The sequence below is a fragment of the Dipodomys merriami genome, unplaced genomic scaffold (assembly GCF_024711535.1).
Source record: "Dipodomys merriami isolate MVZ:Mamm:240054 unplaced genomic scaffold, mDipMer1.0.p SCAF_5, whole genome shotgun sequence".
NCBI lineage: Eukaryota > Metazoa > Chordata > Mammalia > Rodentia > Heteromyidae > Dipodomys > Dipodomys merriami.
In genome coordinates, this window is record NW_027206068.1 from 2,708,599 (window position 1) to 2,780,687 (window position 72,089).

The 72,089-nt window shown below is 36.4% G+C and overlaps 2 pseudogenes; both read right to left on the reverse strand.

Moving 5' to 3' along the window:
* Nucleotides 1-36,256: 36,256 nt before the first annotated feature.
* Nucleotides 36,257-37,516, reverse strand: LOC138810003 (influenza virus NS1A-binding protein homolog pseudogene; annotated as a pseudogene).
* Nucleotides 37,517-37,545: 29 nt separating this feature from the next.
* LOC138810004 (influenza virus NS1A-binding protein homolog pseudogene) lies at nt 37,546-38,065 on the reverse strand (annotated as a pseudogene).
* Nucleotides 38,066-72,089: the final 34,024 nt, after the last annotated feature.

Sequence of the window (72,089 nt, forward strand, 5' to 3'; positions counted from 1 at the left end):
TTGAGTGTAATGGCATCCACCTGTTATCCCCAGTAATATGGAAAAACCCAAGGAGGAGGACTGTAACCTAGATGTCCAGCATAAATTGAGATACCATCTGGAAAATTACCATGGGACTAGGAGACAGGGTCATTGCTCAAGTGGTAAAACACCCAAGCAATATGTCCTGAGTTCATTTCCAGTATTATTCCTCCTTGTCTCTACAATAAAATTGTTAAGATGGTAAAAGTATATCTAAGAATATTCTGTGAAATAACACATATAATTTAACAATATATATATAATTATATATCAATATTTTATATATAAAATATATATCAATATATAAAGCCAAATTTAGATATAACATATATAAATATATAGATACATATATTGATATAGACACACAGATGTAGATATATCTGTATGCACATATTTTATATTATATACATTATAAATTGTATATCTTTATGCATAGGCTTCCAGTTTTCTAATTTTATATTCAAAAGCAGGGTATAATGATTGTTTTTCTTGATTGTTTAAGCTATATACAGTATGCAAATTTAAAAACATTAATGTTATATCTATTTTCCTAGCTTTTGAGTTTATCTGAAATATTTTCTGTACATACACCTATATGATATTTTAGCTTACCCTTATTAAATCAGGAGAAATTGAGCCTGTCTAAGGTGAAGTAACTTGAAGATACAGAACTCAGCATTAAAGTTTGTCTACCTCAAGAGTCTGCCCTCTTTCCATTTATCTTTGCTCCCTTTTATGTATGTGTTATATGTTCAATAAATTCTCTTTTGTTAAATTGAATTTAGGCTGTGAAGAAGTGTTTTGCTGAACAATAAATATGATATAAGGTACTCTTCCTAACGTTCAGTCATGACCTAGTTCATGGAAAAAATAAATTCTTTCATTGTGTTCTAAGTGTAAAAGAATGAAAATGGCATTTTCTCTTTGTTAACCAGACACTGCAGGGAATCAAACTGGATTGTATGAGATATAGAGAGTAAGAAGATTATCAAATATAATTTTCCTTTATGTCTTGTTATTACTTAGATTTTTAGTGAATATTACTTATTACACAGTTTCTCCATTTAATTTATGTCTACAAAGTAGATTTGTGTTTTCTGCAATTCTGGGGATCAAATCCAGGGCTACAGCATGGTAAGCCAATGTTCTTCTATTGAGTTTTATCCTAGCTTAAAACACATACCTGTATCCCACATTGTCACAAAGGGCCACTAAAATATTTGTCTATGACAGTACAGTTTGAACTCAGGGCCTGGGCACTGTCCTTAAGCCTTTTTGCTAAAGATTGGTGTTCTCCTATTTCAACTCTACCACCAATTCCAGCATTTTGCTTGTTAGAAATGAGCATGACTGATTTTTCATCACAGGCTGGTTTTGAACTGGGAACCCCAGTCTCAGATCTCAGCTTTGTATGTAGTTAAGATTACAGGCATGAGCCATCAATATCTGGCTTAATCATTTCTTTAGAATAGTTCTTCCAAGCACTTGAGCTTAGTAGAAAATAATTTCCTCCATAATTATTAATGAATAGTTATCTGTTACATGTATTTTTTTCCTGAACTTGAAGGAAAGCTGTCCAAAGGCAGATACAGAATGATGGAATAGGTGACTACAAAAGATACAGATAAATGCTGTCATTAGCATTCCTGGATGCCCTTTCTTCTATTTTTCACTTCTTGATTTGTGAAGGCAAAATACATTCAACTTTTTTATCCTTGATGCAATACATTAATAGTTGAGATGTGGCAAACTCATGTAAAATAATTACGAAACATAATAAAAAGCAAACTTTTAAAATATAATTCCAGGCTACCTGGTGTTTCTATTATCTGTGTCCTTCATGATTTTCTTACATTGAATTGACAGTAATAGACCTCTGAATGAATAGATGTTTGCCTATGCTCCTCATGGCCCAAGTATAGATTTTTACATAATATTTTTTAAATTATTTGTGCAAGGCACACAACATTCTCTGGCCAAAAAACTGGATGTTTGAATAAGGTATTTTTTTATTGTAAATATACTGTACAGAGGGGTTACAGTTACATGAGTAAGGTAATGAGTACATTTCCTATCGAGCATTGTTACCTCTTCCTTTGTTTTTCCCCACCATCCCTTCCCTCTCTACCTCCCCAAGTCTTCCCTCCTCCCACCTCCAAAATTGTAAAGTTAGTTTTCAACATAGTGTCTTCTACATCTTACTGTTATAATGGGTCAACCTTTGTCCTTGTTTCAACATTTTGTTATTTCCCTTCCTCTCCCCAGATTAGAAAAATGTATATACAAGATGCAGGACATCTGACTCAAATACAGTGAAAACAGGGGTTATGTCATGGGGGAAGAACATACAAAAGGAAAAAAAATACATACAGTACAATAAAAACGATAGCAACAAAGAAAAAAACCTCTTGAGTCCCTATCAGGGTTCATTTCACTTAGCATCATCTTATATGGTCATAAGTACATAGTTTTTTACTTTTTCTGCTGTCTGTTAAGATTATCTTAGACATATATTACTTATTGCAAATAAAGGAAAACATGGGACCTATGTTTCTTTGTGTATGGCTTACTTTAAAATCATGGACCATTCTATATTCTTAACTATCAAAAATATTGGTAGATGCAGTCAGAGATAGTAATTGTATATTCTATTGGGTACTGGCATCATAATGTATATCATATTATAACTCATCTCAGTTAGCTAATCTAAGCTTAACTATCAATTAGCATTCTTATAGTCTGAAAATTGCAAGTAACTTTTGTAATTTAAGTGAAAATGTATATTCTGTCACTAATCAATCAAACCCCATTGGATTTGACTGAGGGTTATAATTTATTAAAACATTGATAACATAATGATTTGTCCCCCCATTTTATTTGAGTTAGAGTCAACATTATCCTCTGGTTTATAGGCCCCTTTATAATCAGATCTTCAAATTCCCAAATTTCTGCTTAATTTTTAAAAATTATTGTATAAAGTTGGGAAAGTGACTCAGTGGTAGAGTGCTTGCCTTGCATTCATGAGCACTGGATTTGATTTCTCTGAACCACATGAGCAGAAAAAGGTGTCAGTGGCCCTGGGGCTCAAGTAGTAGAGCGCTAGCCTTGAGCTAAAGAGCTGAGGGACAGTGCCCAGGCCCAGAGTTCAAGCACCATGACCAACAAAAAACAACAACAAACAAACACACAAATAAATAAATAAATAATTGTATATACTCCAGAATTGAGAAAAATAAGGAAAGAGGACAAAGGGGTATGAAGAAGTTGAAAGTATGACACAAACTAGGATGCACTGTATACACAAACTGCTTTGTTAAATACCTAAACAAGTTCAATATGTAAACTTAAAAATTTCGATTACCAGAAGTGGCGCTGTAGCTCAAGTGGTAGAGCACTAACCTTGAGCTGAAGAGCTGAGAGACAGCGCTCAGGCCCAGAGTTCAAGCCCCATGACTGACCAAAAAAAAAAAAAAAAGAAATTAAAATTACCTAATAATTAAACATGTCAAGGAAGGGGGAAGGAGTTGAATTGGGAAGAATAGGCAAGAATATTGAAAGGGGAGACACTGTCTTCGTGAACAACCTTTGTTGATTAGTAAATTGTATAATTACTTAAAGGTAATTTAAAAATATTGTTATTATCTTTAAGTTATTGTACAAAGGAGCTGCTAAGCAATGTGTCAACTTATGAGTGAAATGTATCTTGATGAAGGACACACCTTCTAGCTTTCTGGTCCATCTCTTCTAACCCCATTAATCTCTTAAGTTAGCCATTTTCACATATGTACACTGAATACTATGACAGCATTTACCCGCAATTTCTCTCTCTGTTCACCGCCCTACTCTGACCTCCACACCTTCTGACAATACATGTTTCAGCTTCCTGGTGTTCATCTAGTCAAACTATGAGTTAATTGTTCAAAGGAGTTACACCACTGGAATTCTCCACTGTATACATCATAATTTATACACTATGTTTATGTATCTATGGAAAGGATCCTATATATGTTCTCACATATGTTTAAATTTTAGATATAACTTCCACATATGAAAAAACAAACCCAAACCTGTTAGTGGTCCTATCGAGTATCATCAGTTCTATCATCAGGTGTCAGGCTGCAGTCATTTCTTGGATTGGATGAGATTCTTCCACATAGCCACTGCCTTACTTTCATCAAAACTCATATTCTTGATATAAATACAATGTGTGCTCTTCAGTCCAAAATGAAAACGACTACAATTGCAAAGCTTAAAGACCCAATGGCTTGTCTTCCTTTCCTGTTTTTAAGCCTCATTTAGTTACCATTTATATATAATGAAAGTCAGACATTAGCCTGCACAGGTAAGTAGATTTTAGTATAATCATAGGTTAGCATAATCACCACAACTTAAGAATAATCTCTTTGCCCTGTGGTTGTCAATTGCATATGTTACCCATCATCACCCAGAGCTACGCAAACAAAAATTGGCCTTCTGTCTAAATAGATTTCCTATTTCTGGATAGTTTTATATGAACATAATCGTGACTTGTTCTTTTTATGCTTTGCTTTTTATTTCTTTTATTTAATGTAACATCCTTGAGATTTGTGTAGATTGTAGTTTAAATCAACACTTCATTATTTATAGCTGACTAATATTGCATTGTATGGATATAAATCCACTCATTTCCTAATGACCTATGGGCCTTGACCACCAGCTATTATGAATAAAGTTGCCATCGAATTTTTTGTGCAATATTTTGTTTAGACAAATCATATTTAAGTGCACATGTGTCTGCGTAAGCATGTACACATGGGCATTTATGCTTCTGTGAATTGTAAATTTCTGAATTTGTAATAAGGAGGTCAGGTCTGGCGGGCGCCATATTGGCCACATAGTGGATTGTAGGGTCTGGCATCTTGTCTTCATGTTGGGGGAGGATTCCTCCCCCCCCTCCCCCCCCACCAAATCACCTGCCTCTCAGGTAATTGATATGCTCAGCCTCCTGGAGGCAGGGGCAGGCACTTGGCTGTTAAGTTACTGAATCTGTCAGCCTAGTACTTGGGATTGCGAATTTCCTAAGGATGGGCCCCCTGTGCCCAGCTATTTAGGCCCAAACCAGCCTAGCCGCTGGACTTCATGCCATGTGTCTGTGATCGCGTCCTGTGTCCTGTCTCCTGGCTGTCTCCAGTCATCACGGTGTCCAAATTCAGCTCTCCATTGGAGCTGAATTGGCTTGTTGGTATTTTTTTTTGTTATCTCTTTCCTGTTTACCGATGTTTCCTGACTGTGCTATGTGTATTGTGTGCTGCAGGCCTTTGTAACAACTGGCAACCTGCAGCCTGTTAACTGTATAATAAATACTCCAATATTCTATATTTTAAAATTTGGCTTCTGGGATGCTTCACCTTATGGGATGATTCACCTTACAGCAAATCCACCTGGAGTCATCAGCTGTCAGATTCCATGAGGCTCCATGTGGACCCAAATCTCCACAGGTGTTCCATTCCCTTATACAAAACCGTATAGAAGTTTTATATAATATATTAATATCCATATGTAGATAAAATAAACATTTATTTATTGACAGTACTGGCTTTCTTCTTGCTACACAGGTGTTCCAATGTTTCAGTCATGATTCTAGCTCCTAAAAGTATACTTTTAGCCTCCTCTAAATTATTTCAGTGCCTAATTCCATGTAAGTTCTAAAAGGGAATAATGACCCAAAAACTCTATTTTGGATTACTATAATTGGAATTTTGGAAATAGTTTAGATCTGAAGTTGGTTGTGCCTGTTGCTGACTTCAAAGCACATATATGAAATTTCTACTATATTGTTGCTTGCAAAATTTACATGGCTTCTTTGATATCCTTAATTCATCACCATAGAAAACATTTTCCTCACAAAACTATTAAACTACTTTTGCACCTATAGTTTCACTTTCTTTAAAAGTAGACATTTCTTGCAAAATCTGCAGTGGTGACCATATACAAAATATGATTCTAGATGAAAAATAAACCAGATTTTGCTCAGACATACATCTTTAATAGATTCAAAATAATGTTTTCCTTCAGAGTTATAAATTCTTTTACATGCTGTAAGCATTTTACTGACTAGAACACCTTCTGAAATATTGACATTTATTAATGTCACCCAACAATTATTGATTTTAAAGAAATTAAATACTGCATCCATAATGAATCACAGGAGCTTTAAGTTCTAATTTAATCAAACTCCTTATATTACCAACTGAACATTAATCACGGATAAAGCATATTTCTTAATGTGATACAGACCAAGCATATCACTGGATATTTTTTGTGATGTAGTCTTACTACAAATGAGGAAATATCTGCAGTGAAGGACAAGAAGAGCAATGAAAGCAAGAGGCAGGAATTGGCAAGGCTTTCACTAACCTAAGGGCTCATGTGCATAGCTAATGAGGGACCTAGTGTGGGATCTTGGCCCAGTTTAGAGCCACATTATAAAACACAATAATCTAAATGGCACAAATATCTGAATATATAGACAGAATATAGGATACCATGGTAATATAATGTAACATGAATCAACATAAAAATTAAAATACCATGTATTACAACTTGGATGGACCCAAGATAAATGAACAGATTTTTAGACTATTAATTCAGGATTAAAATTTGCACTGCACATTTATTCTTGAGAGCAATGTTCTCACTGTTACTTCTGAGAATTCCTTCAGTTACTTCTGAGAATTCCTTCCATTTCTCTGGAGCTTCAAACATATTAGAAAAATTATAAATCTATTCATTTCAGTTTTAGGACGTACCCAGTGTAATATTGATTCTTCATGCACTCAGTGAGCATATGCTCTGTGTTAAGCATTTCATCATCAAGTATGCAACATAATGATGGGCTTCATTATTGCTTCTTTTCCCATTTAGCTGAAAAAAAACTCAAAGAGTGTAAAGTATAACTAATAACCTGACTTCACATGGAATCCTTGACTTGCTGTTGTGTTATTATAGGGAACACATTTTCCCTCATGAACATATCTTATCCCTGCACTCCGTAATGCTGTACTAGTTCTCAGCAGTGATCACAGATGAGTCTCATTCTTACTTTCTCTGCTTATATTAGGACTGTACCTGCTAAATTGCTTTTGATCTGGAATGTGCCAAGTTCTATCCAACTGAGCATAAGCAGAGGTCATGTAGCCATTCAAGGCCAGGTTACACAATTGTCCATCTAGGAAACTTTGTCCTCTTTCTGCCTTAACCATGAGCAGCTCTGCAGATGTGATTGTCTTTGCAGCCTGAATTCTAAAAGAGCTAATTGTGCAACAGATTCCAGTTGAGCCAAGTAGAACCTATAAAATTGAGAAATGAACCAGGCATGAATGTCTCATGCCTGTACACTTACTTCGTAGGCTGAGATCTCAGGATCTTGGTTCAAAGCCAGCATGGGCAGACCAATTCAAAAGGCACTTATTTCCAATTAACCAGCAACAAGCTAAAACTGGAGGCATGATACAAGTCATAAGACATCAGCTGTGATGGAAAAAGCTAAGTTTTAAGGCCTACATTTCAAGATCTATTACTGTCACACACACACACACACACACACACACACACGCACACACACATACACATTGAGAAATAGGCCATTGTCCCTTGCACATACATTATACTAATATGCTATTTATTGTTATTATTGTCACACACTTACACTGAGAAACAGACCATTGTCCTTTGTACATACATTAATATTATGCTATTTATTGTTACTATTGCCATATCTTAATCTAGGCAACTTTGATTTATACAGGAACTGCTACCCATGAGTGAATGCTGCTTCAACGGTAGCAGCAATAAATCCAGACGACATGGTATTGGCTTAGAATCCCCAGAGAAGGTAACAAAGATATCATCATTGAAGGCTAACAGACAATGAGTCATGCTTTTTCCCCAAACTATAATTTATAGTCTGCTACTTTTAGTGGTCCAATTAATAGAATATTAGAGCAACAAATCAATTAAAAGTCTTATGAGAGACTTCACAATGGAGGAGCCGGCAAATGTTTCCTTACTAGTTTACAGATAAGAGACAGCTATGAAGAGGCAGATATAAAATAAAATTGATAAATCTGGCTATGTTTAGATTTAAAGCATCAAATATAAAGAAGAAAACATCTAGAATACATAGTAATGTAAAGGTAATGGAAGATATTTTTAGCACATAAATCTTAACAAAGAATTGGATTTAGGGGCTGGGAAGGTGGCTCAGTGGTAGAGCGCTTGCCTTGCATGCCTGAGGCCCTGGGTTTGATTCCTCAGCACCACAAAAGCAAAAAGAAAAAAGCCAGAAGTGGCATTTTGGCTCAAGTGGTAGAGCGCTAGCCTTGAGCTGAAATGCTGAGGGACAGTGCCCAGGCCCAGAGTTCAGGCCCTACAACCAGACCCCCCCCAAAAAAAGAATTGAATCTAGAATATATTACAACTTTCATAATGCAGTAAATTTTATGAAAAACCATTATACTCTGGTTAGAATGGACAAAATCCATACCGATAGCAATAACATTTAGAGATAATAGGGAACAATAGAAAATCTTGTACTGTAGATGGAAATTAAAGAATTGTACAGCCACTTCGGGAATTGTTTGTATGCATCTGTTTTATATGAAGCTCAACATAGTTTTATGATACAATCCAGTAATTACCCTCCTTGGTATTTAATCAACATTCCTAAAAACATGACGACTCCAAAAAAAAAAAAAAAAAGTCAGACAGCCGGGCACCATGGCTCACGCCTGTAATCCTAGCTACTCAGGAGGTTGAGATCTGAGGATCGTGGTTCAAAGCCACTCCCAGCAGGAAAGACCGTGAGACTCCTATCTCCAATAAACCACTAGAAAACATGAAGTGGCACTGTAGCTCAAGAGGTAGAGCAGTCGCCTTGAGCTGAGGAACTGAGGAACAGGGCCCAGGCCCAGATTTCAAGACCCATGACCAACAAAAACAAAAAACAAAAACTTCAGGCAAATAATTTTAGAAGACTCATTGATAATTGCCTATGTGTGGAAGCACCCAGGATATTCTTCAGGATAAATGGACAACTAATCTATAGTACTCTTTATAATGGAATATTTCCATATTAATAAGGAATTTGTAATCAAGCCATAAAAAGACATTGAATATATATATAAAACATCAATTAAATATACTACTAAATAAAAATAGCAATGTCAAAAGTCAATTTACTATATGACAATTAAATGATATCCTGGGTAGAAAAAAATACTATGGAGAGTTAAGAAAGATCACAGGATTTCAGAGATGAAAGCAGAGAAGTGATAAATAGGCAAAGTACAGAGAAAGTTTTAGAGTAGTGAGAATAACCTGTATCATAATATAATATCTATAACATGTCATTGTAATCTAGCAATCTCAATGAATTCCCAAGACCAAGAGTAAGTCTAATATCAAGTAAGGGCTGTGTGTGATGATGCTGTGTTAATGCAGGATCATCAGCTCTAACCCAGGTACCATTCTAGTGAGGGATTTTGATAGCAGGCAGGGGATGCTATGCCTGTGTAGAGCAGAAAAATCTTAGCACCTCCCTCTCAATTTGACTGTGAGCCTAACACTATTGCAATAGTCTTTATAATAAGAGTTGGAAGGAAATGTGTTATGTAGAAATAATCTATAATGTGTAGTAATCATTTTACCTAATATTTACAAATCTACACTATGAGATGTATTTTGCAGTTATGGTTCACAGGAGATGTCTCCTTCTCCACTACAACATGATGAGCTTTTACAATTGAAGAAGCAACGTAATAAGTAATCATAAATTTGAATACCTGAAAATAGTTATCCATGTTTATACAACATTTACCCATGATTTCCATTGTTAAAAAGAACTGACTCATTACTTTGTTTCACAAACTAACTGAAAGCATGATAAAAATTTGTCATCCTAGCCTCCATTTTGTATTTGTCTCCTTTTCTCTGAAGTTCCCTTTTGTGAAATCACTTTGTGTTCTTAGAAGGACAGAAGTAGTGAACATCTTTATAATGAGGGACAGAAACTACCCCAAAGGAAAGGATCAGCCAGAAAAAACATCCTTAGGCAACAACAACTCTTTCTATGACCAGGATTGCTCCTCTAAGGGATAACAATAACAAACAATAGATCTCTCAACCATCAATAGTAATCAACCACAATAGAGATCAACCCTCCATAGTGATTACCCAAATTAGACAAATGTATATACAAGATGCACAGTATTAAAATCAAGTACAGTGACAACAGGGGATATAGCATAGGGGGAAGAACATAAAAGAAAACAAAAAAATTCATATAGTACATTAAAAACAACAACAAAGAAAAGCCTCTTGTGTCCATATCTAGGGGTTCATTTCACTTAGCATCATCTTATAGGTCATATGTACATAGCTTTTGATATTTTCTGCTCATCTGATAAAATTATCCTAGATGTATAGTAATTATTGCAAATGAGGGAAACCTTGGTACCTATATTTCTCTGGCTTACTTCATTTAATTTTTCTAATTTGGGGAGAGGAAGCGGAATAACAAAATGCTGAAACATGGACACAAGATGACCCATTACAACAATGTCACTCACAAGACAGTACATTGGAAATGAACTTTACAACTTGGAGGAGGGGAAGAATGAGGGCGGTGGGGGAGGGGATAGTGGGAGAACAAGGGAGCGGGTAACAATGCTCAACAAGAAATGTACTCACTCCTTACTCATGCAACTGTAACCCCTCTGTACAGCATCTTTACAATATAATAAAATTTAAAAAATAGACTATTTAAAAAATAGTGATCATCCAGGTCATATTGACTATGAATGTTTAACTATGCATATCTCTCACCCTCTGTTCCTTTCTTCTTTTTAAACCTAAAGCACATTCCTGTGCCCCAAAGTTGGACTGAAATACATATTCTGATATTTCCTATGTTGTACCTGTAATAAATATTCTTTCTTTTCTTGTATTGCGCTATAACGCATAATAAATCTCCTTTCTCTATCCTTTACCACTCTTGTCTATGTTTGATGTACCAGGGTAACTGGCTCAATCTGACACATGGAGAGTTGGACTTGAGCTTATCGAGGGTCTTAGAACTCTTGCTTTTACTCACAAGATTGATATGCCCCATGTTCTAAAATGTGGATTGGTGAGCACCAGTAATATGTATTCAGAAACTATTACTTGTTTTAGAGATATATCTACTTTCATAAAGAAAACATGCAATGAAAACATGGCTTGCTACATTTAACTACTTATTTTTTTAATAAAGATTTTTTCACTATCCTTTTTGTTCTTAACTTTGTATATCCTTTGTAAAAGAATAAAAATAAAACTAAGGATGTTAGAAATGTACAAATATTAACTTTATTCAGAAGACTACTCTCAATGCCTAATTTTCCTGGTAGAGTGAAGGTTGAGATGAATCATACAAATAGTGTTTTTAAAAATTACACAAAAAATAGAGAACAAGTGTTTTGTTCTCACTGTGAGGCAAATAGACTCAAAATATGTGAAATGTCCAAAATACAACAGGAGACTATGTCTTGAACAAATTAACGCATGGAGATATCTGGGTTAAAAAAAAAAACAACAACCAAAAGCTAAGAAGCTAGCTATATTTATGAAACAATTGTACTGGCCAAAAGACCGGAGCCTGGATTATAAAATTGTAGATTTGTGGAAGATTTAAAACTCTGAGGCCATACATGACATTCTATAGATAAGAAGCAGAGAAAAAGTCCTGCTCAGTTCCCAAGAAGGATATGTCTAATACAAATCATCAATGTCTTATGCATAAATATATAATGTTCAGTTCAGATTGCTCCGAAGAAGAAGATGAGAAAAGAAGGACTTAACATGATGAGTTAACTTGGTCCTTGGAAAACTGTGTGCTAGAGATCTCCAACCAGGAGCAGGATGAGACCAGGAAGATTTTTTCAGAGGAATTTGTATGTCTGCTTCAAGTCAGTATATTAATGAGATTATCTTCTCTGCTCCTACCAGTGCACTATGGGTTCCTGATGGACAGAGAAGTTTTTCTAAAACTTAGGAATGTCAATGGAGATGAGCCACATTTTAAAGTGATTCTACTGATTACTAACCCATGGATCTGCTTTGGGATTTTTAGGTTCAGTGTGATTTAGACTGTGTTGCTATTGTCTATTTTACCCAAACAAAAACAAAAACAAAAACATAAAAACAGGTCAAATATCTTGACATTGGAAAACCAGTTTCTTTGGACATTGATACTTTTCACTGAACATTTCAACAGCTATTAAAGTAATTCTTGGACTGTCAGGGACCAAGTAATGTAGCCCTGCATAATAAAATTGACAACTGAATGAAACCAATGAAGAGCTTATATTTAATTGCCCACCCAAAGTTTTGAGATGCTAGTTTCCAACTCAATGCCTTTATTTCCATTCACTGAGGATTACAGTTTGGCATGTCCGCCCATGACATTTCAGGGACCTGTATCTTCCCCTTCTTTTCCTCTCCTTCTTCCTAGTGTTTTTCTTATTTTACCTCTTTAATTCTGCATGTTTTCTTTAATCCTTAGCTTTAAATTCAACCTACAACATTCACCAACTATGTCAGAGTACAGTTAGCCCACAAGAAAACACAAATATTTAAGGTATATAAGTTTATTTAATGAAGTCATTTATTGTTATATCAGTCTTGGCCTTGACCTCAGGGTCTGGGCACTGTCCCTGAGCTTTTGTACTAGAGGCTAATAACATTCTACTACTTGAGCCATAACTCTACTTCCAGCTTATTTTAGTGGTTAATTAGAGATAAGAGTCTCAAGACTTTGCTGTTCAGGCTGGCTTCAAACCTCAGATCTTCAGATATTAGCCTCCTTAGTAGCTAGGATTATATTTAGAAGCAACTAGCATCAGGCATATTATATATATATATATATATATATATATATATATATATATATATATATATATATATATATATATATATATATAGTTTCGCCAGTCCTGGAGCTTCAGCTGAGGGCCTGGGAACTGTCCTTGAGTTTCTTTGAGCCTCTCTGTACTCAAGGCTAGCGCTCTACCACTTGAGCCACAGCACCATTTCCAGCTTTTCTGTTTATGTGGTACTAAAAAATTGAACCAAGGGATTCATGCATGCTAGGCAGGCACTCTACCACTAAGCCACATTCCAGCCCTTATTTTATATTTTTACACAAGTACACCCACAGTAAAACGATCACCATCAACATAATAAACACATTTATTACCTTACAAAGTTTCCACTTCTTTATAATCCTTTCTTACCACTCTTCCCCAATATTCCTTTTTATTAGATATTTGATTTTTCTTATTGAGCAAAAGATACAACAAAACAACAACAATAAGAACAATGAAATAACAGGACATTCATTGAAGAAATACGGATCAATAAATCATCACAGAGAATGCATATGAGGTAATCACCATTCAAGCCAAGAAACAGAAGAGCAGCAATGTTCCAAACAGCTGCTTCCTCTCACTTTCCCTTTCTTCTTCCTATCATGACTGCCACTTTTTAAACTGTGATTAGTACTGGCAGAACTTCACTGAAAAACCTTTTGATGTTTTCCAGTCACATCTAGGAGTCAAATTGCTGGATCATTGGGTGTGCCTGCATGAATAAAAACCTATGATCTGCCCATTTCAGCTTCTACATCTGTAGGAAATAATTGCCTGTCCATTTAAACTCACAGGGAACCTCTTAAATAATCCCTTCAATATACATTTGTATTACATTTCCTTTATTTGGCCTTCTCCTGAGTCACTGATTAGAGTGCAAGGGTTTTATTTTCTTCCTATTACCTTTTCATGTAAGAAATGGACATACTGTGTCTTCTTCCTCTTGACGGCCTCAAAGCCCAGCGTGGTGCCAGGGAGATAGGAAATGCTTCAGGAACACTTGTTGACTGAAGGCATGTGTCCACTTTGCAACACTTTGGCTTTCAGAAGTTCTATTTAACTTGCAATCACAAACAAAGCAGGCATTTTATTAGAAAATTATTAATTGGGTCATTCAAAGACAAAGATTAAAAGCTATTTGCCTCCTCTGGTACCAAAAAACCCTTCATGTTCCTATTAAAGAGGATTAAAATCTGTTAGTTAATTCCACTTCCCTGCTTTGTTTGCTATGAAAGTCTTTCATACTAAAGACACACTGAATTTGTGCACAATCTTCACTTTGAAATTTTCTCCTCTGAGTTGAGTCAGTCTTAGCTAAGATAAATAAAAAACAAATAAACAAATAAATAATGCAGGTGAAAAGAAACAGAAGTTAAAAAGAACAGATGTGTGAATAGGTGCCTAGCATGAAAAAATATGGGACTATGTAAAGCCTAAGTGAGAATAGAGGGCACTTACCAGTGTGACCTCTCACCAGGAGATGGCACTTAACAAGAAAACCTCATTTGTTTGTTGTATTGTAATTCTATTTATTCTTTTACCTCCTGCCTGCGGTGGCAAGAGAAGACACATCCATAAAGTATATGATTTAATACAAAGACACTTTTACTCTCTCTAAAATGCAAACATAAGGGAAGTGCAATAAACCTTTCCTAATTTATGTGTGAATATACAAAAAAATAGCATGCAAGTACCTCATCTTCCATAGGAGCAGTACACATATTTTCTATCCTACCATCTCTGAAAACCCACAGCTACCCTCTTTTTACTAATCTATGGCTTATATCAAGAAATCCATAGGATGTTGGAACAAAAGTTTCAAAATAAAGTTTGTATCTATTCAATTTCTGAAGAAAATCATTATTTTATTGTTATTTTTATAAACACATTGTTAGAAACAATAGCATTAAAGAAAAAACATTTGAATACATATCTTAGGGTTCATTTCCCTAACATTAACTTATCTGACCTTTCCTGCTTGTCTCAGACATATAATAGTTATTGCAAATAAGGGAAACCATGGACCTATGTTTCTTTGGATCTGGCTTACTTCACTTAATATAATTTTTTCCAAACCTTTCCATTTCCTAACAAATGGGGCAATGTCATTCTTTCTGATGGAGGCATAGAATTCCATTGTGTATATATACCACATTTTCTTGATCCATTCATCTACTGAGGGGCATCTGGGTTGGTTCCATATCTTAGCTATGGTAAATAATGCTGCAATAAACATAGTTGTGCTGGTAGCTTTAGTGTGGTCTTGTTTGTAGACATTTGGGTAAATGCCAAAAGTGGGATTGCTGGATCATAGGGGAGATCCATGTGAAGTCTTTTGAGGAACCTCCATACTGCTTTCCAAAGTGGTTGAACAAGTTTACATTCCCACCAACAATGAAGTAAGGTTCCTTTCTGTCCACATCCCCTCCAGCATCTGTTGTTGTTAGAGTTCTTGATTTTTGCTGTTCTAACTGGAGTGAGGTGATATCTCAATGTTGTTTTGATTTGCATTTCTTTTATGGCTAGGGATGTTGAACATTTCTTCATGTGTTTATTGGCTATCCTTCTTTCTTCTTCAGAGAAGCTTCTCATTAAGTCTTTCGCCCACTTATATATTGGGCAGTTGTTTCTTTGAGGATTTGTTGTTGGGTGGTTTAATTTTTTGAGTTCCAAGTATATTTTAGATATGAGACCCTTGTCCGTTGTATGGCTAGTAAAGATCTTCTCCCAATCGGTGGGCTTTCTATTGATCTTGCTAGCTATGTCATTTGACCTGGAAAAGCTCTGCAACCTTATGCAATCCCATTTGTCCAACCTTTCTTTGATTTGTTGTGTTTCCGGGTCTCTATTCAAAAAATTTCTGCCTGAGCCAAGGAGACCTAGGGTTTCTCCTATTCCATCCTGTAATGTTTTCAGAGTGTCTGCTTTGAGTTCAAGGTCTTTGATCCATTTGGAGTTGATTCTGGTGCAGGGTGATATATAAGGATCTAGCTTTAGTTTTCTACATGTAGTTAACCAATTTTGCCAGCACCATTTACTGAAGAGGCTGTCTTTCTTCCATTCTATTGTTTTAGCTTCCTTATCGAAGATTAGATGGCTATAGGTCTGTAGGTTCATTTCTGGGTTTTCAATTCTATTCCATTGGTCCTGAGGTCTGTTCTTATGCCAATACCAAGCTGTTTTGATTACTATGGCTTTATAGTAGAGTTTGAAATTTGGTATTGATATTCCTCCAGCAGTCTTCTTTCCATTGAGGAGCATTTTTGCTATTCAGGGTCTTTTATTGTTCCATATGAATTTTTGGATTGCCTCCTCTATTTCCTTGAAGAATGAGGGTGGAATTTTGATAGGTATTGCGTTGAATTTGTAGATAGCCTTAGGAAGTATTGCCATTTTCACGATGTTAATCTTGCCAATCCAGGAGCATGGGAGGTTTTGCCATTTTTTAAGTTCTGTGTTGATTTCCTTTTTCAAGATTTTAAAGTTTTCATCATAGAGGTCTTTCACTTCTTTAGTTAAGTTAATTCCTAGGTATTTTATTTTTTGTGGGGCTATTATAAATGGAGTTGCTTTCCTAATTTCAGCCACACTTTTCTCATGTTGGCATACAGAAAAGCCATTGATTTTTGGGGGTTAATTTTATAACCTGCTACTTTGCCAAAGTTTTGAATCAGCTTGAGTAATTTGGGAGTGGAGTCTATGGGATTCTTTAAATACAAGATCATGTCATCTGCAAAGAGGGAGAGTTTTATTTCTTCTTTCCCTATTTGGATCCCCTTTATGTCTGCATCTTGTCTTATTGCTGTAGCTAGGCATTCTAATACTAGATTGAAGAGAAGTGGAGAGAGTGGGCATCCTTGTATTGTTCCTGAGTTAAGAGGAAATGGCTTTGGTTTTTCACCATTGAGTATAATGCTGGCTGTAGGTTTGTCAATATACAGCCTTTATTGTATTGAGGAATGTTCCATGGATTCCTAATTTTTCCAAAACCTTCATCATAAAGGGGTGTTGGATCTTGTCAAATGCTTTTTATGCATCTATTGATTATCAAGATTGGGAATTGAGATACCCGAATTTGCCATTTTTCTTGTGTTTTTCTGGCTTACTCTGCCCATTTGAGATGAAGATAGCACCAGTTTTGTGCTGGAACACTATCTTAAGGCAACCATCAACCAAAGTTTGCATTTGTACAGTCAATAGTCTACGGATACAATCTAGTTCAACAGATACATCTATTCAACATCAAACAACTATATGTTAAAGGACTTCGAACCGCAGAAAAGAATTTGGAAAACCAGAAATTATTAGGATTAAGGAGATATGTGGGTAAAAAATAGGAATAGATTGGTGTGGGGAGGCACAGGGAGAGTTAATTATATCCTAATCACAATGCAGGAAATGGGTTGGGTAGGATGCAAGTAGAGAGAGAGAGAAAAGGAAGAGACGGAAAGGGGAATGAAAAGAGACCAGAAAAAAAATAGAAACAAAAAAATTAATGTTATTATAGGGATTAAAAGACCATCTATTGGAGTTCCGGGAAGATGGCGGAGGAGAAGCTGGAATCTGAACAAGCTCTCCCATAGAAAGCAGTTTTAGAGTTCCAGTGAACAGTCCTAAGCCAGAGAATCACACCAAGTGTGCCATCACAGGACAGAGAGTTAGACAAGAGAGGGGAAGCCAAGGAAACACATCAGCTGCTGCTGCGGCGGCAGGGTCGTGGCAGCGACCACCGCCGCGGGGTCATACCTGAGACACAGAGAGTCCAGGACGAAGGAGCCAGACGCAGCGAACGAGCGGATTCTACTCAACACCAACAAGAACCGACAAGGAGCAGACATCTTCATCCTGCTGTTTGCAGACCAGAGACGACCCAGGCCAAATAAAAACCTTCCATAGCAAAGAAAAATTGAAACAATACATCTCCACCAAACCAGCCCTGCAAAAGATTCTTAAAGATGTCCTACACATAGAAAACCAACAAGAACGCAACAAAGGTCAAGAAACTGCACCCAAACTGAGAATCCAAGAACCTTAGGAAGAACCCAGTTTTCACAGCCCCCAAGAAGGTGGATAACATGGCAGGAACTCCCAAATACCTCTCAGTCCTATCTCTTAACGTTAACGGACTGAACTCTCCAATTAAGCGACATAGACTGTCTAGTTGGATTAAAAAACAAGACCCTACTATCTGCTGCCTGCAGGAGTCACATCTTGCCCGTAAAAACAAACATATTTTCAAGGTTAAAGGCTGGAACAAAATCTACCAAGCAAACGGCCCTCATAAACAGGCGGGAGTTGCAATCCTAATATCAGATAAAATAGACTTCAAATTAAAATTCGTGAGAAGAGATAAAGAAGGTCGCTACATACTAATTAAAGGATCTCTCCTTCAGGATGATATTACAATTCTAAATATCTATTCGCCAAACAATGGAGCACCCAAATTTATCAAAGAAACACTACTTTCCCTCAAATCCCATATAGATCCAAAGACTTTAATTGTTGGGGATTTTAACACACCACTCTCCCCACTAGATAGATCAACTCGGCAAAAACTCAACAGAGAAACCGCAGATCTAAACAGCTGCATAGATCAACTAGACTTAACAGACATTTACCGAACATTTCACCCAGCAGCATTAGAATACACGTTCTCAGCAGCACATGGAACATTTTCTAAAATAGACCACATTTTAGGCCACAAAGCAAACTTGTCTAAATTCAGAAACATTGAAGTTATACCTTGCATTCTCTCTGACCACAAGGGAATAAAATTAGAACTCAACACCAAAAGCCACCAAAGAAAGTCCGGTATCACATGGAGGCTGAACAACACACTGCTGAATCATGAGTGGGTCATGGAAGAGATTAGAAAGGAAATTCAAATGTTCATGCTATTCAACAAAAATGAACAAACAAATTACCAGCTCCTCTGGGACACAGCAAAGGCAGTACTCAGAGGCAAGTTTATAGCTCTGAGCTCCTACATCAACAAATTGGAGAGATCGGAAACTAACAATTTAATGACACATCTAAACCTCCTTGAAAAAGAGCAGCAAGATAAACCCCAATCCAGTAGATGGAAAGAAATAATCAAAATTAAATCAGAATTAAATGAATTAGAATCCAAAAAAACTATAGAAAGAATCAACAAAACAAAGAGATGGTTCTTCGAAAAACTTAACAAAATTGACAGACCCTTAGCAAACCTTATCAGAAAAAAGAAGAGAACACACCCAAATTAATAAACTCAGAGATGAGAATGGAAACATCACCATGGAAACAACCAAGATTCAGAACATTATAAGGGAATACTTCTCAAAACTTTATGCTAATAAGTTTGAGAACTTGACAGAAATGGACCTTTTCCTAGCAAATATTGACATGCCAAAACTAAACCAAGATGAGTTAAACCAGCTTAACAGGCCCATATCAAGCATTGAAATAGAAACAGCAATAAGAGTCCTCCCAGCTAAGAAAAGTCCAGGACCAGATGATTTTACAGCGGAATTTTACAAGGCCTTCAAAGCAGAGCTCACACCAATACTCCCCCAACTATTCAATGAAATTGAAATAGAAAGCTCACTACCGAACACATTCTATGAAGCCATCATAACCCTCATCCCAAAACCAGGCAGGGACTCATCAAAGAAAGAGAACTATAGACCCATTTCCTTGATGAACATTGATGCAAAATTTCTCAACAAAATTTTGGCCAATCGACTTCAACAATTCATCCAAAAAATCATACACCATGATCAAACAGGATTCATTTCAGGGATACAAAGCTGGTTCAATGTACGCAAATCAATTAATATTATTCATCACATCAACAGGAGCAAGAATAAGAACCACATGGTTATCTCAATAGATGCAGAAAAAGCATTTGACAAGATCCAACACCCCTTTATGATGAAGGTTTTGGAAAAATTAGGAATCCATGGAACATTCCTCAATACAATAAAGGCTGTATATTGACAAACCTACAGCCAGCATTATACTCAATGGTGAAAAACCAAAGCCATTTCCTCTTAACTCAGGAACAATACAAGGATGCCCACTCTCTCCACTTCTCTTCAATCTAGTATTAGAATGCCTAGCTACAGCAATAAGACAAGATGCAGACATAAAGGGGATCCAAATAGGGAAAGAAGAAATAAAACTCTCCCTCTTTGCAGATGACATGATCTTGTATTTAAAGAATCCCATAGACTCCACTCCCAAATTACTCAAGCTGATTCAAAACTTTGGCAAAGTAGCAGGTTATAAAATTAACCCCCAAAAATCAATGGCTTTTCTGTATGCCAACATGAGAAAAGTGTGGCTGAAATTAGGAAAGCAACTCCATTTGTAATAGCCCCACAAAAAATAAAATACCTAGGAATTAACTTAACTAAAGAAGTGAAAGACCTCTATGATGAAAACTTTAAAATCTTGAAAAAGGAAATCAACACAGAACTTAAAAAATGGCAAAACCTCCCATGCTCCTGGATTGGCAAGATTAACATCGTGAAAATGGCAATACTTCCTAAGGCTATCTACAAATTCAACGCGATACCTATCAAAATTCCACCCTCATTCTTCAAGGAAATAGAGGAGGCAATCCAAAAATTCATATGGAACAATAAAAGACCCCGAATAGCAAAAACGCTCCTCAACGGAAAGAACACTGCTGGAGGAATATCAATACCAAATTTCAAACTCTACTATAAAGCCATAGTAATCAAAACAGCTTGGTATTGGCATAAGAACAGACCTCAGGACCAATGGAATAGAATTGAAAACCCAGAAATGAACCTACAGACCTATAGCCATCTAATCTTCGATAAGGAAGCTAAAGCAATAGAATGGAAGAAAGACAGCCTCTTCAGTAAATGGTGCTGGCAAAATTGGTTAACTACATGTAGAAAACTAAAGCTAGATCCTTATATATCACCCTGCACCAGAATCAACTCCAAATGGATCAAAGACCTTGAACTCAAAGCAGACACTCTGAAAACATTACAGGATGGAATAGGAGAAACCCTAGGTCTCCTTGGCTCAGGTCGAAATTTTCTGAATAGAGACCCGGAAGCACAACAAATCAAAGAAAGGTTGGACAAATGGGATTGCATAAGGTTGCAGAGCTTCTGCAGGGCAAATGACATAGCTGGCAAGATCAATAGAAAGCCCACCGATTGGGAGAAGATCTTTACTAGCCATACAACGGACAAGGGTCTCATATCTAAAATATACTTGGAACTCAAAAAATTAAACCACCCAACAACAAATCCTCAAAGAAACAACTGCCCAATAAATAAGTGGGCGAAAGACTTAAAGAGAAGCTTCTCTGAAGAAGAAAGAAGGATGGCCAATAGACACATGAAGAAATGTTCAACATCCCTAGCCATAAAAGAAATGCAAATCAAAACAACATTGAGATATCACCTCACTCCAGTTAGAACAGCAAAAATCAAGAACTCTAACAACAACAGATGCTGGAGGGGATGTGGACAGAAAGGAACCTTACTTCATTGTTGGTGGGAATGTAAACTTGTTCAACCACTTTGGAAAGCAGTATGGAGGTTCCTCAAAAGACTTCACATAGATCTCCCCTATGATCCAGCAATCTCACTTTTGGGCATTTACCCAAATGTTTACAAACAAGACCGCACTAAAGCTACCAGCACTACTATGTTTATTGCAGCATTATTTACCATAGCTAAGATATGGAACCAACCCAGATGCCCCTCAGTAGATGAATGGATCAAGAAAATGTGGTATATATACACAATGGAATTCTATGCCTCCATCAGAAAGAATGACATTTCCCCATTTGTTAGGAAATGGAAAGGTTTGGAAAAAATTATATTAAGTGAAGTAAGCCAGGCCCAAAGAAGCATAGGTCCCATGGCTTCCCTTATTTGCAATATCTAGTATACGTATGAGTCAAGCGGACAAGGTCAGATAATGTGATGTTAGGAAAATGAACCCTTAAATATGTATTTTAATGTTTTCGTTTCTTTCATGCATATGTTTCTAACGCATTTATAAGATTATTTCTTTGTTGCTTTGTATGTCCCTCCCCCACAGTGTACCCCCGCTTTCACTATATTTGATGTCAGTATAACATGTGGAGGAGATGGGGACAAACAAGTCGTTTAAGGATTCAGGTGGACCTGTTGCAACAATGAGAAGTACAAAATGTCATGTCAAAACCAACTTAACAATGTCGGTGTGGGGGGGGAGGGGGGTATAATTGGGTGGGGGGAGGTGGGAGGCTGGGAAGGGAGGTGAAGGGTAAACAAAGGAGGAGGCTGCAATGCTTGGTAAGAAATGTATGCATTATCCTGCCCATGTAATTGTAGCCCCTCTGTACAGTATGTTCTCAAATAAAATAAAATAAAATAAAATAAAAAAAAGACCATCTATTTAGAGAGAAATGTGAATATGTTGATAGAAAGGGAGGGACATAGAGGAGATGTGAAAAACTTTAAGGATGGGAAAGGGAGAAGAAAAGATCAGAAGTTCAGTAGAGCTAGACAAAAAACAAAAAGATGATTAAGAAAGGTCAGATAATGTGATGTTAGGAAAATGAACCCTTAAATATGTATTTTAATGTTTTCGTTTCTTTCATGCATGTGTTTCTAACGCATTTATAAGATTATTTCTTTGTTGCTTTGTATGTCCCTCCCCCACAGTGTAACCCCCGCTTTCACTATATTTGATGTCAGTATAACATGTGGAGGAGATGGGGACAAACAAGTCGTTTAAGGATTCAGGTGGACCTGTTGCAACAATGAGAAGTACAAAATGTCATGTCAAAACCAGCTTTACACTGTCGGTGTGTGGGGGGGGAGGGGGGTATAATTGGGTGGGGGGAGGGGGGAGGCGGGGAAGGGAAGTGAAGTGTAAACAAAGGAGGAGGCTGCAATGCTTGGTAAGAAATGTATGCATTATCCTGCCCATGTAATTGTAGCCCCCCTGTACAGTATGTTCTCAAATAAAATAAAATACAATTTAAAAAAAAATAGTTGGACTAGAAAAAAAAAAAAAAGAAAGAAGGAAAAAGAGAAAAGAAAGGAAAACGCTCATTCACATATTCCTAAAATAAAAATTATAAGAGGAGAAAAGAAAAAAAAAACTTACTGGAAAACAATTATTTTTTCAGAAGAGGCAAAAATTAAATATTAATAAAAGTTTTAGAAGAGAAAAAAAATTTTTATATATATAAGGTAACAAAAAACAAAAAACAAACAAAAAAAAGAAAAGAAGAAGAAGAAAAAAAGAAGAAGAAAAAAGAAAAAAAGAAAAAAAAAGTCCTTTGATTTTTTTTGGGGGGGGGAGGGGTGGGGAGAATCCTGTATCTCCCTTTTGTCTGTAGCCAGCTTCTTGTTGGAGTCTCTGATCAGCTTGAGGTCCTGTGGCTTGATTGGTTTCTTAAGTTGGTTTGTTGGAAGAGGCAGAAAAATGCTCTGCTTTACCCAAGATTTTGAGATCCCCCTCCCTGGTTAGTTTTCTGGGAGGGTGATCAGCTTTGAGAATCACAAAATAGGGGGATGCAGCGATGAGGCTAGGTTCTGGGTAGAGTTGAGGCCTTTCAACAAACAGTAGCTTTTCCCTGGGGCTATTGTGTGATAAAGCTCACAGAGCCCAGCCTGGAGCCATTCTCAGGGTTTCTGTTTTTCAATTGATTGTGGTGGCTGCTAGAGGGAGGGGCAGCCTCTGGCTCTGGTTACCCAGTGAGGAAAGCCGCTCCAATGGCTGGCGCCTGAGCTGGGTGACTTTTCCCTGGATGGAGCTGAGTCTGGCAGGTCACTTCGCCGTTAAGTTCTTGTGACCTCCTAAATGACTCGTTTTATTCCAAGGCCTGAGCTGGAGCTAGCAGCTCCTCCGAGCTTTGTCGGTATCCAAGATGGAGATCACCGGTGCTGGGGGGGGGAGGGGTAGCCTTCCCTCCTCTGCTCCCTGAGAAGGAGTGAGGATGTCGGGCTTGTACTCACGCCGAGTCTTGGATCCTGGGTCGTCTCTGGTCTGCAAACAGCAGGATGAAGATGTTCGCTCCTTGTCGCTTCTTGTTGGTGTTGAGTAGAATCCGCTCGTTCGCTGCGTCTGCCTCCTTTGTCCCGGACTCTCTGTGTCTCAGGTATGACCCTGTGGTGCCATGACCCTGCCGCCACAGCGGCAGCTGCTTGCAGGCGCTCAGATCTGTCTCCTTGGCTTCCTGTCTCTTGTCTAACTCTCTGTTCTGTGATGGCACACTTGGTGTGATTCTCTGGCTTAGGACTGTTCACTGGAACTCTAAAACTGCTTTCTATGCGAGAGCTTGTTCAGATTCCAGCTTCTCCTCCGCCATCTTCCTGGAACTCCGGTATGTGAGATTCTTATCTCCAGTTAACCACTCAAAAGCCAAATATGTGACTCAAGTGGTAGAAAACAAACCTAGAGAAAAATATTAAGGGACAGCACCTAGGCCCTTGTAGAGAGCTGCAAGAGGCCGCACCTGGAAGATGGCGCCTGCTTCCGCCCTCCGACTTCCTGATGGAGAGTGCTCTCGTGGTAAACAACTCCTTATATGGCTAAGGCAAAGAATCTGGCTTGCTTCCGCGCACCTGAACCTATTGGTGGTTCCCACGTGGGGTATCAGGCTTGGATACCCAGTGGGTACTTTAGGCTGTGGGGAATTCTCCCCGGGGTTGGGGTCAGAAGATTACTCAAAGGTCCTGAATAAACTGCAGAGAGAAGAGTCCGGTGTCACGTCTTCCTTGCTGGTCGAGGCGGTAGCGACAGGCCCTCACTTCAAGCTCCAGAAAGCAAAAGAAAGGAAGAGAGAATAAAAGGAAAGAGAGAAAAAGTCGGAGAAAGAGAAAGGAAGGAGGGAGGGGTGGAGGAAGGAAAGAAGGAATGCAGGAAGACAGGCAGAAGGAAGGAAGGAAGGAAGGAAGGAAGGAAGGAAGGAAGGAAGGAAGGAAAGAAGAAAAAAATTTGGAAACTAAGTCAGATCAAAATTAAATGTAAACAAATTTATTTCTCAAGCAGAACATTTTGAGCTCTTATGCCACTTGAGTCTAGATTTTTTTTCTTTGATTTATTTTACCCTCATAATTATTGTTTTCTTCACAGAAGATTTTTGAATACATTATCAATTAATACCCTGGAAGGAATCTTTTCCTTGTATACCTTAACAGCTTTCATCCATAAAGAAGAATTAATAATTCACGAAGAATTACAAATTAAAACACCAGCCTTCTGTATTCAATAGAGTAATTGGTTTAGTCAGGCAAAACTTACTGACATCTCTTTAGTTTTCTTTAGAAGGTTATAGATACTGATGGTCTCAGAAGAAAATACAACATTTAAAGAATATCAGCTTCCTTTCTTGAAGTTTAACTTTCTTACATGCAAATTGCTTACTTAATTTCCTTTTATCATGAGAGAGTCTACATGTTTTTCTACCTTTTACTTTTCGGGTTTATCCAAAATACAACAAATCTCTGTCTATTTTTTGACATGCAAACAACTTTTCCAGGCATAACATCCTCAAATATTATTTTTGTAACCGAAGTTGTATCTGAACCCTAGTGCAAGTTGAGAACTGATAACTTCTTGTTTTGTAAATACAAAGATTTTATCTTTGTATATTTGTATATAATTTTAATTTTCCATCTTTTCTCAATAAAAATGGCCATTAATAAATTTGATTTTCCAGTATTAAGATAATTATATATACAGAGACATAAATAGATATTTCAGATTCCTTATTTTCAAAAACATTTCAGTTTGCTTCTATGATTATTCTAGAGTCTATGATTTTTCCACAACCCTCTTTATTTTGAGTGTTAATCTTACATATGATTCTCAGTCAGATTCAGGATAATTTTCTTTCCCTCAATCTTCTTTATTTCTTTGAATTCCTTGATTATGGTGGCAAGAATTTTGAGATATAATTTTGTCTAATTATATTTTTTAAATGCTGCTGTTTAATTCTTCAAAACTTTTTATAATATAAGTAGATAAAAATTGTTTTTTTTACAAAAATTTTTGAAAGAAAATTTCCAATCTGTATCAAACCTGCTCACAGCATCTTGTATATCTCATTGTTGCAATGGGTCCACCTGTATCCCTATTTAAACAGTTTGTTTTTGCCGTTCCCCTCCAAAAATTATACCAACATCAAATACAATGAAAGCAGGGGTTATACCATGGGGGAGGGAGATACAAAGCAACAAAGATATCATCTTCTAAATATGTTAGAAACAATGGCAAGAAAGAAAAACCATTTGAATACTTATCTTGGGGTTCATTTCACCTAACATCGACTTATCTGACCTTTTATACACTGGTTTCTCTTCAGATCGTATAAATCTCAGTGCTTCTGAAAGCAGAAAGATTTGAAAGTCCCTGATGAACCAAAAGTAGATAATGATAACTTAAAAAAATCAATGAAAAGATATTAATTTGGGAATGTTCTGCTTGAGATGGGATTTAAATCCCAGAGGCTGAATGAGCTCATATTATGGTGTTTAAGTAGAAGAGAAAAGAGACAAGAGGCCAGAGTCCTGGAGCACAGCAATCTAGTAGCAAGCAGAGAAGGTAGCAAGGGCCTGGGAGGGTACCGTCCAAGACGAAGAAGAAAATGGGGCAATGTGGGCTCACACAACTCAGCAAAGAAGGGACTCATCTCCAATAAAAGTCTGACAGGATGCTGTGTCAAGTGCTCGTGTAAACTCATATTGGATGAGAAATGAAAAATGGCCATGGTTTTCAGGGTCACAGGTAAATTAGAATACATGGACAGAGATTGTTACTGGCAGTAGATGCAATGGTAAGATCTGGTGATTTAGATTTAACTTTCCTGTGAAATTTGGAAGGAAATAAGGAGAAGTCTAGAAGAGTAAGACAGGAAATGGATTGGGAGAATGGAGGTTGCTAGGCAACATTAAGATTCCATTTGCGGTTAGTCAGCTTGAATTTCAAGGAGGACACACAACCTGATTGCTGTTCTCTAAGCTGTCTTGGTTAACTGTCTGGGATGTATCTAAGCCCTACATGACCCAGGTTTGGATGTTCAACCCTGTGCTTCTACCTACATTGGGGGCAGAAAGCTCAGTTCCACTCTAGCTCAGGCATAAAAAGTCATTAGAGTCCACCTAAACCATGGCGTGGCTCAGTGGCACATGCCTGGCAATCCCACTAACTCATGGAGGTATAAGTAGGAAGATTGCAGCTTTGGCTGTGTTGGGAAAATAAGCAAAGACCCTACATCAAAAATAATCAATGCACAAACAGTCTGGAGTCATGGCTCCAGGATCTAGTGCCTGCCTGGAAAGCATGAAGATCTGAGTTCAATTTCTTGTACTGACACACACACATGCACACACGAGGTGACACATGAATAATTTAGGAGCACATTCATTAATAAATATTACAAATATGAAAGGAAGCTAGAGGAATACTTTAGCTTTTGTTTCAAAGGGAAGTTATAACAATAATAAAAATAAGATAGGAAGAACTTAAAAAAGAGGTGTGTTTCTGAGGTTTCTAATCAATATCCCTCTTGAAGTAAGTTTTTATGTTTTAAATTAGTAAAACATTTACTTTTAGTAGAACTTTAGTTTTGTGCCTCATTATGCAATAGCACTAATGATTTTTGAAAAGTTTATAGAATGAAAAGTTATATTTAATGCATTTATTACCTTTAACTTTACTTATTGTGCTTCCATTGTGACAATTCCAGAGTGAAACTATTATTTCAGGCATTGAGGAGTGTTTGAGGAAAGATTTTTTTTAGGGCAAGCCTTCTATCCTAGCCCTGAACCCCAGAAAGGGCAGAGTAATTACAATAGAGGTGGGCCCACACAACTAGGAACTAATAAGTTATAGCATCCTCTATCAGTGGTTTGCTTTAAGAAACTTTAAATAATGAATCCTAGCATATAAATGTACTTAACAATATATACTTTTCCTTAATAAAGGTCTCTTCTTGAGGGAAGGTTGTTTATTTGCTTTCACCGTGTTGTAGATTGAACCCAGAGCTTTCCCCATGTTAGATAAAAACTCGACTACTGGTGTACCTGCCCAGATGTTCATGTCACAGAACAAAACTAAATATACTTTGGGAAAAGATTTTGCACAACTCTCAGCCTTGTCTATTTATTTCCAAAGTTGAGATTAATCATTATATTACCCTGGCTGCCTGAGAGAGGACAAAACCGCACCTGTCAGTCCCCCCACCCCCTTCTCCACACCTCCCTAATGCCTCCTCCAGCTCCTCCTCAAGTGCTTCTTCAAGTCTGGGGAAAGGGAGAGCCTCAGGCTATCTGACCTCTATCAGAATTTCTACTCTTCAGAAAATAACTATGACATCCAGTGTCATGGGAATAATCGTGACAAAATTATCTCCAGCATTTTATCTTCAGGAAGACAAAATTTAAGAATTTATAAATGACACCATGGTCACTCGAGGAAGCATTTATCCCACTTATTTGTTTTTTCTAAATCATGGGCAGAATTCACCACATGGACACATTTTTGGACACTTTTTACCCACTCTTGACTGAATATTGTGTCAAGTGCATCGTTTGGATTCCTTCTGTGACACGTTAATAGGTAATTTTCTTTCACACTAAGACATCTCTATAGCTTGAGCTCACTTTTACAATATATTTGACCCTATCTTTGTTTTTTATGTTTTTTAGAATGTTTTCACTATCCTTAAGTAGTTGTACAAAGGAGTTCCATTCAACAAAGGAGTTTATGAATGCAATTGTCTTGACCAATGTCATTCCTTTCTACGTTCTTCCCCACCCCTTCCAACTCACTTCTTCCCTCACTTTTATTAACTCTTGGGTTATATATTGATTTTTTGCGATTTAACAAAGCAGTTTATGTGTATAATGCATCCTGATCTATGTCATCTCTTCTACATTTCCATCCTCCTTCTACCTACCCCTTCTCCTTGTTTTTCTCAGTTCTGTGGTATATAGAGTGAATTCTTGCCAGTATTTTTCCCCACCTCCTTCATTTTTCTACCTCTCCGCCTTCTTTTCCCCTCTTGCAAGTGCCTGCCTATTTCCTGGTACTTATTTTGGTAGGCTTTCATTAATATTTCTATTTAAGTTACACCTTACAAAATATTTAAGTATATACAAATTAATAACAAATATATCAAGTATATAATGTATACTAAACTCAAGTAAATAAATACATGGTATTCATCTTTATGAACAGATTATTAGAAAAGTTGGGTTCATATTTTGCACCCACTTACCTGAGAAGCCTTTAACTTATGGACTTTCTCTTCCTTTTGAAGTCAATTTCTATATAAATGAATAGCATCCACAGAAATAAAATTTATAGACCACTTGAAAAATTAATCACTTCTTTCATTTATTTAGCAAGGGGAAGGTGTTGCTTATTTATTTACATAATAAAACACCTATTCCCCTATCAAATACTTTGGTTGGAATACAATAAATCTCCTCCTGTGTTAGGAGATCTTATTGTAGGTGAAGACTCACGGGCTGGCAGTCCAACACTTAACTGAGACTTCGTTTCTCACCAGATTGCCCTTTATAGTGGTCTCCAAGATTTGCTGGATGTCCACGGCAATGAAGAATATGATACTCTACAAAGAACCACTCTTATATGGCAATATTCCAATGAACTCAAATCTGGAGGATATTTTAAAGCTATAGGTCTAATAGCAATAAAAATTTTAGCAATAAAAATATTTTACATCTCTTTTTATATTCTTACTATTTCCATTAAGTAGGTGTCAGAGAACATAAGATTCATTGCACTCATACTAACGTTTGGAATTTAAACCTCTTTGTATAGGTACTTAAAAATAGTAAACTACTACACACCAGTAGCTTATACCTGTAATCCTAGGCACTTGGTAGGCTGAGATTTGAGGATCATAGTTTAAAGCCAGCCCAAGAAAAGAAAGCCAATGAAATTCTAATCTCCAATTGACCACCAAAAAGCCAAAAGTGGAGCTATGGCTCAAGTGGTAGAGTGCTAGCCTTGAGCAAACATGTTCAGGAATTGTTCTCATGCTCAGCATTCGAGCCCAATGACTGGCAAAAAAAATGATAAATCCATATCGAGCTTTTATTATTAGTTTCAGTAAAATGCAAAGCTTCTCTCTCACTTACTTTTGTTTTTAAATATGTGGCTTAGAGACATGGTTTCAAGAGGTAGAATACTAGCCTGGCACACTCAAGGCCCTTGATTCATACCACCAAAAAATAATTTAAAACTTAAAATGAAAATTAAAAAAGGTAAAATCTGAGCAACAATGCTCCATGCCTGTAATATTAGCTAATCAAGAGGCAAAGATCTGAGGATCATGGTTCAAAGCCAGCCTGGAAAGACAAAAAAGCTGGAAATGGAGATGTGGCTCATGGTGTCAGTTGACAAGCAGAGTAGAATGGGATTTAGAGTGATCAGATTCCCTGATTCCTGGTTCTAGTAATGAAGTCTCACATGGTATTCAAATCTCTGTTGACAAACCTCTTACTATCGAAAAAATAATTAACAATAATGTTCAGTTTACAAATGTGGGCTTTAGCTAGTTTTAATGTGATATTTTACCTTATATCTCAGTCTTTTATATGATGGTTTCCAGAAGTGACCTGACAATGTATTAGGAATGGTTTCAAATTGATTTGAGATCCTGCACTAACTTTACTAAGTCCTTAGCTCTGCAGCAAACTCTACTATTTATCTTCTATTCTTTTATGGTACAAATGTATGCATAAAAATGATGATGCATTAGTTCAGTGACAAACTCCAGGGCTGTTTCTCTCTTGATCAGTATATATTCAGCTTCTCGCAAGGAAACCTCGGCCTGAGTCTACCTAAATGTTTAGCTGTAAGGGATGGTTTAGAGGAAATTGAGATTAAGTTACTAAATCTTGACAGAAGTGCTAAAGGCACTTTGCTTAGCAGATTGTTCCATCTGAGTGCAAACACTAAGCAGAGGTGGAAAATAAGATTACTGTTCAGAGCAATGTAATTTGTAATCCATCAGATATCTGAAGCTGAAAAATGGATTACAAATGCACAATGGGATTACAATTCTACATTGAGAGGAGCCATAAAAAACCAACTGGAAATCATCACTGCTGATAACAAATGGCAATTAGCTATTAAAAAGAAAAAAACTAGACCTGCATTAGGCAAGTTACAGTTAAGTAGGACAATAAAGACACTTTCAGACATTATGCACATGTCTGAATATCTGAATATGTATTTACAGGTTTTAGTTTGCTTTGCCTTATCTAGGGGACCATGATTAATCTATGATCTGAGGAGACTGGTCAGACAGTGAGGAGGAGATGCTTATGGTAATCATGTGTGTGCTTGTATGTTTTCCTTTCCCTTATTTGTCCATGTGTGTATCTGGAATACAAATGTTCCACACTGGAATACGCTGTTCCACGCTGGAATACGCTGTTCCACACCTAGAAAATGTCCAGAGCATATCTGGTGCCTCAGACTAACTTTTAAATCCTCCTCATTTTACTATGTAATATTCAGACATTCCGTTGTGTATGATGTCTCCAAACCCCTACTTATGCCACGCAGGCATCCACAAAGGGTATCAGGATAGCTCAGGAAGAGAGATTCATACTCATATTGATGTTTGGTCCAGTCTTTGTCTATGCACAGGATTTCTGGGAGCTGGGAAATTCAAGTTTTCCTGCACAGCAAACTTGGTCTCTAGGTGGTGAGCAGGACCAAAGTCTCTGGTGAGAGTAACTTTTGAGGACACTACATGTTTATCAAAGCAGACAAATCTATTGGTTCACATTTATTTATGGAAGCTTGTCTGATTGACTTCTATGTGTGGTCACTAGGTAGAATAGAATGAAATATATAATTTAAATTATCCACGGGTTGCTATATTCCAACATCTAACAAAAAATGACAGTAGCTGATAGAAGAAATAACAAAACAAAGATTGATTTATCTATTATTAAAGAACGAAGAAATCAGAAAAATTAATAATATAAACAAAGTAACTAAGCCAGAAATCATGGCTGACATCTATAATCCCAACTATGCTAGATTCAGAGATTGAGAGAATTTTACCACAATCAATAAGACTGAGTGTTCACGTATACACCTGTCATGGTATCTACCCATCATGGTTGCCCCCCTCCATAGCTGGAGGATAGGTAGGAAGATCATGGCCCCACCCTAACCCAGAGAAGAAAAGAACCTACCCCCAAATAACAAATGCATGAACAAACTAACAGATTAAAATTTAACCTACTTACCTTAGGAGATTCATCTTATAATTCATATTATACACATGTAGGGAAATATGGCAAAGAAATTAAAAGGGTATTACTTCACTTAATATAATTTTTTCCAAGTCTTTCCATTTCCTAACAAATGTGGCAATGTCATTCTTTCTGATGGAGGCATAGAATTCCATTGTGTATATATAGCACATTTTCTTGATCCATTCATCTACTGAGGGGCATCTGGGTTGGTTCCATATCTTATAATGCTTCAGTAAACATAGTTGTGCTGGTGAACCGCAAGATAAGGACTCAAATGTTTTTTTTTTCTTCCTTGTGATTGTTTCTAACATATTTATAATATGATTTCTTTGTTGCTTTGTATGTCCCTCCCCCACAGTATAACCCCAGTTTTCATGGCATTTATGTTGGTATAATTTGGGGAGGGGAAGGGAAAAACCCAATTGTTTAAATAGGGTTACAGGTGGACCCATTGCAACAATGAGATGTACAAGTCCTTATGTCAAAAAAAAAAAAGGGATGGGAAGGGGAAACAAAGGAAGAGGCAACAATGCTTGATAAGAAATGTACTCATTACCTTGCCCATGTAATTGCAACCCCTCTGTACGGTATTTTCACAATTAAAACAAAAAGAAACTAAAAGTGTGGTTGCAAACATGTTCAAGTCATTTGTTGTTTGTGTAGTTTTATAGCCTGTTAGTGTTGCCGTGGTTTCCTCGTGTGCATCATAGTAATAGTACTTACTGCACAGGGCTTGTGATAAAGACTAAAGTAATTACTGTGTATACTTTCCAAACCAAAAGACACAGATACAAGTTACATTAGCATTTGTTCTATGTCTTTACTTAAACCACATGGAGAGAGGGCATATGATCAGCCCTCCACACTTGAGAATTTGTGTCTCTCCAGATCCCTGGAGAAAGTACTTCAGAGATTCTTGGAAAGAGAAAACAAATGAAAAAGTGACACATCATTTATGAGACAATAATTTAACTTTTTCTTTCTTTTACGTTTTCTTTCAGAGCTGACTAAGAGACACAGTAAGATGAATTTTAAAAGCTTTAATATTATAAATTTTTATTGTTCTATACTGAGTTATATATTTCTAGACCTTTGCAAACTTCCAGGAAGAAATTTTGAGAGAGAAGAAATGGTCATTGTGCCAGTAATACAATGGCTGATCTTATAAAGAAGAAAATTATGTACAAAGATTACTCAGAATGAAAACTCAAAGCATGGAAGTTTGAAGATTGAGAAAGCTAAAACATATAGGTATCACTGAATGCCTGTGGCTCACACCTAAAATCTTGGCTCCTCTTAAGTTTCAGACCTGAGAGATTATGGCTGGAAATCAGCCTAACCAGAAAAAGCTGAGAGACTCTACAATTAAAAGGGAGACAGAAGGCCTGGTTCAAGTAGTAGATGGCTAGCTCTTGAATGGGCAAGTAAGCCAAATCAATTATCTCTGAGTTCAAGTCCTGCAATTAAAAATAAAACAAAACAAAGGAACAAGTTTATTCATGCACACTTTACTTTGTTGTAGGATATCAGACTGTGTCAGAACATTACAGTGAACCTTCCCATGTGTCAGAATGTCAGGAAGAAGCCACTCTCACATTTGACTAGCAACACAGCCAAATACAAATACAATATTATTACCAAAAATATAGCAATAAAATATTTATGCCAGCCATACTTTTTAATCCAGTTTTTGGAAGATGGAATTGGAATTCGGGAATCATTAGTTTCATAAGAAATAAAAGGAGCTAAAATGTAGGATGTATGAAAATTTGACAGTCACTAAAATATGTCTGCTTGGTTTTTATGTCATTGTAGTGTTTTGCAGGAGTCAGATGACAGGATGTAGTTTGTTTTACTACAATATTGTGGATAAAATGAGAAGAGAATTACTAAGGAAGCATTTATGGGTTCTTACTATCTTATTTAATTTATTCATGCGGCTCTACTAAGGTACCCAGACATAATGGCTTATGAATAACAGACATTCATTTCCCATAAATATGGAAACAGGAAAGTCCAAAGCAAGGGGCCAATAAGCTTTTACTTCCTGGTTTACAGAAAGCATTTCCTGTTGTATCTTCAGGTGGGGAGGGGCTGAGCACGAACTTGTTCACTTCCTTCGGCGGCATTGAAAAGTGTTAATCCACTATGGGCTAATCACCTTCAAGAGGCCTGTCTTCTAAATATCATTACATGGAGCTTTAGGGTTTCATTATAAGGACACAGTTTTCAAAACAAAACAGAAGTTTTAACTTACAGGATCTGTCCAATAATGTGAAGAATGGGAACCAACACCAGTATCATTGATGAAACAAAGATGTAACTAACCCAGATATATGGTAGAATTTTTTGTAAGCAGGCAGTCTAATGGTCTGGGTCTACTGGAAAATCTAATCAGCCCTAAGTATTTCCCAGTTTATAAAACAATTGTTTTAGAATTCATGTAGAAAAGAGATATAATGCACAGTAGAAAAATCATTCAACTTGTTTGGTGTTCAGCATGTGTTTTTCCCTCCTCTGGTGCTCTCTCTCTAGGGCATCTCTCTAGATGCCTGGATCATTGTCCATTCTTAATTCCTTCTTTCTATTTGAGTTGAAAAGGCAAAAATACCTATTTTAGGCACCTTCTATAGTAGATTTTTGAACTGAGGAGTCTTCTTTTCACCCTTGTGTATACAAGGAACTGGTATAAATGGATTGAGGTTGATCTGGATTCTTCTAGGATGGGTAGAAAGCTGCTGTAAGGTAGATAGTACCTAGCCTTGCCCCATTCCATTTTCTAAAGCAATAGTTTAACCTAAGCTATTTCATCTTGAGTATGAGTGCCCAGACAGAAGAATGACCTTACATTTTCTTTGTTGGAGTAAACAACTATCATCTATCAGCACACCAGGCGACACAGACTAATAATCTGTTCATGATATCAGAAATACCAGGCACAAACATATCAGGCATACTATATCCAGTATTCTAGTCAATTCTCTCACCTGAATCACATAAAAGGAGAGAGCCCATAGGCATAGAACTCAGTGGCACACATGGACCATGTGTAGGGGACTGGCACAGGTGTGTGCTGCCTCTACATGTGGTATTTCCCCAGCATAGATGTATATGCATCTCCACAGAAAAATTTCTTCTTTATTTGGAGTGACAATATGTCAAGAGTCCTCTCCACACACTGGTTATTTGCTACAAAGTAAAAATAACTTTATTATTCTCATTATTATTATTATTATTATTATTATTATTATTGCCAGTCATGGGCCCTGAACTCTGGGCCTGGGCACTGTCCCTCAGCTCTTCAGCTCAAGGCTAGCATTGTACCACTTGAGCCACAGTGGCTTTTTCTGCTTTTGTGGTTCTGAGGAATCGAACCCAGGGCTTCATGCATGCAAGGCAAGCACTCTACCACTGAGCCACCTTCCCAGTCCCTTTATTATTCTTTTATCTCCTGGATATGTTTACTCAATTTGCACTCACCAATCAGAAATGAATACTAACAAAGAGTGAAATCTGCAACTCAGAAAATAATAACAGTAAGAGTGAAATCTACAACTCAAAGAATAATAATGAACTGCTGGCCCATCCTTGTAATCCTACCTACTTGGGAGTCGAAGACCTGCAGGATCTGTGTTCAAAGTGAGCCCAGGCAGAAAAATCCATGAGACTCCATTTCCAATTAACTAACAAAAGAGGGTACTAGAGACATGGCGCAACATGTATAGTACCCATTGTGAACAAGATCAAGAGATCACAAGTTCAACACCACATTCCAGCACAATAAGTCAATCAATCATTTTTTTTAACGATTTCAGATTTTTAAGAAACCAAACTATAGGGAGTGTATAATTACATACAATATGCAAAAGCTTTCTGTTGCTGCTAGAACCATCTATACCCATCTTGCTCAGTCATAAGTGTACCTGTATTAATCCCAATTACTTCACCAGCTCTGTTAGTTTAAGAGGGTCTTATGTTGGTTAAAGCTAGAATATCGTTCTGTAATAACTTTACTCATTTTATGCTCAATAATACAGCCTGGTATTCTACTGAGAATTCATTACCTTCAGATCCTCCTTGTATATAAATGGTGCTCCCTACCATTGCAATCCCAGCATTGCTCTTACTGAAGTCATATTTCTCATCATTTCCATTCATTTCTAGTTGGATTGTGCATCTCCACACAATGGATGGTCAGAGAACCATCAAAGCTGCCATTTACAGACAGCTTTTCATCAACAATTGCTACTTAGCTTCTCATTTGTATACCTTCATGGATGCGATTAAAGTCTAAGTATAATTTTCAGGATTGTGATGTTCTACTTCATTGAAGAAAAATTCCAATACTCTGCACTTTTAATGTGGAGCAAATAATCATCTAGTGCAAACTAGTGTCTATAAATGGGAAGAGAAGTGCAGCCTGTCCATGGTTTTGTTAGAGGATCAAATACATCACATTTTTAAGCCTTTTTGGCATATGGATCAGAGCCACTCACAATGTATAATTTTCCACTGAGAACACTCACTTCCAACATTATAACAGTTAGTTCTTAACTGTGGAACAGAAGTTAAGTCCTTGATGTTTGGATCATATGTTTGGATCAGGCTATTTGAATCATCTACCATGTAGAGTTGGTCCATAAGTATAGCCATTTAAAAGAAAGATTTTTTTTGTTCCCATGGGACCAAAAATTGGGGATCAATGATAGAAGGATCATGGCATTCAACTGTTCAAAGAAATTTCTTTGTGTTATAGCCACCTGTTAGTGCGCCATTCATTCCACTGTCCCCAGACCAGGCCATGAAAACTGCATAGGGCCCATGGGTATTAACTCATTTGGTTTTATTGCAAAGTATCAACTCTTGATGAGTATTGGAATACAGTGAGCTCTGTAGCCTGTTTCACCTATGAAGGAAATTTGCATAGACCGTATTGAAATTCAGAACAACCAGGCCTAAGCTAAGTATTACCTAAGTCTTTTCTGAAGCAATGCTTCTCACTACTGTGTGGGGCTTTGCACAGCATCATTTGGAGAAGAAAGATATCCAGTTGAACATCTATGCTTATTGCTGTTTACAAGTGGTAGCTCTTCTTACCTGAATTGAATGTGGAATTCACACCAAACAGATCAGCCTGTGCATCTCAAACATCAAGCATCAAGCAATGTTTCCAAGGTGAAATCTTAAATCTCCTCCATCAGTTCTTCCAGAATGTATCTATTCTTCCGGGTGCTACTCTGCATCCAACCATTTATCTTCACACAGTATGCTCATGCATTATTATTAATTTTAGTCATGGCTACTTAAGGCCATTCCTTCTCTACTGAAATCGCTACAGGAATGTAAGCATCTACCTTATTCGATGAATATAAGTCTCCCATACAACCTGCAAAGTTCCACTAAGAAATACAGCTGGTAACATCTAGTCTGGATAGGAAATAATTGCCATGATACTGTTTTAATGAACATATCTTCAATTAATTTTTCCATGTCCATGTGCTCCCAAGTAAATGTCTTTCAAAATTCCTTAGCTGCTTTCAATAGAGCAGTGTGCAGATAATCCAACAAGACATCAAAAGCTTCTGGATTGAGATTATCCAATTTAACACAAGAAACTTCATGAAAATCACTCTTGTGACTACGGCTTTCAAGTAAATTGGGACTGCAGCAAGCTGGTACTGCTCTGTGTGCTAAAATCTCCAGGCCACAGACCTGAAGTCAAACATCACACAACTGGCTACTTTTCCTCAGGGCATTTACTATGACAACAGAAGACTCAATAACATTTTCATCTTCAAACCTCTAATATGTGTTAGGGATCATTTTCTTTTTAAATTGATCTTGTATGTTGGTGAGTGATGTATTTCTGGCAAGTCAAGTGATCCAAAGTTAAAGGAGTGCTGAAATGAAGCACTTTCTCAAAGTAGGAAGAGAGGTGCTGAGGTGAAGTTAGATCTATCATAAGCTCTAATGGTAGTTTCAGAACTCTCAGGCTTGAAAATGATGAAATCAAATCCTTAAAAGCTACAGACACAAATTACTTCTGTGATAATCAGGTTTATCTCTGAAGAGACTGAAAAATATAGCCCTGTGCTCTCAGCAGGATGTAGGAGGAACAGACAACAACTAGAAAGACTCAGAGGGCAGTCAGTGACTGAGGAAGGAGGAATTCTGCCCCCACTGCAAAATCTGCAAGCCGGGACCAAGCCAGGCAGACACAGATGAACATTGCTCAGAGACACAACCACATGAAAGCAGAAGGCAGGGACACTGAATCCAGTGGCTTCCAGCCACACACTTGCATGTGTGTACCAGAGACCAATAGGTTTACTACTTTTCAATGAATTGCTTCCTTGAGCTTAAATATGTAAATATGTTGTCTAATCTTGGTCCTGTCTTTTCATATCTTTTATATTTTTACTATCTTTTAATCATTGAACTTCTTTTCAGAACCACAAGTGAGTATAAACTCAGCCTACTCTATATTTTATGAATAGTTGGGTTTTTATTTTTTTAAGCACAAACACATTAATTGACTCATATACTTCTTACCTAAGGATTTGTTTGTGAAAGCTTGCTTTCTGTATAGAAGCAGCCTGCACATTCATTCTAGTTGTCAAAATGAGCACGTTTTACAAAGATAAGGATTCCAACAAACTTTGTCTATAAAAATACTCAAATACCCTTTCGTTGTATTGAATTTTCATGTGTGTGTGTGTGTGTGTGTGTGTGTGTGTGTGTGTGTGTGTGTAAAGAATACTGTATAGAGGGGTTACAGTTACATAATTAGGTTAATGAGTACATTTCCTATCAAGCTTGTTACCTCCTTCTTTCTTTTTCCCCTACCACTCCTTCCCTCCCCACCACCCCAACTCCTCCCTACCTCCCATCTGAAATTGTAAAGTTCTTTTTCAATGTAGTGTCTTGTACATCTCATTGTTACAATGGGTCAACCTGTATCCTTATTTAAGCATTTTCTTATATCCCTTTCCCTCTCCAGATTATAAAAATGTATATGCAAGATGCAGGACACCAGAATCAAATACAGTGAAAATGGGGGTTATACCATGGGGGAAGAACAAACATACATAAGAAACAAAAGTATCACACAGTGCATTATAAGTACATTAAAAATAATATCAAGAAAGGAAAAAAAAACACTTGTATGCCTGTCTTGGGTTTCATTTCGCTTACCATCTGCTTATATGATCATATGTACGTAGCTTTTTACCTTTTCTGCTTGTTCTAGAAGTGTACCAATTATTGCAAGTAAGGGAAACCATGGGATCTATGTTTTTTTGGGCCTGGCTTACTTCACTTAATATAATTTTTCCAAGTCTTTCCATTTTCTAACAAATGTGGCAATGTCATTCTTTCTGATGGAGGCATAGAATTTCATTGTGTATATATACCACATTTTCTTGATCCATTCATCTACTGAGGGGCATCTGGGTTGGTTCCATATCTTAAGCTATGGTGATTTTTATTTTCAAAAAATCGTTATTTTTGCCTGGAAGTGTCTGAGATTATTGTCTACTACTCTTTGTCTACTACTCAGAAAGCCTGACTGTTCAATTCAGGCCATGCAGATAAATTTACAAACAAGACAAAAGGTACAGAAAATAAACACATTTACAAAGGAGAAAACAAAAACAAACACAGAAATAACAGAAAAATCTCTTGTTTCCATTTTTTCCTAGATTTAACCTATATGGAATTAATAAATTTGATAAGAAACATACCCGTTACCTTACTTATGTACCTGTAACCCTTCTAATTTTTCTAAAATTTTTTCTAAAATATTTGCTAAATGGAAGAAAGAAATATCAACAAAATATTAGAGATTATATAAAGGACACAAAAAATTAAAAAAAACTGAAGATATCCTTCTTTCTGTGATATAAAAGGATAATCATCTGTTACAACATATAGCATTATATGATAGAAGATGTATTTGATATATATCATATATGGTATGTAAATAAATATGTATATATACCACCAGTAACATTAAAACCTAAATCTCTAAAACCATCAGTGACAAATTGGATTTTCTTGTCCCAATAACTGAAATATCATAGATTCAAGAGAGAACTCCAATAGTGTAATTCCTTAGATAAGTAAATTCAAAATTCAACAAATTCAACAAAAAGAACACCAGAAAATAGATTATAAAGAGAGGAGCAGAGTAATGATGATGGGAATGGAAGGAAAGGCAGTCAAGAGGTCAATGCACAGCCTACAACATTAAGAAAAGTGAGGGAAGGGGTGAGTTGTGAGAGATGGGTGAGAATGTTGAAAGTGGTGTCATGGATCAAAGTGTATTGTATTCATAGACTGTATTGTTATATTGTAACTCTTCTGTACACCTACTTAAAGATAGCAAAACACTTTTAAAAAGAATCATTAAAGATAAAAAGTTCAAAATATGTATTTGAAATGAAGCATCTTCATGGAACTGAACTTTTAATTTTAACACCATACTGCTATGTCCTAAGGTAAAAGTGGAAATGCAAAAAAAAAAATCACATGAAAATATTAATTTCACTCATTTTCTCTCATTTCTGTTCTTTTAGGAACTGATAACTGCATTCCAAGAAAATATATAGGAAGTTAAGTGTAGATCATCAGAGATTGGTACAAGTGAAAGGCAATTTCCATTAGGAAACAAGCTCAGTAATCTTGTAAGAAAACATCCTTGAATCTTGGAAATGTTTGTCTCTGCAAATCTCTTCTCTCCTCTGGGATGGAGTTGGAATTTGTCTTGCAACCATTGGTGAGTTACAGGCATAAGTGATGTCATCGTATTCACCATACCTCTCTATGTACTGGAATATTATCTCCTAAGATGCTGTCTTATTCCTCACTAGACACACATAAAGAAACCCATGCAGAAGGACAAAATAATGTTCAGTCCACTTCATGTATTGTCCTAGCCTAGAGATTTCTACTTCTCTGTGGAGTTAGACCAATCATGGAAGGTTAATCAAACTTTATGTATAAACAGCTTCCATTGTTTTGAACTTAATGGTACAATTTAATATGTATAATTAGTAAAGTATATTTGAATCACTACATTTAAATTTTATTTTTTAGTGGGAGAAAACAAGGGAGGGGGTAGCAAATTTTGAAAAGAATTGTACTCATTTCTTTACTTAAATAACTGTAACCCCTCTGTACATCACCTTTACAATAAAAACAAAAGTTAACCAAAAAACTTATTTTTCTCATATAAATAGCACTAAAGTTCCATAGCTATAAGGTATGCATAGATTAAACTGTATGTGTTTTCTTCACAAAATTCTTAACCCTACACAGTCTTAAGAGTTTCGAATACTTGATGAATAGTTACAGGTATATAGCTTATAAACATGCTAGATGTCTTTATGCTATTTTATCCATTTATGTGGATATGCATGACATTATTTCAGTTCAAGCTGAGGAAATGAAAAACAAAGGTTTTTTTTTGTTGTTGTTTTTTTTTTTTGTCAGTTGTGGGTCTTGAACTCTGGGCTTGGGCACTGTACCTCAGCTCTTTTATTTATTTTTCTTTTTTTTTTTTAATTCATCTCAAGGTGAGCACTCTACTGCTTGAGCCACAGCGCCACTTCTGGTTTTCTGAGTGGTTCATTGGAGATAAGAGTCTCACGGACTTTCCTGCCTGGGCTGGCTTTGAACCATGATCCTCAGATCTCAGCCTCCTGAGTAGCTAGGATTACAGGCATGAGCCACTGGCTCCAGGCAAAACAAACATTTTTGAAGCAACAAAATTTTCTTAATTTCTAACTAAATAAAACTGTTTTAGGTATGTGCACATGAAAGATCAAAAGAAATTTAATGAGAAGGGGAACACAATAGAAAAGAAAAAAATCAGTTTCCTTGGGTCATATGAGTAAGTTTATATGCCTATAAATGAACAAGAAAATAAGTAGGAAGACTCCTTGGACTGCAGCTTCAGGATTTGTTAAACTCTATATCTGTGTGATGATAAAATTAGTAATTCCATTAGATTTCCAAATTCATAGCTTTAGCATTCATTATAATTACTATTGCAATTATCCATTTTATATTTGGCATTTTTATATAATTTTCAATTTGATTATTTCCATATCAAAAGTTGTTACCTTTTTCTGTACTAGTTTAATACAATCTTGACAATTATTCATAACCATACTTTAAAAATCTCATTAAACATTTCATTTGATAGATGTTCTCTCCTAGTACAATGATTTTCATACTTTTTTATGTTTATGTACCTTAGGTATCTCAGAACATTATAAAACTTAGGAGTTTGTCCATATTACCACAAAATAGTAAAGTATGAAGCTGTTTAGAATCTTCCTTGTAATTATTATTCAGTGTTGAACACTGAACCGCACACATACCAAATAATAATTAGCATTGATTTAATTGATAAAGTGAACTATCCGTAATATAATTACCAGGTGGAAAACTGATGGTTGGAAAATCTGGTGCAAATGTTAGTGTATAATTAATCATTACAGGTCTAAGTTTCATAATTAAACTTAAGGGTTAAAAAGATACCCCTTACTCAAAATGTCTTACCATAAAAATCTTCATATTATACCCTTCTGTGCTTATTATAGGGAGAAGTCAAGTTTGGTTATTGTTGAAATTTCACATAAAAAAGAAGTGTGCTTATCTTGGGGTTCATTCCCCTAACATTTTGAACCCCAAGTTAAATATTCAAATGTTTTTTTTTTCTTTCATGCAATTGTTTCTAACATATTTATAAGATGATTTTTTTGTTGCTTTGTATGTCCCTACCCCACAGTATAACCCCTGCTTTCACTGTATTTGATGTTGGTATAATTTGTGGAGGGGATGGAAAAAAACAAATCGTTTAACTAGGGATACAGGAGGACCCATTGCAACAATGAGATGTACAAGTCATCATGTCGAAAAACGAACTTTACAACTTTGGTGCGGGGGGGGGGGGGGGGGAGGATGGGGTTGGTGGAGGGAGGGAGTATAGGAAGGAATAGGAAGGGGAAACAAAGAGGAGGCAACAATGCTTAATAAGAAATGTATTTGTTATCTTGCCCATGTAATTGTAACTCCTCTGTATGGTATTCTCACAATAAAAAAAAAAGACGTGTACTTTAAATGTACCACAATTTCTTTTTGTTCAGATGTGTTAAAATGATAAAATGGTCAACGCCATGCCCACAAAATAATTTTTGCCAGTTGTCTGGCCCTCGGCTTTGGAGTAATTTAGGCCAATAACAGAGCTTGGTGTGATAGAATTGGAAAGTTGGGGTAGAGTAACAGAAATATGTTTTAAGGATTGTCTCACTTAAATATTAAAGTTTACTTCAAGACAACTGGCACTTTATCTCTAAGAAATAGCTAAGCCGGTAAGGATATATTCCTCTTTAAGCTCACAAATTCTTGAGATGTTAAAGCCTCATTTTTTTAAAAAAAGAAAACAAGGCATTAAAGTAAGAGTAGGAAGTTTGCATTTATTGTTGGGCCATATATGTCATATTCACTGTCTGTGTATTAGTAAGTCTATATTTGTTATCCTTTTAAAAAATTAATGTATTATTAAGTAGTTGTATAAAGAGGTTACAATTCTATAAGTCAGGTTATGAGGACAATGTATCTTGATCAATATGACCCCTTCCATCACTCCCCTCAAATTCCCCCCTCATATTCCAACCCTCATCCCTACCCTAAAACTATACAACTAAAACAACATTTGTTTACCCTACCTAACTCCATTCTATGTCTCCCACATTCCTCTTACCCCCTGAAAAAAACATATTTCCACTGATGTTATTTATTTTCATTAACAGTTCATTAGTTGTTCAGAGTAGTTACACCTTTTTACTCCTTCCCATCCTTTAGTCAGTTTGTCTATGTACAAAGGGCATAGAGCCCTTTATATGTTATGAGGCATGTTTACTTATTGCAGTTAACTTTCACATATTAAAGAAGCATGTATCATTACTGTACGCCTGCCTTACTTCTTTTTTAAAAAGAAAAAGCCTACGTTAATTCTTTTAACATTATTTTTTATAGATCCATCTATTTCCCTTCCAGTATCATAATATTATTTCTTCCTAATAGATGAGTTATTTCTAATAGATTCACTCATTTGTGTGGTTTTATTTGCTTATTAGCTTTTTAATGCGTTTAACACATAACTCAGTTCCTCACATACAAGAATAACTTTGTCAAAAAAGAGTGGTATGACGAGAATGAAGTCAATCTTGAATAAAAAGTGCCTGACATTACCCATTGTCTGGCATAAAGCATTCATTATGTTCTATCTTCAATGAGTTGAGCTTTGGCTGTTCTGCTATGCACACCATTTTGCAAAACCAAGCATGATCAAGAATAGAACATAATCAGAGGTAAAGATGGCTTCTGATTTCTGATCCAGCATACAAGGAGAATCATCATTTTGTCCACACAATGAATTCATTTATTAATGGTATTTGGAAGTAGAATATTTGGGAAGGTAGTAGGATTTGATGAGGTCACAAGCTGGGGCCCAGACCAAGGCATTGTCAGAAGAGCTAATGTCCACTTGTTCCAACTTGCCATGAATCACCCTATGTACATGTGACTCAACACCAAAGCCCTCAGTAGGTGCCCAGCAGCACCATCGTTTTGTAGTCTCTTCACCTTGAAAAATCTTGTCAATCGAATTCTATGCTTTATAAATTACTGAGGTTCTGGTCTTTTCATTTAGGGTCTAAAGGGTCCTACACAGAGAGAACCTAGAATTTCTTAGAGAGAAAGAGAAATTCTGTCCATTGGCAACTATTTCTCTCACTTACTTCTCCTCAGGGCCGCATTTAATGCTTGCTACCAAGAATTTGCCATGTGAACTACAAGATAAACAAGATAAAAACTATGGCCAGACTTAGATATTACAAAGATGTTGGGGTTATCAGATCAGAAAATAAAATGACTCTATTTAGTATGTGGCTAAGACCTTGGATGGAAAAAGTAGAAAGTGTATAAAAATAGATGAATAATACAGGCAGTTAAAAAAGCTCTAAGAATTAATCAAAAGTGATTCTAGAATTGAAAAGCATACAATAGTGCTCAAGAAAAAAAGCTAGGCTCAGCTTTATGAAGAATTGACAGGCTAGAAGTAATGTCAATACAAACCTCCAAAACTGAAATGCACAGAGAAGGAAGAAAATAACTGACATACAGAATATCCACCGGAAAGTCAATTTTAGCACAATTGTACTGGTAGCTTTAATTTGGCCTTGTTTGTGGTCACTTGGGTAAATGCCTGGGAGTGGGATTGCTGGATCATAGGGAACCTCTACATTTAGTCTTTTGAGGAACCTCTATACTGCTTTCCAGAGTGGCTGAACACATTTACATTCCCACCAACACTGTAGTAGTGTTCCCTTTTGGTCACATCCTTGCCAGCATCTGTTATTAGTTTTCTTGATAATGGCCATTATAACTGGGGTGAGGTTGAATATCAATATTGTTTTAATCTGCATTTGTTTTTCCATTTTTATTGTGAAAATACTGTACAGAGGGGTTACAATTACATGAGCAAGGAAATGAGTACATTTCTTATCTAGCATTGTTGCCTCCTCCTGTGTGTGTTTTTTTTTATGGCCAGAGACATTGAACACTTGTGTCTATTGGCTGTTCATAGTTCCTCTTCAGAGAGGTCTCTCTTTAAGTCTTTAGCCCACTTATTAATGGGGTGCTTGCTTCTGTGAGGTTTTGTTTTTTGAGGGGGAGTTAATTTTAGAGCTCTAAGTATACTTTTGATATGAGGCCCTTGTCTGTTGTATAGTTAGTGAAGCTCTTCTTCTAATCTGTGGGCTTTCTATTTATCTTGCTAGCTATGTCCTTTGCCATGAAGAAGCTCTACAGTTTAATATCATCCCTTTTATCCAGCCTTTCTTTGATTTGTTGTGATTCTGGAGTTTACTTAGGAAGTTTTGACCTGTGACAAGATCTAGTCTTCCTATAATATTTCCAGGGTATCTGATCTTACCTTGAGGTCTTTCATCTGTTTGCAGTTGATTCTAGTGCAGGGTGATATATATAGACCTAAATTTAGTTTTCTGTGTATCTATAGCCAGTTCTACCAGCACCATTTGTTTAAGAGGCTTTCTTTCTTCTATCTAATGTTTTCTTTTGGCTCCCTTATCAAAGATTAGGGACCATAAGCCTATGGTTCATTTCTGAGTCTTCAATTCTAATCCATTAGTCCTCAGGCTTGTTCATGTGTTTTTATAACTGCAGCTTTATAATAGAGGTTGAAATATGGTATTGATATTCCTCCAGCACTATTCTTCCTGCTCAAGATTGTTTTTGCTATTCAAGGTCTTCTATTATTCTATATGAATTTTTGGATTGATTCTCCTCCTTCATTAAAGAATGTTGTTGGGATATCGATGGGTATTGAATTGAATTTGTTGATAGCTTTTGGCATCACTATTTACCATAGCTAAGATATGGAATCAGGCTAGATGCCCCTCAGTAGATGAGTGAATCAAGACAATGTGACACCACACACACACACATACACACACACATACACACACACACACACACACACACACACACACACACAGAGGAATTCTATGCTTCCATCAGAATGACATCACCCCATTCATAAGGAAATATAAAGATTTGGGAAAATATCATATTAAATGAAGTAACCCAGACCCAAAGAAATGTAGGTTGCATAGTTTTCCTCATTTGTAATATCTAGAATATGTCTATGATAGTCCTAACAGAGGATCACAGAAGCTCAATAGCTATGTACATATGACCATAAGAAATGATGACCATTGTATATGACTATATAAAATGATGCTAATCAATATAGAAACAAAAGTTTGGTTTTTTAGTGTACTGTTTGCATTTCTTTTTCTTTCATTTTTCTTTGTTTTATTCCCTGTTGTCAGTGTTTTTTGATTTTGGTAGCCTTCATCTTTTATGTAAGTTTATCTGATTTGGGTATCTAAAGGTGAATCACAGAAATGGTGAAAAAAGGACAAAAGATGATGCAATGCAACAATGATCATCAGAAGGCATTATGCTGGAAATGAACTTTACAACTTAGGGGTAGGTTGCCAGGTGGGGGTAAAGTGGGAAAAATGAGGGAGAGGGTAACACTGTTGGACAAGAAATGTACTCATTCCTTACTTGTGTTACTATAATCATGCTGTACATATCCTTTACAATGAAATTATATATATGCAAATAAAGGATAATTTTAAACAGATATAATATCCAAATTCACAATGAGAATACTCAGGGGTAACAAAGAAACAAAACAAAGATAAGAAATATTAGAAACAATAATGACAATTCACCAAATTAACGATTGACCCTAAACTTCAATCCTATACATCTCAGCAAACCAGAGCAGGGTAAATTCCAAAATATATACAATTCAGTGTGTAGTATTCAAAGATCACAAAATAAAACACAAAGATGAAATTTTGAAAGCCATGTGTTGATGGGTCTCCTTCTTTATACATTAGCAAAAGTAAGAATATTGTATTATCTTCAGAAACTATAAAAGCATGACCAGAGATGACCGAGACTAGAAGTTTTGAAAAAAGAAAATCAGCAGCCAAAAATTTTTGTATATAGTGAACTTACTCTTGATAAGTGAGCAATAAATAAATATTTGCAAGACAATAATTGAATGAGAGGATTTCCAGTCTTAGTTTTCCAGAAATTAGAAATCAATTAGCACTAAGTACAACTATATAGTCCAGATACTTTAATCTATACAAAGAAATAAAAAACATTAGAGAATGAAGAGTTAAATAACAGATTTCAATTTTCTTAATTGATCTAACAGATAATAGCTTTTTAAAGACAACTATAGAAACAATGTATTCAGGGAGTAAAGTGTATAGGAAATGAAAGGAAAGTAGTAGTCTTCAAGGAACAGAAGGGAAGAATAGGGAATATTCCATGATACATTCAGTATCAATTAAGTGGTGTTATTTGAATCAAAAAAAGAATTTGGATTAGTAATAAATGTGCATTACAAATCATTTACAATCCAATAAAATTCAAAATAATTGTAAAGAGGAGATATTTGAGTCATATAAATCAAATTATATAAGTTGTTTAATAAAAACTAAAGAACACAAAGAAGGAGAAGGTAGAAAGTAATAAAGAACAAGAACAAATCATACAAAAGAGTAATCAAGGTGGAGTGTATGAATCTGACTATCAGTAATCATCTAAATAATCAGTACCACCAACAAAAGAAAAGAGTCCAAATGGAATAAAACAATACAACACAAAACAAGATCATACCCTTGCCAAAATGCTCACCCATGGGGAGCATCTGGGGTTATAGATTACATGGCATTTGTAAGGCCTGGCACTGCATCTCCATGACAGCAGATGAAAACAAGCAAAGAAAATAACATGTGCCAGTTACATGATACATATAAGAAACACACAGAGAAGAAAAGTGAAGCCACTAATCAGTCAAAAAAGTGAAGCTATTGCTGTTAATTGCAGAAAAAGCCAACCTTAGAGTAAGAATGTCTGTACTCAATTTTTGGGGAATTCAATATTCTTCTGCCAGAAAATGGACAGATTGAGCTGGCAGAAATTCTGCAGGGCCACTTGTGAACTGAAAAGTTCTATCAATCAACTGAAATTAAATGTGCTTTAAGTATACAACAAATATTTCAGCAAACACATTCTTCTGTGGCTCTCTTCATTCATGCCTTATATAAATTATTAATTAAATTTGGAATAGGAAGGTGACTCAGTGGTAGAGTGCCTTGCATGCATGAGGCCCTGGGTTCGATTCCTCAGCACCACATAAGCAGAAAAAGCTAGAAGTGGCAATGTGGCTCAAGTGGTAGTGTGCTTGCCTTGAACTAAAGAGCTCAGGGACAGTAACCCAAGCCCAGAGTTCACGCCCCAGGATTGACAAAATAAAAAATAAAAATATAAAAATATAAATTAAATTAATATTAATTTAAACTTGTTCAGTTACAAATACATAGCTTCGTAGATTTAAAAATACAAATCTTTCAAAGTGAGTTTACCATTCATAATGAAAGCAAAATAGAAATAGATATCAGGAGACAGGAATATTTACAGGCAGTAAATACACTTTAGGAAAAAGTGGGTGAAATTTTCCCCTCCAAAAGTTAAAATATGTGTTTCAAACAAGATAAAAATAGAAACAGAAGTCATTTACATGCGCAGAAATTGGTAAAAAGCCATGTTTAGGTGAAATGTGTCCTACTGAATGCAAATATATGAACATAATGTATGCACTCAAATATTATTCTGTGCTAAAGCCAGGAGATTTGGATGTTTTGTGTAGCTCTATCTGCTCATTTCTGTGAGAACTTTCTTAAGCCATTTCAATTGACAAAGTTTACATCAGTCAATCAAAATCATGTTACCTGTCTTGTGAGAGATGCCATCAGTCCAGAATGAATTACTAGTAAATATAAGCAAACTCAACCTGCTCCAAGGAGCTTGCCAAAAGTTCACCCATCCAACCTCTCACACCTCACAGATGTCTTGTAAGCCACTTTTCCCAGGATATTAGCCATAACATTCATCTTTCTGTACAGCTAGTGTTGTTTCCCTAACAATAAGATATCAAGTTTGAATATAATGAAGCTATTCATCTCCTTTATATTTGTCCAATGATTAACTCACAATGTATTTTAAACCAAGAGATACAGAAAACAACTGTTGCTGACATACAGCTCCATTTGACAGATGATAGGCCTAGAACAGATAGTCCAGGACAAGGAAACGTGGAGCCAGAGATCATTTCATAGGAGAAATATGGATCAAACATCTAGGTCCAATTGACTAAGGGGGTAAGCAAAATATTAATGAGATGATTTTTGCAATTAGAGTTACTTGTAAATATAATGTTCTTGTCTCACAGAGGCAATGGGGAAAAGCAGCCTTTAAAAATTTGTATTTATTTTTTAATTTTAATATATATTTTTATTGTAAAGATATTGCATAGAGGGGTTACAGTTACATAAGTAAGGTAATGAGTACATTTCCTATAGAACATTGTTACTCCCTCCTTTGTTTTTCCCCTACTATCCCTTCCTTACCCTCCTCCCCAACTCCTCCCTCCCTACCCCTCAAAATTGTAAAGTTCGTTTTCAACAGTGTCTCGTATATCTCATTGTTACAATGGGCCAACCTGTATCTTGTTTCAGCATTTTGTTATTTCTCTTCCTCTCCCCAAATCAGAAAAAAAGTATATACAAAATGCAGGGCACCAGCATCAAATCCAGTGAAAACAGGTTATACCATGGAAGAAGAACATACAAGAGAAACAAAAAAAAACACATAGTACACTGTAAATACAGTAAAAACAACAGCAACAAAGATAAAACCTCTTGTGTCCCTGTCTTGGGTTCATTTCACTTAGCATCATCTTATATGGTCATATGTATATAGTTTTTGACCTTTTCTGCTTGTCTGATAAGATTATCCTAGATGTATACTAGTTACTGAAAATAAGGGAAACCATGGGACCTATGTTTCTTTGGCTCTGGCTTACATCACTTAATATATTTTTTCCAAGTCTTTCCATTTCTTAACAAATGGGAAGGTGTCATTCTTTCTGATGGAGGCATAGAATTCCATTATATACTGAGAATCCATTATATACATAGAATTCTATTCATCTACTGAGGGGTATCTGAGTTGGTTCCATATCTTAGCTATGGTGAATAATGCTGCAATAAATATACTTGTCCTGGTAGCTTTAGTATGGCCTTATTTGTGATTGTTTGGTAAATGCCCCAAAGTGGGATTGCTTGAAACATCGCACAGATGCCTGGTGTAAGGATTCTGTTGCACACATGGGAAAATGAAGCCCAGAAAGGCAAAGTGGGGGCTGAGTGTAGAAGTCACATTTCAATGTGAGCAGGGGCATGTATTACCTTTTCACATCATTGTTGGATTGTGTACATTTTCCTTCAGCTGAAAAACTCACATTGACTCACTTTCATACTATCTCAGCACCTGCCTCTTCCTAGAACTGGTACTGGATAGATGACTGAAATCCTACAACATCTATGCTATAAAGAGTCTCACACAAACACACACACACACACACACACACACACACACACACACACACAAACACATACACACACAAATTCTATTAGCTAAAAACATAAATTACTAAATGTTAGTATTATGCTCACTTTTGCTCCTCAGCTCCACCCAGACCTCCCATTTCTGGAGTTCCTCTATGTTTCTCACTGGCAGGGGAAACCCCCCCCCCACCTGCCCCATCTCACTATTATGAGCCAAATAGCACTACAGGGGATGCTCTGTGGCAAGTGCTTCGGTCTTGGTCACTATACCATGAGAAGGACACTAGATTTCTTTACATTAAGGCCACCTGGGCCTTGGAGGGCTGCTGAGCCCCCATCAGAGTCAAATTTGGCCCCAAATTTAAAACTCCACTTCTGTTTGCGCTTGGGCAGGTAAAAGTCTCTCTCTGTCTCTCTCCCTCTCCCTTTAAACTCTGCTGCTTGCTATTCCAAAATTAGCTTCTGGTAACCTCTCCCTTCTTCCAACTATAGGTATTCACAAATATTTGATATGCTAAATGCCTTGGTTAAGCCCCGGAAGAATGTAGCCAGCAATAGCTTTTTTATACACCTTGAGATAAAAAAATGGATGAGTTTAAGTTTAAACTCACCCACCCCCCAAAAATGGTCAATTCTCACTGTATTTAATGTTGGTATAATTTAGGGAGCAGAAGGGAAAAAACTAATTGTTTAAATAGGGATACAGGTTGACCCATTGCAACAATGAGATGTATAAGACTCTATGTCAAAAAATGAACTCCTCTGTACGGTATTTTCACAATAAAAAACTTGTTTTTAAGAAAAAGCTTGGATAGTACCAAAAGTGCATTAAATTCTGTTAAATCTTCTCTCTAGCATTGATCATGTGGTGGATGAGCCATCTTGGCATCGTGGCAATTCAGCTGCTGTTTTGTGCTGACTCAGCTTTCTTCTGTGACCATCATGCTAGGCCACAAGTCTGTTCATGTCTGTCTCCTGTTTAACAAGCTTCTAACGTTTTGTGTTTTAAGCTGACCACGTGGTTCCATCATAATTAGGCAAAGTAATACCACTCAAATTTCAAGTAAGCCAGGCCCACAGAAACATAAGCCCCATGGCTTCCCTTATTTGCAATAACTAGTATATGTCTGAGTCAAGCAGAAAAGGTCAGATAAGGTGATGTTAGGGAAATGAACCTCAAGATAAGGATTCAAATATTTTTTTCTTTCATGTGATTGATTCTACCACATTTATAAGATGATTTTTATGTTGCTTTGTATGTCCTTCCCCCACAGTATAACCCCTGTTTTCACTGTATGTGATGTTGCTATAATTTGTGGAGGGGAAGGGAAAAAACAAATTGTTTAAATAGAGATACAGGTGGACTCATTGCAACAATGAGATGTACAAGACGTTATGTCGAAAAATGAACTTTACAACTTTGGCGGGGGTGGGGGGCCAAGGGGGTGGAGATGGGAAGGGATGGCAAGGGGAAACAAAGGAGGAGGCAACAATGCTTGATAAGAAATGTACTCATTACCTTGCCCATGTAATTGTACCCCTCTCAATGGTATTTTCACAATATAAAAAATAATAATGTTTAATGAAATGAATTCCAAGAAATAGAAACAAAGGTTTTAGGTTATTTTGCTTTTGTTGGTTTGTTTTTGTTCTCCTTTGTCACTGTTTCTGATTTCTGTACTTTTTGTCTTATGTGAATGTTTATCTGTTCGGGGGAAGGAAAGGTGGAGCACAGAAATGATGGGACAAAGGGTAAAAAATGTAACAGTGATACTCACTAGACGCTGCAGTGAAAATGAATTGTACAACTTGTGGGGAAGGTGATCAGGAGGGAAAAGCTGGGGGAAAATGAGGGAAGAGGTGACACTGGTCAAAAAGAAAAGTTCTCATTACCTGACTTATGTAACTGTTTCCTCTCTGTACATCACCTTTAAAATAACAATAAAAAATAACATAAAATTTCAAAACTTCAAAATGGCCAATCTTAAAATCGAAGCACGCTCTATAAACTGTGCACAAACATGTCTGTCCGTCTATTTGTCTGTATGTAAATGGTTATGGTTTCAAGGTTACCAAATATCTGCGTACTAAAAGATCTTTGTCAATAAAAGCTGTGATTTAATCTAAATTGCTTTAAAACTTTGTGATCAGACTATAAGCCAAAGAATAAACAGGCAGTTTTAAAAGGCCTTGGGAAAGGAATTTTAAAAAGACAGTTTCCTTTACCAAGTAAATAAGTTGACTGTGATTTATGTCATTCCTATGTCCATCTATGCTAAGAGTTAAATATAGTACCTCTGACGATGGCTAGTAAATGAAGGTTAAGGTTTTAATTCTCTATTTTCTCTCCTGTGTACCCATCAACTCCCTTTAAGATCAAGGGGACCAGAGTGTAACTTAAGACGTAGTGTGGCCTGTGAATGGGAAATGTCCAACAAACGAAACAAAGTGGTCCCAGTTTGCCCTTAAAGTTTTTGTAAGTTTCCAGCAGGCCCACAGTAAAAGTCAGGAAAGTTTGTCAAATGTAACTTAATAAGTTCCAGGTAAAACCATGCTTATAAAACTACTTCCAATGACCATCTTTGCTGCTTTTAATTGGAGTAAAAATGGCCATTTGTAAAAAATTCGTTGTTCTGGGAATTGCAGTTAGAAGCCAGCCTGGGAAGACAAAAGTCCCTATGAGATTGTTATCTCTAATCTGCCAGCAAAGTGCTCAAAAGCAGAGTTGCTTTGGAGTTCAAAGTGGCCAAGTGCTAGCCCTGATCTGGAGAGCTGAAGGACACTCAAACCCTGAGTTCAAGTCCCTGACCAAGGAAAATGCCAAAGGTGCATTTTTCCTAGCAAAAAAAAAAAAAAGGTACTTCAGGGGACCCAGCAATGTTAAAACATCCAGAGACTATTACAAGCAATTGCTTGGATGACAAAAATGGTGTCAAATCCTGAGTTACTTGAGCTTGGCCCTCCAAAAATTGATCAAAGCCAAGAGGGTCACAAAAAGTTTGTAAACATGCCTATCACCCATGTTGGTCTAACTGGACAAAACTTGCAGTCATCTGTGATAGTGGGCAGTAAAAGTTAAAGTTGTAAAAATGTACAAAAATAACTTAAATCCCAATCCCACTGTATCTGCTCAAAGTCCTAATTGGCAGTTACTTTTGAGCTGGCACCAGCCACATAAATTCATCTGTTAAAAAGCTTGTAGAGCTGAGATTATGTCCCTATTGAGATCTGCCTAAAGGCCTACACAGGTAGGCATTGTTGGGGCCACTAAAAATCAGGTTCCTCCACCAGCCAGAAAATGCTTTTATAAACCAAGGTGTTAAACAGGCTATCTTGCTATAGCCCAAGAAAAGGCTTGTATATTTGTTAAAGGTTATATGTGGTATATAAGCCACTTTAAACTGGCTGCCCAGAGACAGTGGGCGGTACTTAGAGTGCCATTCAGTCACAGGTTAAAAAACATCCACTAGGTTTTATTTAAAAAGAAAAACTCTGACAAGTAATTGCTAGTCAATTGTTAACAAGTTATAGGTAACCTCTATCTCTTTGTTGCTTTAATTGGAAATAAAAGGGCTTTTGTAATAAGGACTCCTTTTGCCACAGTTCAAAGCCATCCTGGACACAAAAAAAGACCCCTCTAAAACTCCAGCTTGCAGATAATAAGCAAGGAGCCAGGTTGGAGGCATGGTTTAGTAAGTACTCAGCCTAAGGATGAAAGTGGCATTGTGACTCTTAAGTGGTAGAACACTAACCTCAAGCAAAAGTGCTCAGAACAGTGCCCAGACCTTGGGTCCAAACGGTACATGCCACCTAGGACAAGCTATCCCAGCAATGGACACTGAGACACCCACCAGGACAAAGTCATTCCTGACAATGGAAAACCATGGAGAGCAGTAAGAGTAGATGACATTGTAAATGGAGTCACTTTGTGCTCACCCTTTCAAAAATAATCAGAGCAGGGAGATCAAGAGAAATAGTTGCTTGCCCACACACAAAAAATTAACAGTCTTGTCTTTGTTACCTGCTTATGTATTTATAGTAGCTTCTGACTGGTACTCTCAACCAGTCCATTATTCTCTCCCCTACCTAGTTACCCAAAAGACCCTAGACACCCCTTTCTTGCCTACCTTCCCTGATTCCAGTTATTCCTCCTTTCCTGTAATGGGCTACAACTGTGCTTAGACTCAAAATGGAATGTTTCTGGCCCATGACCAATGTTTGTTCTCCTATGTCATTCATGTTAACCGACCTTGTCATCTTGTCAAATTTTTGCTTGATCTTTTGTCAGCTTTTTGCCTGATCTTTCCAAAAGTCTCTTTCAACAGGCTTACATCCCCTGCCCAGTATACCACTTGGGAATAAGTCAAGGCCTTCCTGTTCCTACAGGTGACCAAAGACATCACTTACACTGCCCTGCCTTGCCCAACACAGATCTGGATCCTAAAAACCCCAGCTCCGTGATTCCTTGATACTGCCAGTCCAGCAAGAAGTAGCTAAAAGAGCCCATGAAACCCGTTAACTCTGGTACCTTTAAATATTTCTGCTACCCCCTTCTTCAGGTTACTGTGTTCCTAAAGCAGAAAAAAGTCTTATTCTCCCTCCCCAGGATGCCGGGAGTCAGCTACTTGGCTATATCTCCAATCTGAGACAGAAAAGGCAGTTTCAGTTCTTTGATAGCCTCTTTTGGAAATCAATTCTTCCATGTCATCCTCTCTTGAGATACTAACAACAATTTTTGCCTTTTATTAATTGTGTCTTACATTTTAGATAACTATTGCCATGGAAAAAGGAGGACCTTTAACAACCAAACTGTCAAGCAGATGCTTCATGGACGGTACTCAGTCAAGCAACAAAGCAGAGACCCCTGACTACTTCACCCCTTGACAACAGGAAGCAGCTCTAGAAAAATGACCTCAGCCCATTACCCGCCACCCCTATTTTTATTAAACATCAGAGCAGGGAATGTTAATATTATGCACACCTATGGTCCTCAGCTCCACCCACACCCGGGGCCCCTCCCATTCCTGGAGTTCTCTCCATACAGCTGGCCCCTCCCTCTCTCCGCCCAGACCCACCTGAACTCCCATCTACCTCACTTCCTTCCCTCAGACCCTCCTGCTACCTGGATGGGGATGGATGCCATGTGCTCCCTCTTGGAAATATGACTCCTCTAATAAACCTTATGATAATCTTTCTCCTGTGCCTGCCTGCCCTTGCGTGGTCCACTGGGATGGATGTGTGGGACTCTTCACTAAAGACTAAGTATTTTCTGCAAGTAGAATTTAGAAATTATTTCTTTCCAAGTTTTAGTATCTTTACATCTATGTCAGGGTAGTCTTAGGGTTTCTATGCTTATTTCAGAAATTTCTTTCTCAAAATTTCATTTTCCATTTCTACTAGGATAATTTCAATTTTACTAACTAATTTTATTTTTGAGATTAGTGATGTGCTTCAAGATGAAGAAAGTAAGAATCTATTTGTTGTGGTCTTTGGGCTAGAGAATCTTGATAGTCTGGAACTTTGCCATTCTCCAGTATAAACTACTAAACTTCAATAAATAGCATGAACACACCAGAAAGCTGGTATTTGATGAAACATGTAATACAATGAGGGTATTAGAACTACATGATTTAAAAATTGGTAATTATCTACTTCAGTTGATACTTTTATAGCTTAAAAATTTCTAAAAGGTATCTTTACTTTTTGTTTTCTAGCACTGATTTTGCTTTATGCATAGTTCAGAAATTGTTAGCAGCTGCCCCACATCCTCCTAGGATAAAACAGATTGTCACAGACCTCAGTAATGGCACCAAGGAAAACAGGCTAGACTTCTATTTTATGACATACTAGTTGAACTTCAGTTTCTATAGATCACCTAGTTATAATTTGGTTCAATGTTGTGTTTATAGAAGGAAAAGGGAAAAGGGGTCTTGAATATTTATAACACACCACATGTTTTGTTCTTCCCATAAAACTCATTGAAACAGAAGTTGAAAATATAAAAACTCTTCAAATTCTATTATTTGTGTGTATATGGAGGTACTAAATTCTTTTTAAACTTCTACATGTCCAATTTCAACAAGTAAACAGTGCCAAATCACACTGAAAACAATTTTAGGATTAGGAAAATATTGGGTAAAATACCCTGGTTTAAAACCAACAATTCACATAATCTGTAATGTATTTTTCTAACCACAGTTCCAAAAGAAAAATGTATTATATGCATTGTATTACAATTTTTGTGTACATAACTTTTTGAAAATTTTTCAGAAAATGTCCTGTTTTAACAAAGCAGTTTAGAAGAATAAAAAGTGTTTTAATGGGTTTTTACATTTATTAATATCTCTTACTTTAAGATTATACAATATATACAAGTATTCCCAATATGTAATACTAAAGATTATTTTAATAACAACTGAATTTTGTTTATTTTTTAGTCTTTATGTACCTATATGCTATGGTTATATATGTGTTTATGTAATTATCATCTCAAGCAAAAATTTAAAAAAATTGTGATAATCATTATTTCCATGACACAAAAAGTCATGCAAAATTTTTTAATCCATTGAATAATTTAATTTATGTGGATAAAGAAGTATGTGAGGGTTGTGTATGGTGATATATGCCTGTTGTCACAGCTATTTGAAAGGCAGAGATAGGAGAATCACTGTTTGAATCCATTACAGGCAAAAATGCGTGGGCCTATCTAAAAAAAGACTGAGATTGAGACTCAAGTGGTGTTCACCTAGCAAACGCCAGGCATGAGTTTTATAAAAGTATCACAAGTAAACAACAGTGACAAAAAAGACAGTAAATAAAACCATGCTTATGATATTTTATATGCATCGCATACATATCTACATACAGTGTGTTTGTGCATATATATATATTATGTGTACATAAGTTACACATACATACACACATACATACACACACATATTTATGTAGATTTGAAAATATGCTATGGGCCCTCATGCAATTATACATGACTAAATTTAACATTTTAGAGAAAATCTAGTTTTATCCAAGAAATATAACCTAACTCTATTTAGAAGTAACAGAGTCTTTAAATGAAGGAAAGATTCTTCTTTATCAAACTGTGAAGGAGGCTCTCATCTATTGCTTACCTAACATGTCGTCAGATTAGCTAGGCTTTATTCACAGTCTATTTCTTCCTGCATATATACATTGCAACTCAGTTGAATTATTCCTTTTTAGAGTGTTAATCAGATAAATAGCAAACCTCAAAATAGGTTGGCAATATTTAACTTCCATATCTAATAAAATACTTGTTGGACTGTGAGTACTTTCCTTTATTTCAGTGTATAAGGACTAAGAAACAGCCTCACTCCCCCATGATATAACCCCTGTTTTCACTGTATTTGATGTTGGTATAATTTGGGAAGGGAAAAAACCAATTGTTTAAATAGGGATACAGGTGGACCCATTGCAACGAGATGTACAAGAAGTTATGACGAAAAACGAACTTTACAACTTTGGCAGGGGGTGGGTGGTGAGATGGGAAGGGATGGGAAGGGGAAACAAAGTAGGAGGCAACAATGCTTGATAAAAAATGTACTCATTACCTTGCTCATGTAATTGTTCTTTTTGTTTTGTTTTGTGGGTTGTGGGGCTTGAACTCTGAGCCTGAGCACTGTCCCTCAATTCTTCAGCTCAAGGCTAGTGCTCTACCCCTTGAGCTACAGTGCCACTTCCAGTTTTCTGGTGGTTTATTGGAGATAAGAGTTTCAAGGACTTTCCTGCCTGGGATGGCTTTGAACTGTGATCCTCAGATCTCAGCCTCCTGAGTAGCTAGGATTACAGGCGTGAGGCACCAGGGCCCGGCTTGCTCATGTAATTGTAACCCCTTTGTACGGTATTTTCACAATTAAAAAAAAGAAAAAAGAAAAAGAAAACTAAATCTAGATCCTTATATATCACCCTGAACCAGAATCAATTCCAAATAGATCAAAGACCTCAGAGTCAAAGCAGACACCCTCAAAACATTACAGAATAGAATAGGAGAAACCCTAGGTCTCCACAAAGAACAAACAAACAAACAAAAAAACCCAGCTTCACGATGGGTGTTCTTGGTGTTTTTTCTTCATCTTCTGGATATGATTACAGACACTGGTTTATTTTCCTTTTTGTGCTGGGACTGGTACTTGAAGCCAGGGTCTCATGCTCACTCAGCTTCCTTACTTGTGACGTGAGTCACAACAGCAATCCAGTATTTCTGCTGGTTATTGAAAGATGTTATTCAGTGAACTTTTCTGCCTTGGCTGGATTTGAACTCTAATCCTCTGGTCTTAGTCTTTTAAGTAATTAGGATTAGATGTGTGAACCTCTGACACCTGAGGAAACACCTGGTTTATTTTTACAAGTAAATCTCTATTTTAGAATTGGAAAAACAAATCTTATCTGAGGAAAGAAACATAAAACTTTTGACAGGTGACATAGAATTCCAAAATACCCTATGTGGCTTCTGAATCATTTTCTGCCTCTGCTTTCTGTGTACTGGGATTACAGGCATGCACTACCATGTTTGACTCAGTACCTACCTCCATAGCTTTTACTTAATTTTAAGAATACCTCCCACATACTTGAATGAATTTAATCAGTCATGTTTTGTTAGTTTCTACTGAAGGGTTTCACAGACCTCCCTTGCTTTTCATAATTTTGATAGATTTGAGAGACATTGATCTGGGTATTTTATAGAATGTTTGACTGGAAATGGTCTGATGTGTTTTGCTGTTATTTTGGGGGGAGAGGTGGGAGAGAGTGGAGACATTACACTTGAGTTATTTTATCTGTTGTGTGAGAACAACAGAATAGGTAAAATGATATTTTCGTTATTTCATTTTGATCACTTTCCGTGGTGTTCTTAATTTTGACTACTTGGCTGAGGTAGAAATTTTCAGGATTCTCCACTCTACAGTGACCCTGCACTCCTTGGAAGGAAGGCACCTTATAGGACTCTTCAATCTAAGCATAGAACACCCACCTAAATTAAGTCTGAGTTGTTGTAAGGAGTATTTATTTTCCTCTATTTAATTTTGTATACACTCAACTATATCCATATGGTTACCATACAACTTGAGTTAGGGATAACTCAATAGTACTTCTATTTTTTTCCCATTCAATTTGTTCTAGATTTAACCATTGAGAAGCTGTATTTTTCCAGAGGTTTTCTGTGATCCTTTTGTGATTCCATCCCCTGAAACTGTGGACCATTTGCTATTTATTTATTCAGTTAGTTAGCTAGCTAGTTAGTTATATACATTTTCTTCTGTTAGCACCACAAGATTCCCCAGACTGGTCTTGTACGTTTATCACCTCAAATGTAGTACCAGTCATTTCAAAACGTTTTCATTGTTCTTCAGACTTGTGGGACCCATGTATTATATTTTTTTAAGTCTTATGTTTATGGATTATCCAACCATCTTACTTTATTTATTTCTAGTTTAATTCTGCTGTGATCTGCGAACATACTTTATATTATGTAAATTAGTATACTTTTGTTACGATGTGTTTTATGCCTAAGTATGTGGTCCATTTTGATAGCTCTTCCATGCAAGCTTGAGAAGAATGTGGGCCTTGATGCTGTTGGATAGAATGTTCTATAAATACCAATGGAACGAATTGGATTGGTGATATTGTTCACAGCAAGAATATTCCTACTGACTTTCTTTCTGCTTCACCAATTACTGCAAGAGAAATGTGGAGATTCTCCTATTCAAGGAGTAGATTTTGTTTATTTCTCCTTTCAGTTTTGTCAGGTTTCATTTCAAATCAACTAACGTGTCATTATAAGGTTCATACAGATTTGGGATTGTTTTTCTTTAATGAATTGACCCATTTACTGAAATTTAGCTTCTTAATTAAGCTTTTATAATTTCCTTTGTTTTGGCATCCCAATTGTCTTCATATACTATTCTTGTTTTAGATACAGTTGTTAAATCCGCTCCATTAGCTTGCTGTGGTGATGCCTGAACACTGAGGCATACCTCCAGCCTGGTTATTTTTGGAGATACACTTACCCAGGCTGGCCTTGAAATGTAATCCTTCAGATGTCAGCCTCCTGTTAGAGGTCTGAGCGACCAGAACTTGGTTTAGGATGAGACTGTTTCTTCTAATTTAGGGAATGGCCTTCCCTGTGTCTCTGGTCCAAGATTCATTCAAAACAAAACTATTTTTAGTTTTTGAAGCTTGTACTCTTCCCATAAACATACTCTTCCATAAACTTCCCTGTGTGTTAGAGCTCAGCCCCCCAAATCAATAACCAAACTAGCAGTATCTATTTTTCATCATCTTTTTAAGAGTTCATAATACAGATTTATTCTGGCTGACATCTTCAGTGGACAGCAGAAGAGACAGTATATTCATATAGAGATGCTGAACCTGTCTCTTTTTGTTTTTGAAATCTCATTACATTCTTCTTTTCCTTTGTTCTGATGTGCTCAACTACTGATGTATTCTTGTCCCAATATGCACATTTTATCATGATGTATACACACAATAGAATGCAATTCAGCCATAAAGAGAATGGGATTCTGTTACTGCTGGTATGTGGACTGAACTAGAGGATGCAATTTTGAGTGATCAGATGTGCTTATGTGTGAAAACAAACAAAAATCTCAGAGAAGAGAAGAGTGACAGAGTGATTGCAAGAGGCTAGAAAGGGGAAGGAGAGAAGAGAGGCTGGAAAAAGGATTCCATAATGCAGACAGATGGAAAAAGTAGGTTTTAGTGTTGCATAGCACAGGAGGATAACTACAATTTCTACCATCTCACTGTAAATTTTGTGGAGAACTTAATGGAATTATACTTCAAACACAAAGAAATATTAAACATCTGGGAGATGGAAATATCGATTTCATCATTACATATTGAGTTATCATCAAATGACCCCAAAGAAAACCAGAAAATGATATTTCTTGTCTTAAGTTATCCATATTTATTTACTGAGTTTCTTCATCCATTTTCAATATAAAATGAAAGGTTAGACTAGAAAATCTCATTTACCAATCTCACTAATCTGACATAGAAGCCTATGTCTGTTTTAATTAATTTCCTGTTGCTTAAATTTACTAATTTCTTTCACTCATCTTTGTCTCAGTTAATTGTAAAGTTTATTTTCAGTGTAATAATTGATTTACATGTGCTATTTAATATAATCCATGTCATAATTTCATGACTGAAATTTTCAATGGGAGTTTAGATTAAACCTTTGGGTAAAACGTTTCAAAGAATAGTAATTATTATAAAATATATAATACAAATACATATAAATAAGGTAAGCTAATATAATAAAAATAAAGAGTATTGCTTCTGCTTTCTTTTTTTTATTTTGGAGTTTAAGGATTCTTTTTGGCCTAACATGAGTCATTTTTTAAAAAAACAAACCTTAAAATAATATTTTGTCCATTTTTAAAAAGCAGTATTTATTTTTTGCATATGCATGTATTTCAAGTGTACAAAATTATTACATTATTTAAATACTCTGTGCATCTGCTTAGATTTTGCCATTTCGTCTACTATACAGTTTACCTAACTTTAATTTAGATACAATTAATACCATGATCTTTGCTTCAATTTTCCTCTATTTTCAACTTTTAGGTGATTTTTATTATTTTCATTTATTGCACACACATTTTTAAATTTTCAAATGCTTGTAGAAGGCCGATTTAACATACCCATTGATGTGTCATCATTCTCTCTCGTCTCCTGTAGTCTTTTCCTCTTCCAGGCTCATTTCATATTTCCCACTTAATTTTTGTGTTCCTCATAATCCAGTCTTGTACCTACATGTCTACATGGATCATGAACAACAATGTAACTGATGACTCCTACATTTATTTCATTGAGACTTTTGTCACATAATTATGATATGTTTCTGTTTTGAGTATCACTGAGTTTACTTCCTTTTAAACATCCAGATTTCTCTGTATTTGTTAATACTTTTTCTGCTGGTTCAAACTATTTTAAGCTAGTTTCACAACATCAAATGGCTACATTAATAAATTTATCCAATGATCCTTTTCACCAGTTTTTGCAATCAAAACTGAACGCAGGAATTCTTCTTTTGCTGAAGAGAAAAATCAGCAAAATACCATGCCTCTTTCAGCCACAGTCCCCATCCCCCTCTACTCAGGACCTAATACATTCAGGCTACTCTTTCAGTTATGCTTCACCTCATTGTAATTCCCTCTTAAAACCCTGTTTCCCATAATTATTGAATTTTTAAAATTTCCATACCTTTGATGCTCCTAGAGGCTTCCTTCTGATTATTTCTGGGACCAGTTTGGCTCAACAGCTTGGTCCTGTTCAAGTAAAACTTATTTCATAAAGAAAACAGTGTCTTTTTAGAATGCATCTTTGTCAATTCGTGGGTTTCAATCCTCCATTAGAATTCTGTCTCCTGTGGAAGTAAAGGAAGGCTGACCAGTGTCTGATTGCTTGATTTGAGGCTTTTTATTTTCTTTGAATCAGGACTAATCATCCATCCATCATGCACTTGGAGACTTCTGCACGAGTTTGACAAATAGAGAAGAGTCGCATACATGACAGGGAATTATCAAATAGATCCATCCTCACAGGAACAACCATATAAATTTTAATGATGAAGGTAGATAGGTCTTTCAGTGGTGGCTGCCCTGCCACCCCCTCCAGTGTTTAAGCACTGTTATAAGATCACTAAAATGTCTATGGTTTAGGAAACAATCATGTGTCAGGCACAGATAAGTGATACAGCTTATCAGAAATCCTCAGACTTAATATCAAGGGCAATCTGTGAAATATAGAATTCACAGATATTTAAAAAATATTTATTTATTTTTTATTGTGAAAATACTGTACAGAAGGGTTACAATTACATGGGCAAGATAATGAGTACATTTCTTATCAAGCATTGTAGCCTCCTCCTTTGTTTCCCCTTCCCATCCCTTCCCATCCTCCCCCCACCCCCCCCCTGCCTCCCCCACCCAATCCTTCGTTCCCCCCCCCACCAAGGTTGTAAAGTTCGTTTTTGACATAACGACTTGTACTTCACATTGTTGCAATGGGTCCACTTGTATCCTTATTTAAGCAACTTGTTTTTCACAGATTTTTTAAAAAAATTTAAATTTTATTTTCAAGGTGTTGTGCAGAGGGGTTACAATTACATAAGCAAGGTAGTGAGTACATTTCTTGTCTAACTTGTTAGACAAGAAATTTTTCTCCCTTTCCCCTGCCCCCCCCCAAAATGTACAGATCATTTTCAACATACTGTCTTGTGAGTATCACTGTTGCACAGGTTCCACCTTTGTTCTTTGTCTCACCATTTTGTTGTTCCCCTTCCCTTCACTAGTTTAGTTAACCGTATATGCAATACCAGGGTACCAAAATTGAAGACAGTGCCAACAGGGGATAAAACATAGGGGGAAAAAACCACAAAAGAAAAAACTCATGTAGTACATTCAGAACAATAACAACCAAGAAAAACCTCTGTGTCCATGTCTTGGAGTTTCACAGATTGTTTAAGTGTGATTTTCACTACAAGTTAGTTAACTTAGTTAAAAGCAAACAAGAATGAAATGGCATTTGTGATTTTCTGCATTCAGAGTTGACAAGAAGATAATCACTCTGTTATAATAATTTCTTTTTTTCCAATCAGTATGTAATAAAGATCAGCTTTTTCATCAGCATGTCAGATAAATACTGATTTTCTTATTCACAAGTACAGAGACAATAATGACCTTTAAAACCAAAGCAAATGCAGTTATAATATTCAATGCACACATGCAAAAATGGAGCCAGGTAAATTGAGAGAATGGATTGTATTGCAAGAGACAGAGGAGAAAGATGAAAGGAGTGACACTGATTGAGGTTCATTGTATTCACAAACTGACACATTGAATTGGACCCCTTTGTACAAGTTTAGCACAATTAAAAAATCAAATAAAGAAAATACTGTGTCTAAAAGAGGATTATGAAGTTGCACAATTCCTAAGAAGTTAATGAAGAATGCCAATCTCTTTAGATTCAAGGAAGATGTCATTAGCCAAACAAAAAATAATTATAACAAATTAGTAGTACAGGTTGGCAGGCACATTTCTAATTAGAAAATTATAGCAAAACATAGCATTTAGCCAAACCTCAAGCAATTGAAAATGTTAGTTTATTTCTTGAAAGAAAATGAATAAATAAAATTCCTGTTTTAGAATTCTGATGTTGAATATGAATACAGAGATAAAAATGTCTCCTGTAATAATGCATTATGAATAAGAGACTTTATATTGAATAAACAGGTTGTTCTTGAAACCTATTTTTTCCATTGCCATTTTATCTTTGCTTGAAGTATTGAGTCATGTAGAAATAAAGATTTATGAAAAGACAAGATATTGAGATGTTATTACCTTTCATTTTAGTTAAAAATAAGAGATTTTGAAGAAAATGTCAAAGTATAACCATTTTTTTAATTCATGAAAAAAGAAAATGGAATAATGAATAGGAAGAACAATACTGGAAGTTAACTATCTGCACCCTTGCGTTTATTTTACCTAATTTTAGTGATAAACACATACTTAAGTAGAACAATAAGCACTTAGATGAGAAGGTGCTAATTTTCTGAGCATATGAAAATCTGCTCCTAAAATTTTCCATTGTTACTATGGAAATGAACAAGGATTTTACAGTTTACTTAGCAATGTGACCACTCCCTGTTGCTGAATACCAAAACATGCAGATAGATTACCCTTAGTGACTTGAAACAGAAAGTCTTTCATCTGCTTAAAGTGATGTTAAGGGAAATGAACCCCAAGATAGGGACACAAGTGTTTTTTTTTCTTGCTACTGTTTCTAACATATTTATAATGTACCATGTTTTTTTTTTGTTTGTTTCTTTGTATGGTACTCCCCCACAGTATAACCCCTGTTTTCACTGTATTTGATGTCGGTGCCCTGCATCTTCTATATACGCTTCTCTAATTTGGGGAAAAGAAGGGAAAAAAACAAAATGCTTAAATATGGATACAGGTTGACCCATTGTAACAATGAGATGTACAAGATACTATGTTGAAAAATGAACTTTACAATTTAGCCTGGCGGGGGGGGGGGTGGAGGGAGTAGTTGGGGAGGTGGGAGGGAAGGGATGTAGGGGAAAAACAAAGGAGGATGACAATGTTTGATAGGAAATGTACTCTTTACCTTGCTCATATAACTATAACCCCTCTGCACAGTATTTTTACAATAAAAAAGTATTTTTTAAAAAAATTCAGTATTTTGGGTCAATTGCTGAAAACTTGTCTGCTAGTCTGCTTCATGTCCTTGTGTAGGAAGAGGTCATTAGGAAGTAGGCTTGGATTGTGTGCTCCAAAATGGTACCCCTCATAAGCTTGTAATAGTTGTAGTGGTTGTTGCCTGTCATCTGACTCTCCTCTCCTCTCCTCTCTTTTCTTTTTCTCTCTTTCTATCCCCTCCTCTCTTCCTCTTTCTCTGATTTCTCTTCCTCTTCTTTATCTCTTCTTCTCTCCTCTCCTCTTAGCCTCTCTCCATTCTGCTCCTCCTGTCTTTGCTCTCTTCCTCTCTTCTTTCCTCCTCTCTCTACTATCCTCTCTTTTCCCCTCCTCTCCTTCCCCCTCCTCTCCTTCTCTCTCCTTTCCTCCTCAATCTCTCCTCTCCTTTTCTCTTCCTTCCCTCCTCCTCCTCCCTCTCCCAATTCCTCTTCCTTCTTCCCCCTTTTCCTCTCTCTCCACAGAAACTCTTACTCTCAGATGAAACCAGGTTCTATATCATCTTGCCATTGTTACTATGAGTGAGTGATCCTAGTTTTACTTTGGCTGCCATTGTAATGGTCAAACACACCATAAGGCTTGGATGTTCAGTGTAGAAATGTCTCTCTTCCCTAAAGCCACTTAAAGCAGCAGCTTGTGTTCGTGTGGATAGAATGGACTACTGTGCCCATCTGTTGGAGCTCTCATGGTAAGTACGTGTATGAAAATTTTTAAAATGTTTTATCAACTTGACTGGGTACTCAAAACTGCCAATAGTCAGCATTGGGAAACACAGAAAAATATTTTTATTGGATACACTTTTAGTGCAACTTTAGTATTATAGTAATTTTTAGCAGAATGTATAGAAAGCTCTGACATACCTAGAATTCATTCTCCAGCCAGAATTTTCTCATCTTTATGAACCTTCCTTCATGGATGCAGGGTTTTTTGTTTTGTTACCCCTTCCTGGGGCTTGAACTCTGGGCCTGGGTGCTGCCCCTGAGCTTTTGTGCTCAAGGCTAATGTTTTACTACTTGAGTCACAGCTCCACTTCCAGCTTTTCATGGTTAATTGGACATAAGAATCTCATGGACTTTCCTTCCAGGGCTGGCTTTGAACGCCAATCCTCAGATCTCAGCTTTCTGAGTAGCTAAGATTACAGACTTGAGCCACCTGCACCCACTTTATGGGTTCATCTTTTTTAATTGTCAAGGATATGTACAGAGGATTTACAGTTACATAAGTAAGGTAATGAGTATATTTCTTCCTTCAAGTTTCTCCTACTTTCCCTCCCCCCTCAAGTCACCCCCCACGTTGTACAGATCATTTCCAACATACTGTCTTGTGTATATCGCTGTTGCATTGGTTTCCCTCTTGTCCTTTGTCTCACCATTCTCTTGTTCCCCTTCCCTTCCTGTTCAAATAAGCATATTACAATATCAGGGTACCAAAATCAAATGCAGTAACAACAAAGGCTATACTATAGGGGGAAGAACATACAAAAGAAAAAAAGATGACATAGTTACCTTAAAAACAACAACAACAACAAAGAAAATCTTCTTGTGTCCATGTCTTGGAGTTCATTTCGCTTATCATCATCTAATATGGCCATATATACATAGTTATTGAGCTATTTTGCTCATCTGCTAAGATTATCCTAGAAATATATTAATTATTGAAATAAGGGAAACCATGGGGCCTATGTTTTTTTGTGCCTGACTTACTTCACTTAATATGATTTTTCCAAGTTTTTCCATTTCCTTACAAATGGAGTAGTACTATTCTTTCTGATGGAAGCATAGAATTAATATATATATATATATGAATATACATAGGTATATATATAATCACATATTCTTTTTTGTTTGTCGGTCATGAACTCTGGGCCTGGGCACTGTCCCTCAGTTCTTCAATTCAAGGCTAGCACTCTCATTTGAGCAACAGCACCACTTCCCATTTTTTCTGCTTATGTGGTGCTGAGAAATCCAAACCAGGGCCTCATGCTTGCAAGGTAAGCACTCTACCACTGAACCATATTCCCAGCCCTAATCACATATTCATGATCCATTCATCTACTGAGGGGCATCTTTATCTTTTAGTCCACAGACTATTTTAGGGTTCACTCAGAGATTTGTACATTTGTGAGATTGGACAAATATATAATGATATGTGTCCACCACTTCACTATTGTATAGCACAGCTTTACTGCCCTAAATCCCTCCAGTGGTCCACCTATTCTCTCACATAAAATTATTTGTTAAAGGACCATTTAAAATATATATTTAAATTCACACATAGGATTAATAAACTAGACTCTCACAGAAATGGCCTCTATAGATGTATTGTTCTTCAAGTTTCTCAAATCTGTGAAATCAAAAAACCTTTAATGAAATTAATTTTCAACTATGCCACAGAATGCATATAGGTATCATAGAAAAGAGTAAAATGAAAATACATTTAGAATAATAAATCATATACAAGATGGAGCACCAGAATCAAATACAGTGAAAACAGAGGTTACCCTGTGGGGGAAGAACATACAAAAGAAACAAAAATGTCACATAGTACATTATCAATACATTAAAAACAGCAGCAAGAAAGAAAAAAAAACACTTGTGTTCCAATCTTGGGGTTCATTTCACTTAACATCATCTTATATGGTCATGTGTACATAGCTTTTAACCTTTTCTGCTTGTATATACATTTTTATAACTTGGGGAGGGGAAGGGAAATAACAAAATGCTGAAACAAGGATATAGGTTGATCCATTGTAACAATGAGATGTACAAGACATTATGTTGAAAACAAAATTTACAAATACGGGGGGGCAGGGGAGGGAGGAGTTGGGGAGGTGGAGAGGAAAGGGATGGTAGGGGAAAATAGCTGTAACCCCTCTGTAGAGGATAGATAGATAGATAGATAGATAGATAGATAGATAGATAGATAGATAGATAGATAGATAGATAGATAGATAGATAGATAGATAGATAGATAAAGTAATAAATCATAGCAATGTGCTGATACACATACTCATACCTCCTAGCCACTCAGGGGCTGAAATTTGTAAGAGTGTAGTTGAGCAACAAGTAGAAATGTCTGTTGATCTTCCATCTCTCAAATAACCAGCAAAAAAGTACAAGTAGAGATGTGACTCAAGTGTTGGTAGATTGTCATACATGTGAATTTGAAGCCCTTAGTTCAAATTTGGTACCACCAAAATAAACAAAGAGATAAACAAACAAAATTTACTAAATATATAACTCTTTTGAACAATTAACGGACAGTTTAACAATATGAATATTCAGATGGTTAACAAAATGACTATCAGGAAGGTGAAACATATTTGGGGGAAAAGAAGCTAGAGCTTAAGTAGAATTGGGAGAGCAGATGAATGGAGAGAGGAAGAGTGGGCAAATACAGGCAAAGTACACAATATACATATGTGAAAATGGAACTGGGAAACTCGAGGGCAGGGGTGGAGTTGGGATAGATGCAAGGAAATAATAATGGAAAGTATGACACTGATCAAGATGTATTTACAAAGTGAATTGAAATCCCTTTGTACAACTACTTAAAGATGATAATAAAATGACAGCAAATGCAAACTTTCATAAATGTAACTTTAAATGAGAAAGCAATGTATTTCTCATTCATTAACCAGGCATAGAATCCTGGAACATCTTCTCTAGCTCATCAATCAACCACAAATGATCAAAGTTCCTGTGGCTGTGATTTCTGTTGCTCCAAATGTTGAGTTGTATTCAGTGCCTACTGCCAGTACCAGAGTCCAATAACTGCACCATTCTCCCATCATTATTTTTTTAAATAGAAACAAATTACATTGCCTTGGTCCATCCATCAAAACATACGTGATCATAGACCCTTAAGAAATATATGGTCACAAATCCTTGATTTGGAAAAGCGTTTTCACTCAGCAATTTAACCATAGCCCAATACTCTGCTCATCTTCATACACACACCATTTATACCCCAGAAAATATTCCCCATGCCTCCTAGACGAATTATTTATATTCCCATGTGGCACCTTATTTTAATATTTTTTTTCTGTTAATTCCTAAACACCAGTACTGAATGATAAAAGGTAGATCAATGGTTAGGCTCAGTTTGTAAATCCAAGGAAAAGAACCAACAAGCAAATTGAGGAAAGTTATTCTACACCATAAGCCCAAACAAAAAGAAATCTCCTTCTCAGTGAAAATTTATCTGACAGTCTTAATGAAAGAACTGCACAGATTTTGATAGTGTGTTCTGCTAAATTCTCTTCTTTGAGATTGCTTTTATTGGTATGAAACATCCAATTCGTACTTGTTTCTTTGTATTTTAATGCATTTCTTTTACCTGTCAAGTATAAGCCTGTAATGACAGGCAGTCACGTCACTTCTATAATTTTCAATTTCCCTGAGGTGTGTGGTCAAGGCAGATCTATTAAGGCACAATAAGATAGCTTTTGAGATTAAAAGAAAAAAAAAAGCCTATGTTGCCAAACCTTGCTGTCCTTGGGTTCAGAAATTTACTAACACTTTGAATAACTGGAATTACATATTGTGAATCAAATAGATGGTAACAATAGAAATCAGAATTGACATAGGTTATGTCGGAAGGTACTGTATTTATAGAATTTCATTCACTGTAAGGGACCCAGTCCCCTGTTACCTGTGTATCTATCAGGAAAGGTCATTTATACAGCACCACTGTAGCCAAGTTACACTGGTTCTCACCTTTATACACATACTCAGTTGTCTCCCATTACAAAATGTTTGTCCATTTCCTCTTGCTGAATATGTTTTTACTTCCATCCAGTGACTTCTTTTTCTTTAGGTGTCAAGTTGTTGTTTTTTGTTTCTTCTAATTTCTCCTTCTGTACACATCTCTCCCTCTTTTCTCTTTTACCAGTGACAGATGATTTGTTAACTCATTTGGTCCAGAGTATTTTCCCATCTAGATTGCAAGTCACATTTTTCTGGCATGTGATTGTGTCCTCCATACTCAATGCTCAACAGATTATTAAATGATCAAATGGGACTCTGCAATCATCCATCCTCGCTGCCTCTTCAGTGCGTTCTGTGGTCCCCATCTGCTAGAAATTATCACCTCTGTCTATTTTCCATAACTGTGAAAGCAAAGAAGTAGGATTAAGAAGAGAGACACCTTGTTGTTGGAATAATTAGACTCTGACTCTGTCATTTACTTTATTACTTTACATATGAAATCTTTTATTTTTCCGAGTTCTTTTTCTCCCCCCTCAATAGTGATCTCCTACAAAATTCTCTTAATTCTACACCCGTGGGGAATAACAGGCTTTGTTTGTGATGGTTTGTTTTTGGTGAGTCTAGACACCATGGCTCCTGAGGAGCCAGAGCTCATGGTATTTATGGGTTCTAGGTGATCAGTAAAATTTCCATTGACCTAAATAGAAGAAACAGCTGCTGCCACAGTTTTCCTCTCCCTGATACCTCCTTGAAGGCAGCTCCAGAAGTAGCCTCC